The 72,089-nt window shown below is 43.3% G+C and overlaps 2 protein-coding genes across 4 annotated transcripts; both read left to right on the forward strand.

Moving 5' to 3' along the window:
• Window positions 1–12,457: 12,457 nt before the first annotated feature.
• On the forward strand, window positions 12,458–42,062 carry LOC106573363 (putative adenosylhomocysteinase 3). 3 transcript variants are annotated; one of them, XM_045697044.1, is made up of 18 exons: window positions 12,458–12,850; window positions 21,502–21,617; window positions 28,687–28,792; window positions 29,314–29,442; window positions 29,791–29,891; window positions 30,036–30,138; window positions 30,315–30,409; window positions 30,708–30,814; window positions 36,620–36,736; window positions 36,858–36,921; window positions 37,037–37,125; window positions 37,256–37,326; window positions 40,520–40,614; window positions 40,764–40,862; window positions 40,945–41,013; window positions 41,191–41,269; window positions 41,370–41,490; window positions 41,631–42,062. In XM_045697044.1, exons 5-18 carry the CDS (start codon window positions 29,793–29,795, stop codon window positions 41,635–41,637), a joined length of 1,215 nt encoding a protein of 404 aa, XP_045553000.1. In that variant the 5' UTR covers window positions 12,458–12,850; window positions 21,502–21,617; window positions 28,687–28,792; window positions 29,314–29,442; window positions 29,791–29,792; the 3' UTR covers window positions 41,638–42,062. The 3 variants fall into 3 exon arrangements, with proteins under 3 accessions (XP_045553000.1, XP_014003823.2, XP_045552999.1); XM_014148348.2 differs by lacking the exon at window positions 21,502–21,617; XM_045697043.1 differs by lacking the exons at window positions 21,502–21,617; window positions 41,370–41,490; window positions 41,631–42,062 and having other exon boundaries at window positions 41,155–41,241.
• A 24,188-nt stretch (window positions 42,063–66,250) lies between these two features.
• Window positions 66,251–69,765, forward strand: LOC106573364 (E3 ubiquitin-protein ligase TRIM47). The gene is given in 6 exon segments (XM_045697056.1): window positions 66,251–66,895; window positions 67,299–67,394; window positions 67,640–67,749; window positions 67,751–67,841; window positions 67,945–68,104; window positions 68,556–69,765. Coding segments are annotated over 6 exon segments (1,632 nt in total). The 5' UTR covers window positions 66,251–66,316; the 3' UTR covers window positions 69,152–69,765.
• Window positions 69,766–72,089: the final 2,324 nt, after the last annotated feature.

The following is a 72,089-nucleotide window of genomic DNA, read 5'->3' on the forward strand; positions in this document are numbered from 1 at the left end:
AGGATGAGGTCAATGCTTTGTGATGGCCACTCCAATACCTTGACTTTGTTGTCCTTAATTAAGCCATTTTCCACAACTTTGGAAGTATGCTTGGGGTCATTGTCCATTTGGAAGACCCATTTGCGACCAAGCTTTAACTTCCTGACTGATGTCTTGAGATGTTGCTTCAATATATCCACATAATTTTCCGTCCTCATGATGCCATCTATTTTGTGAAGTGCACCAGGCCCTCCTGCAGCAAAGCACCCCCACAGCAAAGCACCCCCACAACATGATGCTGCCACCCCGTGCTTCACGGTTGGGATGGTGTTTTTTGGCTTGCAAGCCTCCCCGGTTTTTCCTCCAAACATAACGATGGTCATTATGGTCAAACAGTTCTATTTTTGTTTCATCAGACCAGAGGACATTTCTCCAAAAAGTATGATCTTTGCACCCATGTGCAGTTGCAAACTGTAGTCTGGCTTTTTTATGGCGGTTTTGGAGCAGTGGCTTCTTCCTTGCTCAGCGGCCTATCAGGTTATGTCGATATAGGACTCGTTTTACTGTGGATATAGATACTTTTGTACCTGTTTCCTCCAGCATCTTCACAAGGTCCTTTGCTGTTGTTCTGGGATTGACTTGCACTTTTCACACCAAAGTACGTTCATCTCCAGGAGACAGAACACGTCTCCTTCCTGAGCGGTATGACGGCTGCGTGGTCCCATGGTGTTTATACTTGCGTACTATTGTTTGTACAGATGAACGTGGTACCTTCAGGCATTTGGAAATAGCTCCCAAGGATGAACCAGACTTGTGGAGGTCTAGAAGTTTTTTTTCTGAGGTCTTGGCTGATTTCTTTAGATTTTCCCATGATGTCAAGCGAAGAGGCACTGAGTTTGAAGGTAGGCCTTGAAATACATCCACAGGTACACCTGTTACATCCGTCGTTTGAATGAGGAGACCAAGGTGCAGCGTGGTAGGCGTAAATTTTACTTTTAATAAAAATGACACCAGAAAAAACAACAAAATACAAAAACTAACGTAAAGCTATATGCAGTGCAGAAAGCAACTACACACAAACAAGATCCCACAATCACAGGTGGGAAAAAGGGCTGCCTAAGTATGATCCCCAATCAGAGACAACGATAAACAGCTGCCTCTGATTGGGAACCATACTAGGCCAACAAAGAAATAGAAACATAGATATGCCCACCCAAGTCACACCCTGACCTAACAAAATAGAGAATAAAAAAGGTTCTCTAAGGTCAGGCCGTGACAACACCTCCAATTGACTCAAATGATGTCAATTAGCCTATCAGAAGCTTCTAAAGCCATGACATTATTTTCTGGAATTTTCCAATCTGTTTAAAGGCACAGTCAACCTAGTGTATGTAAACTTCTGACCCACTGGAATTGTGATACAGTGAATTATAAGTGAAATAATCTGTCTGTAAACAATTGTTGGAAGAATTACTTGTGTCATGCACAAAGAAGATGTCCTAACCGACTTGCCAAAACTATAGTTTGTTAACAAGAAATTTGTGGAGTGGTTGAAAAACAAGTTTTAATGACTCCAACCTAAGTGTATGTAAACTTCCGACTTCAACTGTATCTGTCGGCATTTATTAAATTGTACCGGATCCTCCTGTTTCCATCACAGCTGTTTTATACGGTATGATTTACTCACATAAAAACTGTGGATGGAAACGTGGTTAGTTTGAAAAGACAAAAGGTTTTGGGCAAAAGGGGTAAGTTGTAATTTCCTTTTTAGAAAACTACTAGCTAACTTCTTATACTATCATCTAAAATTAGCTAGTTAGCTAGCCAACATAAGGGATTCCATTCCAAGCACAGAGGAGTTATTCTATTTGATAGAGCAATGCTGTTAGTTTCCCTACAAACCTTTAATTCTAATAGTAATGTATCATAGTCTTGACCTTCAACAGATGCAAAAAAAACTCGGTTGGGAGAGTAAAAGTCTCCCATGCAATGAAGTTCTGTTTCAAAGTTGTGGGAACAAAGACATATGAATGCCACCAGGGGAAAGACACACAAACAAAAGCTAAAGAGAAATGTGTTGCTGAAATGAACATGAAGGTAGTAAGTTCAAAGACAAATCACTGTAATGTATACCATACACTGGGATTTTCCTCAAGAAAATTGAAGAAGGGGCTTTAAATGCGTGCCCTTACTCTGTGGTCACTAAAGATCCCATGGCACTTATTGCAGGAATATTTAATGATGAGTACCATTTTATGTGTAAATCAAACTGTAATCCTATCATGTAACTGTGTATAAAAGTACAATGTATATATATAAAAGTGTATAAATAATGATTCTGCAACTACAGGCACTTCCATGTCCTCGGGTCAATTTTGGGGATTTTATAAAAAACAAAAAAAATGTAAACACCTCTCTATCAAGTATTTTAGCTACTTTTCAGATGCATTTTATACCTCAATTTCACTATTTTACCCTTGTCCCTGATCCAGACTTTTAAGCTTCTACTAGTAACCATGAGTAAGGGCAAACATCATGATAAGCTTATAAGCTGAGTTTGAATAAGACATCCAATTACCACTTTGCTTTTAGAACAGTTGGTTTAACTATATCTAATAAATACTCAAATCATTGATGGATCACTAGATAAAATAAATGCATGTCTCTTGTCTGCCCCTGCATGCCAGTCGGCATACGCATCATCACACTCCCTCATCTGATTGGTCGTTTACCACCAAACGTAAGCCGGCATACGCATCATCATCATCACTCTCATCTGATTGGTCAAGTAGGCGGACCTTCTGACTTTGTGGCTGTGGTAACTAGGGACGACCCTCCCTCTACCGCCCTTCCTCATGCTCCGCAGAGTAGACACACCCTCTGCATCCAGTTACCTCGGAAACGACCCCTGGAGCACCTGAGTCATCTCATTAAGGTTGGAGCAAATACTTCCTGAACACTCACCCTGAAAGTAAAGACTACTGGCTCTTTCTTCATCATTGTCTGTGTTGCAACCTTCTTTGTTTTTAATAGATGGCAGTTCAGTGAACCATTTCCATTTCTGGGGGTTGTTCAATGGAAGTTTCAATGGAATTTCAATTAAAGTTTGCAAAATAAAAATGTTGGTTGTGGGGCTAAATACTTAATGTGATCTGCCGCTTTCTGTGACCATCATTGCCAAATGGGTTTACTGTAAACAAATGCCACTGTGTGTAATGTGGTCTAGTGTTTTCACGGACAACACAATGGCATGGAGGCACTGCAGGCAAAAAGTCTATATAAATCTGTTTTATCCTGTCCAACCAATGACCCCATGGAAATTAATGGGAAATCTTAGAGACTTTTCCTTAGGATTTACAATAAACCTGAATTTATTATATATTTATCATGCCGACATTGCAGCCCTGGTGTTGAAAAGGAACATATGCTGGAGGCTGGCTGGGCTGCAACATGATATCCCAGGAAAAGGTCATTCTGTCACATTTTGCAAGAAGTGTTGCATCAACCAATTGAAGCGTATGTCAATCGGCCATGCTCCCAACAGGCTTTGCGGTGCCAGTGGGAAAATATGGGCTGCAACCATTTGACGCTTATGTCAATACATCGCAGTCAATGGGAAAAGATGAGTGTAAACCAATTGATGCTAATGTTAAGACATTGCATTCAATGGTAAAACATGAGTTTCCCAAGGTTGATGGCGCGTTTGTCAATACATCGCAGTCAATGGGAAAATATGAGTCTCAGAAGGTTGATGCTTACGTCAATACATTTCCAGTCAATGGGAAAAGTTTAGTGTCAACCAGTTGATGCTTACAGTATGTAAATAGATTCCAGTAAATAGGAAAAGACAGACACACATCTCTCTTGTTCTCTATTCTCTAATCCTCCTCTTCCTGTTTCTCTCTCTCTCCCTACTTCCTTCTCTCCTCTTTTTCTCCCTCTGTCTCTTTCTCCCTCCCCATCTTTCACCCCCTCCGCCCTCTCCCCTCTTGCCATCGTTCACTCTCTTTTTCTCTCTCTCTTTCTCCCTCCCTTCTCTCTCTTTCTCCCTCCTTCTCCCTCACTCCTCTCTCCCCCTTTGTCTGTCTGTAGACTCTCTCCCCTCCTTCCTCTCTCTCTCTCTTTCACCCTTTCCGTTTCTCTCACTCCCCCTCCCTCCTCCATCCCTCCTTCTTTCCCCCACTCCCCCTCTTCATCTCTCTGCCTCTCCCTCCTCTCTCTCTCTCTCTTCTCTTCCAGCTCCACAGACAGGATATTTATGCATAAATATGCGTCAAGGCCATTGAAGGCAAAAAAGTTGGTGATACAGCCGCAATGGGTAAAATTGTGAAAAAGACAGACAGACAGGTGGGCGGGAAGACAGATAGACAGGCAGACAGATGCAGGTAGGTAAGCAGACAGGTAGGTAGGTAGGTAGGCAGGCAAGCATGCACAAACAAAATCGTCACAAAATTCCGTCATAATATATGTGCAAACTGTTTTGACTGGGAAGCATATGGCAAGATTTGGAATGAATTGTGAAGAGAATATATGAATATATATTGTGAAGAGAATTGTGAATGTTTTTTTTGTTTTATTGTGCCCTTCTGCCTGTCAGCCTGCCTTCCTGCGTCTGTCTGTCTGTCTGTCTGTCTGTCTGTCTGTCTGTCTGTCTGTCTGTCTGTCTGTCTGTCTGTCTGTCTGTCTGTCTGTCTGTCTGTCTGTCTGTCTGTCTGTCTGTCTGTCTGTCTGTCTGTCTGTCTGTCTGTCTGTCTGTCTGTCTGTCTGTCTGTCTGTCTGTCTGTCTGTCTGCCTGCCTGCCTGCCTGCCTGCCTGCCTGCCTGCCTGCCTGCCTGCCTGCCTGCCTGCCTGCCTGCCTGCCTGCGTCTGTATCTGCCTGTCTCTGCCTGTCTAAGTTTTTCACCAATTTACCCATTGCAGCTGTGTCACAGTTTTTTTTTGCCTTGAATGCAATGTGTTGACTTATGCATCAATGCCCTTGACGCATATTTATGCATAAATATTCTGTCTGTGGAGGTGAGAGAGGCGGGAGAAAGAGGAGGGAGAGAGAGATGAGAAGAGGGGTAGGGAGGGAAAGAAGGAGGGAAAGAGTGGAGGGGGAGTGAGAGAGAGAGAAGAGGGGGGTGAAGGAGGGAGGGGAGAGAGAGTCAGCAGACACAGGTGGGAGAGAGAAGAGGGAGAGAGGGTGAATGAGGGAAGAGAGCGATACATAGAAGAGAGAGGGGAAGTGAGAGAGAAAGAGAGAGAAGGAGGGAGATAAAGGGGAGCAGGTGGAGGGGTGAAAGAAGGGGGAGAGAGAAAAGGTGTGGGGTGAAGAGGTAGAGAAAAAGAGAGTCAAACAGAATGAGAGGGAGGGAGGGAGGGAAAGAGAGACAGGGAGAGGGGATAAGAGAATAGAGAGAGAGAAAGACATGTATGTCTATCTTTGACCCTGTGAAACTCATATTTTCCCATTGAATGCAATGTATTGACATACTGTAACCATCAGTTGGTTGACACTCATCTTTTCCTACTGACTGCGATGTATTGACATAACTGTCAACCTTGTGACACTCTTCTTTTCCCATTGAATGCAATGCATTGACATGAGTCAATTGATTGACACTCATCTTTTCCCATCAAATGAAATGTAATGACATGAGCATTAACCTTGTGACACTTCTTTTACCATTGAATGCAATGTATTAACAGAAGCATCAATTGGTTGACACTCATCTTTTCCCAATGACTGCAACAAGGAACTAAAGTAATACTGCAAAAATTGTGGCAAAGAAATTATACAACAGATTACTGAGTAACAATCTCCACATTTTCAAGCATAGTGTTGGCTGCATCATGTAATGGGTATGCTTGTAGTCTTTAAGGGCTGGGGAGTTTTTCAGGATAAAAAAGAAATGGAATGGAGCAAAGAACAATCCTAGAGGAAAACCTGGTTCAGTCTGCTTTCCACCAGACACTGGGAGATTAATTCACCTTTCAGCAGTACAATAACCTAAAACAAGGCCAAATCTACACTGGAGTTGCTTGTTCCTGAGTGGCCGAGTTACAGTGTTGACTTAAATCTACTTGAAAATCTATGGCAAGACCTGAAAATGGTTGTCTAGCAATGATCAACAACCAATTTGACAGAGCTTGAAGAATTTTGCACAATCCAGGTATGGAAAGCTCTTAGAAACTTACCCAGAAAGACTCTCAGCTGTAATCGCTGCCAAAGGTGCTTCTACAAAGTATTGACTCAGGGGAGTGAATACTTACATAAATTAGATACTGTATTTAATTTTCAATAAATTTGTTAACATTTCGAAAAACATGTTTTCACTTTGTCATTATTGGGTTTTGTGTGTAGATGGATAAGAAAAATAATATTTAATCCATTTTGAATTCAGGCTGTAACACAACAAAATGTAGAATAAGTCAAGGGGTATAAATACTTTCTGAAGGCACTGTATATATTTTTTAAAGCCTTGTCTCATGCTAATGGAATTCATGCTGTAGGCTAACCGTTTACAATAGGCTATCGTAAAGCTGAAAATCAAAGAAAGATGGCAGCTGTGTTGTTACACCACTTAACCTTTGTGGAAATGCTCCCATTATTTGGAGTTAATCGAGGAGAAAGAGAACAAAATTTTTTGTCAAATGCAGGGGTGAAAGTAAGCCGGTACGGCATCCTGGCAAAATAAGTTGTGGGTTTACAGCGTACCAGTAAAATGTGAGCCTATAACAATTAACTTAAAATGCCCCCCAAAAACTATAGGCACCATTATTTAACATTACTGCATGTCAGCCGCATGAAAAATTTCTGACTTGACTTGAAACCTGTTGGTATAAGCTCCAAATTGCATTGTGATTGGACTAGAACACTTACATTTTGTCAAGGCGGAGATGAGTGGCCAAGACTCGCAAGGACAAGGAAGAGATGAGTGGCGAGACCGAGGCATGCACGGACATCATTGGACACATCAATTCAGTCTTTAAGTGTAGGCCTAATGACAATCACAGAAAAGCATTACAATACATGTACAGTTAAAGTCAGAAGTTTACATACACTTAGGTTGGAGTCATTAAAACTCATTTTTCAACAACTCACAATTCTAGTGGGTCAGAAGTTTACATACACTAAGTTGACTGTGCCTTTAAACAGCTTGGAAAATTCCAGAAAATGATGTCATGGCTTTAGAAGCTTCTGATAGGCTAATTGACATCATTTGAGTCAATTGGAGGTGGACCTGTGGATGTATTTCAAGGCCTACCTTCAAACTCAGTGCCTCTTTGCTTGACATCATGGGAAAATCAAAAGAAATCAGCCAAGACCTCAGAAAACAACTTGTAAACCTCCACAAGTTTGGTTCATCCTTGGGATCAATTTCCTAACACCTGAAGGTACCACGTTCATCTGTACAAACAATAGTACGCAAGTATAAACACCATGGGACCACACAGCCGTCATACCGCTCAGGAAGGAGACTCGTTCTGTCTCCTAGAGATGAACGTACTATGGTGCGAAAAGTGCAAATCAATCCCAGAACAACAGCAAAGGACCTTGTGAAGATGCTGGAGGAAACAGGTACAAAAGTATCGAAAAGTAAAACGAGTCCTATATCGACATAACCTGAAAGGCCGCTCAGCAAGGAAGAAGCCACTGCTCCAAAACTGCCATAAAAAAGCCAGACTACGGTTTGCAACTGCACATGGGGACAAAGATTGTACTTTTTGGAGAAATGTCCTCTGGTCTGATGAAACAAAAATAGAACTGTTTGGCCATAATGACCATCGTTATGTTTGGAGGAAAAAGGGGGAGGCTTGCAAGCCGAAAAACACCATCCCAACCGTGAAGCACATGGTGGCAGCATCATGTTGTGGGGGTGCTTTGCTGCAGGGTGGACTGGTGCACTTCACAAAATAGATGGCATCATGAGGCAGGAAAATTATGTGGATATATTGAAGCAACATCTCAAGACATCAGTCAGGAAGTTAAAGCTTGGTTGCAAATGGGTCTTCCAAATGGACAATGACCCCAAACATACTTCCAAAGTTGTGGAAAATGGCTTAAGGAAAACAAAGTCATGGTATTGGAGTGGCCATCACAAAGCATTGACCTCATCCTATAGAACATTTGTGGGCAGAACTGAAAAAGTGTGTGTGAGCAAGGAGGCCTACAAACCTGACTCAGTTACACCAGCTCTGACAGGAGGAATGGGCCAAAATTCACTCAACTTATTGTGGAAAGCTTGTGGAAGGCCACCCGAAATGTTTGACCCAAGTTAAACATTTTAAAGGCAATGCTACCAAATACTAATTGAGTGTATGTAAACTTCTGACCCACTGGGAATGTGATGAAAGAAATAAAAGCTGAAATAAATGATCCTCTCTACTATTATTCTGACATTTCACATTCTTAAAATAAAGTGGTGATCCTAACTGACCTAAGACAGTGAATTTTTACTAGGATTAAATGTCAGGAATTGTGAAAAACTGAGTTTAAATGTATTTGGCTAAGGTGTATGTACACTTCCGACTTCAACTGTAGATGTTTTGTAATAGATGTGGGACCACTGTTGGGGTTTGGATGCTGGAATTATTTTGTGAGTGTACGAATGTGTGCGGATGGCCTACAGGACCACATTTGTTAGTGATTGTTTGACATTCAGATGAAAACATCACGACTGTTTGTGTTTATGCCACATTAAAAAGGCATAGGCGGCCAGAAAGCATAATTTGACCATTGAGGATCATTAGCTTCTTCTTTAAAAAAACAACTAGATTTTTTAAAATCACATAGCCTACAGTTTGAAGGGCCCGCAATTTGGGCAGCACGCTCTGCAAATATCAAATAGATGATTGTTTAGTTGCGACTGCAGAAAGACCCAGTCAGGCATTTCGCAATATTTAAAAATACAATTGCGGAAAAAACATTTGGAAAGCAAATGGCTATTGCTGTAAAGAGATGACAATGAAAAGACTCCAAATCCAAATTCTAAACTTTATTTAGCAAACAGTAGCCTATCTTATTGGCACTAGCAGAGAACATCGGCCATATCCCCAGTGAGTGTACATATTCACTGTCTTTATCATTGTGTCAGTGTACATATTCACGGTCTTTATCATTCAGTCAGTGACACTTTTGTTTGTTTTTGGACAATAATTTCCTCCTCCAGGTTAGATATTGTATTTTTGGCCAATTATATGGATCAGACAACGTCATTTTTATTGATTTGTTTGTCAGTGTCAGCAGAGTAGGCTACCCTGTAATTTTGGTAGTATTAAAAAAGATTATGCTAATGTCTCCATTCATATAAAGTGTAGTAGAATGGCATGAAATGTGTTTATAAAAGGCCAACAAGAAATGCATTGGATAGGCCTGTATGGCGTATAGCCTAGCCTACAAGAAACAAGGGGGTCCCTCAGGGGTGAGTACTTAGTCCTGTCCTGTACTCCCTGTTCACCCACGACTGCATATCAGCACACGACTTCAACACCATCATTAAGTTTGCTGATGACACAACAGTCGTAGGCCTGATCACCAACGACGATGAGAGCCTATTGGGATGAGGTTAGAGAAATGACAGTGTGCTGCCAAGACAACAACCTCTCCCTCAACGTCGTCAAGACAAAGGAGCTGGTCTTTGACTCCCGGAAACGGAGGGCCGAGAACGCCCCCATTCACATCGACGGGGCTGTAGTGGAGCTGGGCCAAGAACTTCAAGTTCTTTGGTGTCCACATCACTAAGGACCTATCATGGTCCAAACACACCAACACAGTCGTGAAGAGGGCACGACAATGCCTCTGCACCCTCAGGAGACTGAAAAGATTTAGCATCGGCCCTCAGATCCTCAAATGGTTCTACAGCTGCACCATTGACTGGCTGCATCACCGCTTGGTATGGCAACTGTTTGGCATCCGACCGTAAAGAGGCTACAGCCCAGCACATCACTGGGGCCAAGCTTCCTGCCATCCAGGACCTCTATACCAGGCGGTGTCAGAGGAAGGCCCTAAAAATGGTCAAAGACTCCGGCTACCCTAGTCATAGACTGTTCTCTATGCTTCCGTACGGCAAACGGTACCGGAACGCCAAGTCTGGGACCAAAAGGCAGCTGAACAGTTAATCAAATGGCTACCCGGACTATTTTCATTGACCCCCTTTTTTAAACACTGACTCTATGCACACTCACTGGACTCTACCCACACATACTACATGTACAGTGACAGTACAACACACACTTTCACATGCGCTGCTGCTACTCTGTTTATTATCTATCCTGATTGACTAGTTAGTTTTACCCCTACAAACATGTACATATTACCTCAATTACACCTTGTACCCTTGCACATTGACTTGGTACCGGTACTCCTTGTTATTTTAGTACCATTTCCTTTTTTTATTTAACACAATTTTCTTACTTTTTTCTTACTTGTTGTATTCGGCGCATGTGACAAATACGATTTTATTTCATTCAATATCCAGTATATTGCTAAGAATGTGAGAGTTGGGTGACTCCTCTAACAGGTCTCTAACCCAGGCCACCAGCACCAACGACGAATGCCCTAACCACTGTCCCAATAAGGGATATACCTAGGGCATGTGCTTATTTAGCCAGTATAGTTAGGCCCTGTCCAGAAGAAACCCTAAACCTTCTTCCATATGCACTTGTGTAGATCTCAAACAACTTGATAGGTGTAAGCAATACGGTGAATTGAGTTTGAAGTAAATCTCAGCTCTGTTAATAGTACACAAAAAAAAATGTTATTGATCGTATTGATTCTGGAGTATCATTAAAACAGAAAGCCCTTATATTGTTGAAATAAGTAAATAAAATCAATGATGAGAATAATCAGATGATCTGATACCGGACATGGTGGCGTAACAGGAAGATCAGAGTACCGTCAACCAAAAAGGTTGAGAGTTTAAATCCCAAGTGAGTACATGTTAAATAATAATTATTTCCTAAACATACACAATGTAATCATGTATGTCAAATATGTAAGTTGAAAACACTATGTTAAATGTACTGTGTGTGTGCGTATCCCTAACATTGCCAACAGACAAATAGCTATGAATGGATAAGTGGTTATAGGGATACTTTGAGATTTTATCTACTTCCCCGGAGTCAGTTGAGCTCGTGGGTATAATTTTTAAGTCTCTGTGTCCCGTATGAAGGAAGTTAGAGGTAGTTTTACGAGCTAATGCTAACTAGCGTTAGCGCAATGACTGGAAGTCTATGGGTATCTGCTAGCATGCTAACCCTCAGAAAACTGGAATGTTCTTGCAACGTTCTCATAAAATGTGTCTAGAACATCAATATACTATGTTCTAAGAACATGTCAGCTATGTTCTGCGTATGTTTAGTGGGACGTTCATAGAACATTCTCCTAACCCACAGAAAACTAGACACAAGTGTTCTTGCAACTTTCTTATGGAACTTGTCTAGAACATTAATATCGTAAGTTCTGATTACATGGCAACCACTTTGTGGGTAAGTTCTGTTTGACATTAAGGTAATGGTCTCATGGAAATGTTCCTTGCACTTCACAGGAACATTCCTATGAAAATGTTAGTTAATGACCTAATGAGACCCTTAAGGGAATTTCTGTTGTTAGCAGGGCGTATGAAGGTTGTTTAAAAGTTGTGAACCCGTACTAGGTCAGTTTGGTGACATTCAGGGTGTGCCAGAGTGACACACTTCATGAGGTAAACACACCACACACACACACTTCATGAGGTAAGCTATACTAAGAGTGCGGGCCTTTAGAAGAACAGGTTCACTCTCAAGCCTTTAATGGTCAGAGTGTGCAGCTATCGTCACCTATACCTCATTTATAAGGGCTTTATTTGTGTGTTTCCATGTGTGTGTTCAGGACAGTTTGAGTTTCTACTAAGCTCTACTTAAGTCAAATGTGCTGAATGCAACACTGAAATGTGTTTCTCAATACGGGTACTTTCTCTTCAGGCTCACTCCCACTCAGGTAGCAGGCGTGCATCTGCATATCCTTATTTTGTTAATCATCGTATTGTCCGTGGCCGGCCATATGAATGTTTTACACACACACATGACAGAGAGTACATAGTACATATATTTAGCTCCCCTTCTACCATTAATAAGTGTAGTTATTGTGTAAAAACAATGAGTCAATGACTAGGACTCCACCCCCTCATGTTCCTGACCTCAACAAAGACAAGTCAGCCTCTGTTATAAATTAATGATGTGTCAACTTACCAGGACAAGACAGCTCTCACAGTGGTTGTGTGTTTGTGTATGTACACACTTGTCCGTGGTTCTTGTGTTTGTACATGCATGTGTTTTCCCACTCTTCTTCTCTGGACACACACAATTCTCACAGACTCACACACCTCTGCGTTTGTATTGTTTACCCTTGGGAATTAGAGAGCACTCCAAACGTCATTCATATTCATTAGAGGCCTCAAGTGGTTCTTTATGTACTACTGCCCTCCATCCCTCCCCTCTTTCGCTCCCTCCTTTCCCATCCATTCATCCTGGAAACTGCTCCTCTCGTCTTCTCTCAGCTCACAAAGGCTCATTTCTTCTTAGGCCCACTCTCCTCTCCACCTGTCTCTGGCTCCTCATCTTTTTCTGTCTTTTGTCTCTCCTCTCACCTGGAACCTGGGCCTGAGAGCTGAAGGTGTGGCTCCTCTCACTGTGTTAGCTTAGCCAGCCTTTAATCCCTGAACCTTCTCATCAAACACGGTCAGGTCACGGTCGAGCACGGTCAGTCCACGGTTAAATACAGTCTTTCTGCGTGTGGTGGAAGGCGTTCACATACTGAGGTGAACCTGACAGCATGAAGAAAATGTACAGCATGTTCAACCTGAACAAAACCAAGGAAGAGGAGGCAGTTCAGTCCATCTGTATCAAGGTATCTCTGTTCTAGTTTCTCTTTGCTATCTCTAGTTCAGTCCATCTGTATCATGTTCTTGTCTCTCTCTGAAATCTCTAATTCAGTCCATCTGTATCCTCCCCTGGTCTCTCTTCTTCTGCCTTTCTGTGGGATAGTGGTGCTCTTTGGAACACTTAAAGTCTTGGTTATGCCAAAATGACAGGATCACATTGGCTCAATTATATGATTAAGGGAGTTCAGGTGTGTTATATTTTTAAGGGAGTGCTGTACACAACATTTGAACAGGTGACCATTTTTTTTAACTGTCCAGTGTTTCCAAATTTCTTTGAAATATTACCTATAATTAATTACAATATGTGTGAAATTATTGTCATGTTTTGGAAGGAAAACGAAGTGTTAAAAAGCAGATTTTTTTGCGTTGGAATGGTGTGGGCGTATACCGGTCTTTAAAAGTATTAATGCGAGTAGAACGCTGATTGGCCAGCTAATCCTCGTCAGGAGGATTACGTCATCCTCTATGAGGAAATAGCAAGCATTTTTTAAATGGTCTGGGCCCATTTTCCCAAAAGCATCTTAAAGCTAAGTTCATCGTTAGAACATTCATAGGAGCATCGTTAAATCTCCAAGATGTTTCCAAAAACAATCGTTATTAAAAGGTAAATGTTAATTTTTGTACTTCATATTTGTAATCTCAGTTGTAAAGAAAAACATTGACAACTTTGTATTTGTAATCAACTTTGAAGTTATTGGCACTGACCAATATGGTGCGTTGGGATGCTATCGTAAACTTAAAAATGTGTAACAAGAACAAGAAATCGTTGTATATATATATATATATACTGCTCAAAAAAATAAAGGGAACACTTAAAAAACACAATGTAACTCCAAGTCAATCACACTTCTGTGAAATCAAACTGTCCACTTAGGAAGCAACACTGATTGACAATAAAGTTCACATGCTGTTGTGCAAATGGAATAGACAACAGGTGGAAATTATAGGCAATAAGCAAGACACCCCCAATAAAGGAGTGGTTCTGCAGGTGGAAACCACAGACCACTTCTCAGTTCCTATGCTTCCTGGCTGATGTTTTGGTCACTTTTGAATGCTGGCGGTGCTTTCACTCTAGTGGTAGCATGAGACGGAGTCTACAACCCACACAAGTGGCTCAGGTAGTGCAGCTCATCCAGGATGGCACATCAATGCGAGCTGTGGCAAGAAGGTTTGCTGTGTCTGTCAGCATAGTGTCCAGAGCATGGAGGCGCTACCATGAGACAGGCCAGTACATCAGGAGACGTGGAGGAGGCCGTAGGAGGGCAACAACCCAGCAGCAGGACCGCTACCTCCGCCTTTGTGCAAGGAGGAGCAGGAGGAGCACTGCCAGAGCCCTGCAAAATGACCTCCAGCAGGCCACAAATGTGCATGTGTCTGCTCAAACGGTCAGAAACAGACTCCATGAGGGTGGTATGAGGGCCCGACGTCCACAGGTGGGGGTTGTGCTTACAGCCCAACACCGTGCAGGACGTTTGGCATTTGCCAGAGAACACCAAGATTGGCAAATTCACCACTGGCGCCCTGTGCTCTTCACAGATGAAAGCAGGTTCACACTGAGCACATGTGACAGACGTGACAGAGTCTGGAGACGCCGTGGAGAACGTTCTGCTGCCTGCAACATCCTCCAGCATGACCGGTTTGGTGGTGGGTCAGTCATGGTGTGGGGTGGCATTTCTTTGGGGGGCCGCACAGCCCTCCATGTGCTCGCAAGAGGTAGCCTGACTGCCATTAGGTACCGAGATGAGATCTTCAGACCCCTTGTGAGACCATATGCTGGTGCGGTTGGTCCTGGGTTCCTCCTAATGCAAGACAATGCTAGACCTCATGTGGCTGGAGTGTGTCAGCAGTTCCTGCAAGAGGAAGGCATTGATGCTATGGACTGGCCCGCCCGTTCCCCAGACCTGAATCCAATTGAGCACATCTGGGACATCATGTCTCGCTCCATCCACCAACGCCACGTTGCACCACAGACTGTACAGGAGTTGGTGGATGCTTTAGTCCAGGTCTGGGAGGAGATCCCTCAGGAGACCATCCGCCACCTCATCAGGAGCATGCCCAGGCGTTGTAGGGAGGTCATACAGGCACATGGAGGCCACACACACTACTGAGCCTCATTTTGACTTGTTTTAAGGACATTACATCAAAGTTGGATCAGCCTGTAGTGTGGTTTTCCACTTTAATTTTGAGTGTGACTCCAAATCCAGACCTCCATGGGTTGACAAATTGGATTTCCATTGATTATTTTTGTGTGATTTTGTTGTCAGCACATTCAACTATGTAAAGAAAAAAGTATTTAATAAGATTATTACTTTAATTCAGATCTAAGATGTGTTGTTAAAGTGTTCCCTTTATTTATATATATATATATACACACACACACACAGTATATTTTTGTAGTTGTTGTCTGTCTTGCATGTTATTTTGTCATTAATATGTGTCACATATCAGTTTGCAAACAATGTAAAAAAAATTATTATAATAATAATCATTGAGTTAATAAAGCCGTATTCAAACTTGGTCTCTTTTTGCTTTCTTGAGTAAGGCAGCTCCAAAATGCAGGTGTTTCAGCCTAGCTCAGTGCTGTGGAGGTGGGGCAGCTAGCAGAAAATACAGAGCGTAGGGGTTGGTAATGTTCTCTAGTTGCACTGTCATTGGCTCAGTGTTCTGTCACTTCTGGGGACACTACGTCACTGCAAAATCTAAGGGTAAAGCTCGAAAGTTCAAGCCCTTGGGTGCTGCCATAGTTACATTAGAAGTGCCCATCCAAGAAGGCTCAAGGTCATTGGCCACAGATAAAATGACATCAAATCACATATCTACAGTAGCTTTGATTAGACTGATCATGTCAACATCATACTTTCAAAATCTTAGCTAGCAGTCATCATGAATGAAGTCGACAATCTACTGGCAAATCCTTTTCAATCCTTGTCGTATGAAGAGAAATTATGAAGTGAAATTATAGATAAAACGTATGGGTGCTCATCGGCCATTGGACATAAACAATACACAACAAGTTGGAAATCGCTAATTCACAATGAGGGGTTTGGAAGGAACAGTGGCTAACTGCAAGTATTGCAAAGCAATCACTAGACTGCTATTCAGTGGAGTGGGTGTGGGTTCCCATGTCTGGGTTTAAGGATCTCTTTTCCAAGCTAAAAAGGATAAACATTCAACATTGGCCATGCTGTCAATTCAGCATGACTTCTGCAACGTTCAAAACAACTGGAACATTTGGAACTGAGAAATCTGACTTCAGTGAGTTCAAAACAACTGGGAACTTGGAAAAAAACGAGCTCCGATAGAGAAAATACGTTTTGAACGGTCATCCAACTTGGAATTGCAAGTCGGGAACACGGCCTTTCTAGAGCTCCGACCTGAAGATCACTGATGACATCATTATTCAACCTTGTTTTTTCAGAGTTCCCAGTTGTCTTGAAAGCACCATAAATCCAGAAACTTTGCCGAAAGTTTGTTGACAAAATTTTCCCACAAAGGACCGCCGCACCACCTTTCTGTTCAATTGAGCAGAACAAGTTGAGTCCAAGGTGAGTCCAAGGTGAGTCCAAAAATGTCTTGTATGCTGCTGCTGTATAAATGATGTAATATGCCAGGGAGATAGTATTACTTTCTTAGCTACAGACAGTATACATAAGTATATGTTGTGAAGTAAGCTGTTAGTAGCCCATGTGCCTCAACCTAGTAATTTGATCACTTTTCCCCTCATAATATTGCCGACTGTTCTGACTCGGTAGTGCACATGTAGCTAATTTCCAAACGCCTGAAGGTACCACGTTCTTCTGTACAAAAAATAGTACGCAGTATAAATCCCATGGGACCACGCAGCCATCATACCACTCAGGAAGGAGACACGTGTGAAGATGCTGGAGGAAACAGACACAAAAGTATCTATATCCACAGTAAAACGAGTCCTATATTGACATAACCTGAAAGGCTACTCAGCAAGGAAGAAGCCACTGCTCCAAAACCGCCATAAAAAAGCCAGACTACAGTTTGCAACTGCACATGGGGACAAAGGTTGTACTTTTTGGAGAAATGTCCTCTCTTCTGATGAAACAAAAATAGAACTGTTTGGCCATAATGACCATTATATTTGGAGGAAAAAGGGGGAAGCTTGCAAGCCAAAGAACACCATCCCAACCGTGATGTACGGGGGTGGCAGCATCATGTTGTGGGGGTGCTTTGCTGCAGGAGGGCCTGGTGCACTTCACAAAATAGATGGCATCATGAGGCAGGAAAATTATGTGGCTATATTGAAGCAACATCTCAAGACATCAGTCAGGAAGTTTAAGCTTGGTCGCAAATGGGTCTTCCAAATGGACAATGACCCCAAGCATACTTCCAAAGTTGTGGCAAAATGGCTTAAGGAAAACAAAGTCAAGGTATTCGACTGGCTATCACAAAGCCCTGACCTCAATCCTATAGAAAATGTGTGGGCAGAACTGGAAAAGCATGTGCGAGCAAGGAGGCCTACAAACCTGACTCAGTTACACCAGCTCTGTCAGGAGGAATGGGCCAAAATTCACTCAACTTATTGTGGGAGGCTTGTGGAAGGCTACCCGAAACGTTTGACCGAAGTTAAACAATTTAAAGGCATTACTACCAAGGACTAATTGAGTGTATGTAAACTTCTGACCCACTGGGAATGTGATGAAAGAAATAAAAGCTGAAATAAATTATTCTCTCTAATATTATTCTGACATTTCACATTCCTAAAATGACAGGGAATTCTTACTAGGATTAAATGTCAGGAATTGTGAAAAACTGAGTTTAAATGTATTTGACTAAGGTGTATGTAAACTTTCGACTTTAGCTGTACATACTTTGTTCAGTTTGTCATGTTTAACTGCCGTTAATATCGATTAGCATGCTAACCAAAAGCCATTTCAATTTTTTGTTTTAGATAGTTTTTTTGTATGCGTAATGTTATGGCTGTCGTAGAGAGGGGACCGAAGCGCAGCGTGGTACGTGTTCATGATTATTTATTAAACACTAGAACCAAAGAAACAAAACGAAAAGCCAACAGTTCCGTCAGGTAACGAATACAAAACAGAAAACAACTACCCACAAAACACAGGTGGAAAAAGGCTGCTTAAGTATGGTTCCCAATCAGAGACAAAGATAGACAGCTGCCTCTGATTGGAAACCATACCTGGCCAAAACATAGAAATATAAATACATAGAATGCCCACCCCATATCACACCCAGACCTAACTAAACAGAGAAAAACGGCTCTCTCAGGTCAGGGCGTGACACTTAAAACCCTACCAGTCCCGAGACACCAGCAAAAATATGCTTTTCATTTATCAGCATGTCCAGCCCTTAGATTTAGCCTCACAATGAAGTGTTTACCATTTTATTTAGAACACGAAACAATTTGATATTAAACAGTTGCATTCATGAGTTTTTATTTTGAACATTTAGAGCAGGTTCCTGTGGTTGGCGGTTGCAGTAAAAAAAAAGTTGTACTTTTATTTTTGTTGTTGTCTCTGGTCACCCTACGGGCTTGGGCCCAGGAGCCCCTGTAAGCCCTGCATTAATCCATCCCTGGTTATTTTGGCTCTCAATGATCATCCAATTGAAGCTGGATCTGCCTGAAAGGTAACCAGATGGTGCTATTAAATCATTACATAATTGTCAACTACTGCTTTAGGCTGCCTACTCTGTGTGATGATAATCTTCATAGTTATGCTGCCATATTGTAGCGAGAGTTGCTGAAACAATAACTAGCCAATGTTTGCAATGATGATGAGAAAATAACACTAAATCACTATTTTGACTATCTGTCTGCGTCTTGCTTATGTTTGCAATAATATTACAGACAAGTTTGTACAAGCATGTTAATCTTGTCTTCCGTGTACAACATGTACAACATTTTAAGATTGTTCTATACATCAGTTGACGTCTCTATAAGCTTGAAGTCCTGAATCTAGCATGAAAGAGCATCCTTGTAGCTGTGTGGGCTAATATAGTAAAAATGTTTGCCTTGGGGTAAATTTAACAAATGGACATGGGGTAAGTTGAGCCAATGGAAAAAGCTTAGGAAATTGAATTGTTTTCTTCCCAGGTGTAATGCAAGGCATTATTGCTTGGATAGGAGGTAACAACAGGGCATGTTAAAAGTGTTTAAAAAATACCAAAACTTTTGTCAGGTGTTAAGCCTGTGTTAAAAGATGCTTAAAATGATAAAACAACAAAGTGATTGTATTTTATTGTATTTTGGGAAATAAAGACAGTGGTAATATTTCATTCTGTACAGAAATGTGTAGGCGGCTGAACTTACCCTGTCCCACGGCCCACACCTGGGGTAAGTTGTGCCAAGAGACCACTGTTTTGGACAAGCTATGTTTTCAAAACTGTAATGTTTACATCAATTCTGATTATTTCCAGGGATACACAACATCCTGAAATATATGTAGACATCTTTCTTCGAAATAATACTATATTTCCCTTGACAGAGTGATGGTGAATGTAAGAAATGTAAAATAAATTCTCAACTTACCCAACTCACCCATATTTTAAAATGTGGGAAACTGGGAAACGTATAAACTGGGAGCAACGAGTTGTGTGTGTTCACCTGTTTTGACCTTGTTATGAAAGTCGATTGGCTAATGGCAGGCAAGCAAGCTGCATCAACCATAAACTAAAAGTACAGATGCTCAAAGAAATAGGTGTTCATTAACCATATTAATAAATAGTTTTTTTTACAAATAATGTTTTGTTGTTGCATATAACTTCTGAAAATGCTGTTACAGAGGTAATTTCCTTAGAATTTGACGTCAGAGTTCAGCATGTTGGAGAAGTCGGACGCTCAGACATGATAGACGAGTTTCCTACTAGTAATGTGGATTTTTCCCTAGTGGTATGCTGGTATTTACGAGATATACTGCTCAAAAAAATAAAGGGAACACTTAAACAACACATCCTAGATCTGAATGAAAGAAATAATCTTATTAAATACTTTTTTCTTTACATAGTTGAATGTGCTGACAACAAAATCACACAAAAATAATCAATGGAAATCCAATTTGTCAACCCATGGAGGTCTGGATTTGGAGTCACACTCAAAATTAAAGTGGAAAACCACACTACAGGCTGATCCAACTTTGATGTAATGTCCTTAAAACAAGTCAAAATGAGGCTCAGTAGTGTGTGTGGCCTCCATGTGCCTGTATGACCTCCCTACAACGCCTGGGCATGCTCCTGATGAGGTGGCGGATGGTCTCCTGAGGGATCTCCTCCCAGACCTGGACTAAAGCATCCACCAACTCCTGGACAGTCTGTGGTGCAACGTGGCGTTGGTGGATGGAGCGAGACATGATGTCCCAGATGTGCTCAATTGGATTCAGGTCTGGGGAACGGGCGGGCCAGTCCATAGCATCAATGCCTTCCTCTTGCAGGAACTGCTGACACACTCCAGCCACATGAGGTCTAGCATTGTCTTGCATTAGGAGGAACCCAGGACCAACCGCACCAGCATATGGTCTCACAAGGGGTCTGAAGATCTCATCTCGGTACCTAATGGCAGTCAGGCTACCTCTTGCGAGCACATGGAGGGCTGTGCGGCCCCCCAAAGAAATGCCACCCCACACCATGACTGACCCACCACCAAACCGGTCATGCTGGAGGATGTTGCAGGCAGCAGAACGTTCTCCACGGCGTCTCCAGACTCTGTCACGTCTGTCACATGTGCTCAGTGTGAACCTGCTTTCATCTGTGAAGAGCACAGGGCGCCAGTGGTGAATTTGCCAATCTTGGTGTTCTCTGGCAAATGCCAAAACGTCCTGCACGGTGTTGGGCTGTAAGCACAACCCCCACCTGTGGACGTCGGGCCCTCATACCACCCTCATGGAGTCTGTTTCTGACCGTTTGAGCAGACACATGCACATTTGTGGCCTGCTGGAGGTCATTTTGCAGGGCTCTGGCAGTGCTCCTCCTGCTCCTCCTTGCACAAAGGCGGAGGTAGCGGTCCTGCTGCTGGGTTGTTGCCCTCCTACGGCCTCCTCCATGTCTCCTGATGTACTGGCCTGTCTCATGGTAGCGCCTCCATGCTCTGGACACTACGCTGACAGACACAGCAAACCTTCTTGCCACAGCTCACATTGATGTGCCATCCTGGATGAGCTGCACTACCTGAGCCACTTGTGTGGGTTGTAGACTCCGTCTCATGCTACCACTAGAGTGAAAGCACCGCCAGCATTCAAAAGTGACCAAAACATCAGCCAGGAAGCATAGGAACTGAGAAGTGGTCTGTGGTTTCCACCTGCAGAACCACTCCTTTATTGGGGGTGTCTTGCTTATTGCCTATAATTTCCACCTGTTGTCTATTCCATTTGCACAACAGCATGTGAAATTTATTGTCAATCAGTGTTGCTTCCTAAGTGGACAGTTTGATTTCACAGAAGTGTGATTGACTTGGAGTTACATTGTGTTGTTTAAGTGTTCCCTTTATTTATTTGAGCAGTGTATTATGAGCAGCATTTCATCTTTATGTCTATCTTTAAAGGGAAAGTGCTACATTTTGACAATCAAACCCTTTTTATTACTTACACAGAGTCAGATGAACTCATGAATACCATTTTTATGTCTCTGAATGCAGTTTGGAGGAATTTGAAGGTAGTTTCTGGAGCCATCGCTAACTAGCATTAGCGCAATACTGGAAGTCTACAGGAACAGCTTGCGTGTTGTCGAATCCATGAGTTCATCTGACTCTGGGTAAGTATAAAAACAGTTCTTAATTGCCAAACTGTTGCACTATCCCTTTAATCACAGTAGCTCAGATTATCCCTTAAAGTGGAACGGACAGCTTTATAACTACTTTGCAGATATGAAACAGAATGTCAAATTCCCAGTTTATGCTACAAAACCAAATTTAAAAAAAATACGTTTTAAAAATAGGTTCTATTTGACTCGAAATTCCATGATGTAGAGTAAGGCATTGTTGGCAGAATAGATGGTAACTATCAATATATGACTAATATAGCTAATTCACTAATAAAATTCTTGGTAGTCCAACAAATATTGCTCTCAGGTCGTAAATCACAACTGGCCTGGTACATTGTTTACTGCCTCCAGCCATCCTGGATGCACTGTTTTCAGTTCCAATGACATAATATTTTGGACAAAAACGGACAAATGTCAATACAATCAAACTAGCAAGGGCATTGACCTCAAGTCAGTCATAATGTGGAATAGGCTAGCTTATCTATTTATGTAGCCGTTTATTTAGCAAGCTAAAAACACAGAGCCTAACTAACTAGCTGCTGGGAGGATGCCATGTCATTGGACAAGTGGGTGATGGCAAACTTTTTCCCCCCATATAGTTTTTGGTGGTTACAGCTAGAGATGCAGGTGTCATTTGGTTAGCTAGAAAAAAAATGCTAATCCCTTTGCTAGCTAACTATGCTGAACTTATGCTAACTGTGGATAGTTGTTTATCTCTTAATTGTCAATCAAATGTACTCTATTTGGCATCAATCAAATGGGCAAGGCAGGCAGGTTCCCATTCAGTTGTCAAAACGTGGGTCGGGACAAGCATACATTGGCAGGCAGGCTGCAGAAGGGCGAGCAGGCTACTATTTCCCCTCATTTATCAGTGCAACTACAAGCTGAAAATGTTTGGGAGGGTTTATCTAACGTTACTGTTCCCTCATTACTGTTCCCTTGTTAGATCTTAGCTCATCTTGCTCTGAATAACAGTTGTTGATCTTAAACACAACTGAGGGAGAGATAGCCTACCTGTTCATGGTCATTTGAAAAAATAAACCTGTAATGTTTCCATATGTAAGAGGACTCCCGTGGTATTTACATATTTGCAGAAATCCATTCAAGTGTATTTTGGGGAATACTTTCTAATGATCTAAATTAGTGCTGTTGTTACTGTCTATAAACACACAGTCCAGTTCAAAGTGTATGACGGCAGGCCAGTGTGGCAAATAGCTTATTTGCATGTAGGTCTACTGTAGCTCTGATTGGCTATGGTGCACCGGTCTGTGTAGTCCAGTCCTGGACAAGACTGACACATTTTTATTAGGTTTTATTTACTGCAGTGTCTATAAGGGTGTTTTCTCACTTGGTCCCAATTGTTGTGAACTCAGTGCTTTTCGCTTAATATTTTGTGCAGTGTGAACACTCAAAAGGAACTCAGGCCCCTCGACCTTCTCGAGAGGTGGTTTGAGTTCGGTTTGCTTGAATTACGCGATTCGGTTCTCTTTTTTAGGGCAATGTGAACACAAAGCTCCCCAGGTTCACTTGTCATCATTCCCGCACCACACACTAGACTACTGCAACACTGTTTTCTCTGCAATAACCCCTCACATTGGTGCCACAAAAGAGAGAGGAGGATGATGTGCAGGTTCGCAGAAAAAAATGTGTGCTGTTTTTGGATATTGATGCACAAAAATTCCCAAATGGGTGTGGAGTTTTTTGTTTAGATTATTTGTTTGCAATATGTGATCTACAGACTAAGAGAGCTTTATCAGCTCTTTATTCGATTGTGCGGTTTGAATAGTTTGACAAGAAAATATATATTTGGTGAGAATAACAACATGGGGTACAACATCTATTCTAGGTCTTAAAGGGGCAGTAGCCTACATTGGGTGTACAATTTTCAATTACAGCATTATTTAATCTGTAGCTATTCTTCTGCTATTTATTCTGTTACCAATAATATTGACATGTTAATAGTATCTTCTGATTACAATTATTATGTCTCATCTTTTAGCTAAATGCAATCTATTAGCTTCCAAAATATAAGTAGGTATATTTAGCTTCTCGATAACACGTTCTGATGGAATGGCTTGTCCTGAACTTTGTAAAAAAAACTGTGTGCATTGAGTGAATGTTGGAAATAGATATTGGTTACTTTCTAAATATAGCAATGTGAACGCAAAGAGGAAGATGACCACAAAATAGGTGATGTGAAGTGAACTGGCAAAAGAGTTGAGTCCTCATTCAAAGGCAAGTGCAATGTGAATACAAAGAAAAATTCGTTATTTCACTTTCTAAAGAGGACTGAGATCGGTTCTTTTTAAGAGGACTATATGTGAAAGCACCCTTAATTGTTCAAACGCACGGCCGCTTTCGCACTCTATATTGCTTTAGAATTTTCACTCATGCCTTACTCTGTCATTCCCAAACATTCTATTGAAATTATGAAAACGACCATATTTAAGTGTTCGCTTCTCAGAAAATTCCTAGTGGTGTATATGAACAGATTTGAATAAGAGTTAATGTTTCTAAAATGCTGTCAGTTCCACTTTAAAGGCCCAGTGCAGTCAAAACTATGGTTTCCTATGTTTTGTATCATATTGTACAGCCGATGAAACTGTTACTGTAAAAGTCAGTATAATTTCCTTATCAAAATCAAATCACATTTGATTTATCACATGCACCAAATACAACTGGTGCAGAATACAGTGAAATGCTTGCTTACAAACCTTCCCCAACAATGCAGAGTTTAAAAAAAATAAACTATTAAACAGTAACTAACATATATGGATTCATGTAGTAACCAAAAAAGTGTTTAACAAATTTGAGATTCTTCAAAGTAGCCACACTTTGCCTTGATGACAGCTTGCACACTCTTGGCATTCTCTCAACCAGCTTCATGAGGTAGTCACCTGGAATGAATTTCAAATAACAGCTGTGCCTTGTTAATGTCACATGGGATGACGAAGCAGGTACGGGGAGTCAAACATTTAATAAGGAACGGACATGGAACGAGACAGGAACAGCGTCAGCATACGAGTAAACACAGACAAAAAACAATCAATGCAGAAGCGGGGAACAGAGATGGGGAACTGACAAATATAGGGGAGGTAATAACAGGTGAGGAGTGAGTCCAGGTGAGTCCAATATTGCTGATGCGCGTGACGAGGGAAGGCAGGTGTGTGTAATGGATGATAGGAGTGTGTGATGCATGGCACCCTGGCACCCTCAAGCGGGAGCAGACGTGGCGGGAGCAGACGTGACAGTTAAAAGTGAATGTGGAATTTATTTTCTGCTTAATGCGTTTGAGCCAATGTGTTGTGTTGTGACAAGGTAGGGGTGGTATACAGAAGATAGCCCTATTTGGTAAAAGACCAAGTCCATATTATGGCAAAAACAGCTCAAATGAGCAAAGAGAAATGACAGTCCATCGTTACTTTAAGACATGAAGGTCAGTCAATGCAGAAAATTTCAAGAACTTTAAAAGTTTCTTCAAGTGCTGTCACAAAAACCATCAAGAGCTATGATAAAACTGGCTCTCATGAGGACCGCCACAGGAAAGGAAGATCCAGAGTTACCTCTGCTGCAGAGGATATGTTCATTAGAGTTACCAGCCTCAGATTGCATCCCAAGTAAATGCTTCACAGAGTTCAAGTAACAGACATCTCAATATCATCTGACCAGAGGATACTGCGTGAATCAGGCCATCGTGGTCGAATTACTGCAAAGAAACCACTACTAATGGACACCAATAAGAAATATAGACTTGCTTGGGCCAAGAAATTTGAGATTTTTGGTTCCAACCGCCGTGTCTTTGTGAAACGCAGAGTAGGTGAACGGATGATCTCTGCATGTGTGGTTCCCACCATGAAGCATGGAGGAGGTGGTGTGATGGTGTGGGGGTGCTTTGCTGGTAACACTGTCTGTGATTTATTTAGAATTCAAGGCACACTTAACCAGCAAGGCTATCATAGCATTCTGCAGCGATACACCATCCCATCTGGTTTGTGCTTAGTGGAACTACCATTTGTTTTGTTTTTCAACTGGGCAATGACCCAAAACACACCTCTGGCCTGTGTAAGGGCTATTTGACCAAGAAGGAGAGTGGTGGAGTGCTGCATCAGATGACCTGGACTCCACAATCACCCGACCTCAACCCAATTGAGATGGTCTGGGATGAGTTCGACCGCAGCGTGAAGGAAAAGCAGCTCAGCGTATGTGGGAACTCCTTCAAGACTGTTGGAAAAGTATTCCTCATGAAGCTGGTTGAGAGAATGCCAAGAGTGTGCAAAGCTGTCATCGAGGCGAAGGGTGGCTACTTTGAAGAAGCTAAAAAATATTTTTATTTGCATAATACTTTTTTGGTTACTACATGAGTCCATATGTGTTGTTTCATAGTTTTGATGTCTTCACTATTATTCTACAATGTATGCAGAATAATAGTGAAGCCAAAATTGCTCTTGAGAAATTGTTCTTTGCTAAGAAGCTATTTTTGTTTCTTTCATTAAAAGCAAATCACGGTAAGATACTCTAATTGTTACCCAGAAATGATTTGATATCTAGATAAAAACGGCTGCATTAGACCTTTAAGGGCAGGCTGTATTTACCTACAGTATATATTTACATTTACATTTACATTTAAGTCATTTAGCAGACGCTCTTATCCAGAGCGACTTACAAATTGGTGCATTCACCTTATAATATCCAGTGGAACAACCACTTTACAATAGTGCATCTAAATCTTTTAAGGGGGGGTTAGAAGGATTACTTTATCCTATCCCAGGTATTCCTTGAAGAGGTGGGGTTTCAGGTGTCTCCGGAAGGTGGTGATTGACTCCGCTGTCCTGGCGTCGTGAGGGAGCTTGTTCCACCATTGGGGTGCCAGAGCAGCGAACAGTTTTGACTGGGCTGAGCGGGAACTGTGCTTCCTCAGAGGTAGGGAGGCGAGCAGGCCAGAGGTGGATGAACGGAGTGCCCTTGTTTGGGTGTAGGGCCTGATCAGAGCCTGAAGGTACGGAGGTGCCGTTCCCCTCACAGCTCCGTAGGCAAGCACCATGGTCTTGTAGCGGATGCGAGCTTCGACTGGAAGCCAGTGGAGAGAGTGGAGGAGCGGGGTGACGTGAGAGAACTTGGGAAGGTTGAACACCAGACGGGCTGCGGCGTTCTGGATGAGTTGTAGGGGTTTAATGGCACAGGCAGGGAGCCCAGCCAACAGCGAGTTGCAATAATCCAGACGGGAGATGACAAGTGCCTGGATTAGGACCTGCGCCGCTTCCTGTGTGAGGCAGGGTCGTACTCTGCGAATGTTGTAGAGCATGAACCTACAGGATCGGGTCACCGCCTTGATGTTGGTGGAGAACGACAGGGTGTTGTCCAGGGTCACGCCAAGGCTCTTAGCACTCTGGGAGGAGGACACAAGGGAGTTGTCAACCGTGATGGCGAGATCATGGAACGGGCAGTCCTTCCCCGGGAGGAAGAGCAGCTCCGTCTTGCCGAGGTTCAGCTTGAGGTGGTGATCCGTCATCCACACTGATATGTCTGCCAGACATGCAGAGATGCGATTCGCCACCTGGTTGTCAGAAGGGGGAAAGGGGGAAAGGAGAAGATTAATCTTTCCGTTCAATGTAAACAAGCCAGTGATTGAGTGTGTAGTCTCTTTCAACAGCCACAGTGTCTACATGGAAAGAAAGCCTTATGGGTCAGGTCGGTACAGGTTATCAGTAAGTTGTACAGTCTTTCTACAGTGTGTAGTGTTCTACCTTTGAATCCCATCCCCTCCCTCCAAGGCTCTACCCTGCTGATGCATTCACACCTGAAGGGATCACATAGGACAGCTTGTAAACAAAACACAAGCTGTAAACACAAGCTGTAAGGATCTAGTGGAAGGGGCTAGGGGCTGTTCTGGCTTGGGGCTGTTTTGTCATGGAGAAGGTTAATGTGAAGGTGATGCCATGTGTGAGTTCGTTGATGGACAAATGAGAACTGCAGGCCCTACCAGCGGAAACACTGCCCTCATGTGGCAGACTAGGAGAACCGTCCACTGCCTCAGTTCAGCTGCTCAGACAACGAAGCCATACACTACAAATACATGTAGGCTACAATAAAGTACATACAAATGGTTTCTAACTTAAATATCTGGTTAAAGTTACACATTGGGCCTTTCTGTACCTCTAGGTGCGTCTCTCTCTGAGTGCTCACCGCACACAGGAGTGGATTTTGCTTCTAGCGCCTTAGAAACTTTGCAGTATTTTGTTTTTTTGGGCCGTTATTTCTTACATTATTAGCCCAGGAAATGTTCCTTTATTCCATTATTTTACTTTTAGATTATGTTTATACTGTTGTGAATCGTTAGATATCACTGCACTGTTGGAGCTAGAAACACCAGCATTTCGCTACACCCGCAATAACATCTGCTAAACATGTGTACGTGTACAAATACAATTTGAGACTGTGACAGAGGGAGCAGACACTAGGCATGGCTAAGGGGGAACCTTCCACCAGCCCTGCCTTCCAACCACCACACTGGATGGTGAGACGGAGAGAGGGACAGAGGGATGGAGAGAAAAAGGGAGCTTTGGAAAGTGAGAGAAACATGGAGAAGGAAAAGAGAATGAGAGTGGGTGACCATGTTATGGAGAGTGTGTTAGGGAGAGGGAGAAGGTGTGCAAGTGTTAGCTATGATGAGAGTGAGAGAACGATGTGAGCCTCTTGATAAGAGGACCAACTTTCCTGCATCGTCTGTCTCCTTTGTGTGTTTTGTTCCTTATGTGGAGACATTTCCTGTCTTCCCTGCGGCTCAGTTGGTAGAGCATGGTGTTTGCAACGCCAGCATGGTGTGTGCAACGCCAGGGTTGTGGGTTTGATTCCCACGGGGGGCCAATACAAAAAAAAATGAAATGTATGCATTCACTACTGTAAGTTGCTCTGGATAAGAGTGTCTGCTAAATGACAAAAGTAAAAAGTTGATATAATGCCTTGGACTAAGCGGTGGATGTACTGTAACCCTGGTGTCTGTCTGACCCAGTTTCTTTCACTTGTCTCAAAAGTGATTCTCTCCCTTCCTCTTTCTCCACAGCAAATCCAGTTTGCTGATCAGAAGCGGGATTTTAACAAACGTCTTAGTAAGACCGGTCGTCGCTCCCGTTCTTTCTCCCAGTCCTCCACAGTTAACTACAACTCAGGTACACACACACACCTGCTTCGTCGGCATGGTGTGTTTTGTCTCTAAGTGTATAGCTGCCCATGTCTGGCTGTTGTCCCAGCGGGTTGTTACAGTGAGATACGTTTTGAGCCTTTCTCCCTCAGCCAAAGTTTCATTGAGAGAAAGTCTTCAGAGGAATTACCTCTTTAATTTACTCCTTATCTGTCTAGTTAGCTGTTCTCAGACAGAGAGGGAGCAGTAATCCCAACTGTACATAGCACCTACTTAAACCTCAGACAAACACAACAAAGCTGATTCATAGTATTGTAGCTGTTTCCAGATTTACAATCCATTGGAAGGTATAAATAACGGTTTATTTTGCTTCTCTACTTTTGCTGATAACAGTTGTAACCTGTTACCATTTGAATATTGGTCCAATGGGAGATTTCAGTTAACCCTAGATGGTTTATCTTGCTCATACTGCTTCATTGTGCCTCGTGTTACTCTGTCAACACCTCAAACGCTTGCACACACACACATCCTTAGCTGTGTCGTACACAGACTGTTCAGAGGATGCGACGTCTCCAAGAGACAGGCAGCAGAGGAGCTCTAAGGGACATCAAGACTTCTGCATCAAGAACATCAGACAGGCCGGCTTAGGACGCAGGGAGATAGCGATCGCTGAGCAAGGTGAGAGGGAATGGAAGAGGAGTGTGTGCTCTTAGAATAAAATGGTTTCAAAAGGGGTTCTTCAGCTGTCCCCATAGGAGAAACCTTTTTTGTTCCAGGTAGAACTCTTTTAGGTTCCATGTAAAACCCTCTGTGGAAAGGTTTCTACCAAAAGGGATCTACCTGGAACCAAAAAGGGTTCTTCAAAGAACAGCTGAAGAAACCTTTACGGTTCTAGATAGCACCTTTTTTTTCTAAGAGTGTGTGTATTAAAGAGTAAGGTAAGAGAGAGGGAGGAACATGACTCAAGGTGTTTCCCTCCCTCTCTGTCCCTCCCTCCCACTCCTTTTCCCTCATCTCTCTGTGTAGAGATGCCAGCTCTGATGGCCCTGAGAAAGAGAGCAGAGGGAGAGAAGCCACTGGCTGGAGCTAAAGTAGTGGGCTGCACTCACATCACCGCTCACACAGCCGTGAGTACGCATGCACACACACACGCACACAAACAGACACTGAATCACGCAAGTACACACACGCAAATTGAAATTGGACTGTGTGTATTTGCGTGTGTCCGCGTGCGTGCGTGCGTGCGTGCGTGCACATATGCGTTCCTGTAGGTGTTGATGGAGACTCTGTCTGCGTTGGGGGCTCAGTGTCGCTGGGCAGCCTGTAACATCTACTCCACCCAGAATGCTGCAGCTGCAGCTCTGGCTGAGGAAGGTAAGAGAAACACAGTATTACTCTTGCGCTCTCCGCTGTCACTTTTTCTCACCACTGTCTTCTCAGCTCTCTCTTTACTCCTTTTTTCCTCATTATCTCTCAAACTCAGTAATCTACGGAAGTACAATAAACTCTCTCTTGCCCTCTCCCGTATTCTGTCTCTCTCTCTCTCTCAGGCTTCCCTGTGTTTGCGTGGAAGGGGGAGTCGGAGGATGACTTCTGGTGGTGTATTGACCATTGTGTTAGCCTGGAGGCCTGGCAGCCCAATATGGTACACTATAGGCCTACATGTCTCCCTCTTAATATGGTACACTATAGGCCTACATGTCTCCCTCTTAATATGGTACAGTATAGGCCTACATGTCTCCCTCTTAATATGGTACACTATAGGCCTACATGTCTCCCTCTTAATATGGTACAGTATAGGCCTACATGTCTCCCTCTTAATATGGTACAGTATAGGCCTACATGTCTCCCTCTTAATATGGTACACTATAGGCCTAGCTCTCACATTAGACAGCTATGATCCGGATTAATCCAGTCATGGATGGATTCTCTGTATTTCTCAGATCCTGGATGATGGGGGAGACCTGACCCACTGGATCGATAAGAAATACCCCAACATATTCAAGATGATGAAGGGCATCGTGGAGGAGAGCGTCACAGGAGTTCACAGGTGGGATTGGAGCACCCATGTCTCTGATTGTTGTGAGATAGGCACGTCTTCTAATCTATCTAAAACAATGGATTTTTCAGGTATGATAAGCCTATTGTTTGACTAAGTCATTACAACTTGTGTAAGTCACGTGAGTCACCTGTGTAAATAAGGACAGCTCATGCAACATACATATAATGAAAGAAGCTAACACTTGTGACATAATTAGACTGCTACACTGTGTCTGTGCCCCAACTGACACCCTATTCCCTATATAGCGCACTAGTTTTGACCAGAGACCAAAAAAAACTATATTTTCCAGAATATTCCGAACTTTTATACTTTGGTTTTCTATTCATTTTCCATAAAACTTCCTCAACTGAAGAGACAAAATGTGTACACTAGAGCTGCAGTTACACAACCTGACTACAGAAACCCTCAAACGGAAACCAGTCAACAAAAAAAAAACATCACACAATTTCTTCCTGACTAAAGTCTCTGACTTGACCAAACCAAGGGACAATAACCCGTCTGGTTCTAAACTGAGACCAACTCCATTCACTCGGCCCATGGTCACAAGCAACAAGCTCCATCTGATATATAGCCAGCTAAAAGAGACTTGAAGCAACCACCACTAAAGACAAGTAAACATCAACCACAACTTCAGCCAACTCACTAGGAACACCATCATGTTCCCAAACGCCTCTTTTCTCCAGCCCTAAGCACTCACTGGAGGGGAACTGTTAGCCAGATCCTCCTCAATTAAGGTGGAGGAACGTAACAGGAGACACTCTTGGCCTACATGATGCCGGAACTAACCTCTCCTCGACAACAGGAAATGACAACACGGGTGAATCTGGCTTTTCCACTCAACTCATTTCTTCAAGCTCCTGATTCTCGTCACAAAACCCAGCAGTGTCAACCAGCAAAACCCAGACCGGATCTTCCAGCGGATCCTCACTAACATCGCCTTGTGACTGGGAAGAATCTCCTCCCTCCCACAGCTTATTAATTAATAAAGGTGTCAGCTAAATCCACACCTGACCCTCTAACATCACATGGTCAGCCTGCGGAGGAACCACAACCTCAAGTACTTTGGTAAAGATTATGTCAGCTAAAGGAACAAAAGAGTCACTGACAACCTCTGAATCTAACAGATCACTTGGGCAAACCAAATCCACTATCAGACCACCAACATAACCTAGTTGCTCATTGTCACTCAACCCAACAAAGAATGTCTCCCCTAAATTGACACATGAATCAACCTCATCCTCAACCTGCAGAAGGTACACTACATCACATATCTCTGCCCAGAAGCTCTCAGCTAGAGACATACAAGAATCACTTTCTCACTAGGCAGTCTGGTCTCATAGACTAGACGTAGATTAGTAAATTATTATATTTTACGCTTGATAGTGATTACATAAGACAGAAGGTTAACTTCTCTAGGGTAGGGGGCAGTGTTTTGACATCCGGATGAAAGGCGTGCCCAAATTAAACTGCCTGCTACTCAGGCTCAGAAGGTAGGATATGCATATTATTAGTAGATTTGGATAGAAAACACTCTGAAGTTTCTAAAACTGTTCGAATGATGTCTGTGAGTATAACAGAACTTATATGGTAGGCAAAAACCTGAGAAAAATCCAACCAGGAAGTGTGGAAATCTGAGGTTTGTAGTTTTTCAATTGATTGCCTATACAGTATACAGTGACTTAGGGTTCATTTTGCACTTCCTAAGGCTTCCACTAGATGTCAACAGTCTGTAAAACGTTGTTTCATGCTTCTACTGTGAATATGGAGAGAACAAGAGGGCCTGGAAGTTGATGAGTGAGAAAATGACATGAGCTCAGAGGCGCGCGCTCACGTGAGCGTTAGCTGTGTTCCTTTTCTTTTCTGAAGACATTGGAATTGTCCAGTTGGAATATTACTGAAGATGTATGTTAAAAACGTCCTAAAGATTGATGCTATACATCCTTTAACATATTTCAACGAACGTAAATATAACTTTTTTTGACTTTTCGTCGTGACATTTCGCACGCGCTTCCTGCATTTGGAGTAGTGGACTGAACGCGCGAACAAAAAGGAGGTATTTGGACATAAATTATGGACTTTATCGAACAAAACCAACATTTATTGTGGACCTGGGATTCCTGGGAGTGCATTCTGATGAAGATCATCAAAGGTAAGTGAATATTTATAATATTATTTCTCCACAAAATGGCGGGTTTGGTTTCGTGTCTGAACGCTGTACTCAGATTATTGCAAAGTGTGCTTTCACTGTAAAGTTTTTTTGAAATCTGACACAGCGGTTGCATTAAGGAGAAGTGTATCTATAATTCTTTGAATAACAGTTTAATATTTTATCTACGTTTATGATGAGTATTTCTGTAAATTGATGTGCTCATTCACCGGAAGTTTTGGGAGGCAAAACATTTCTGAACATTACACGCCAATGTAAAATGGGGTTTTTGGCTATAAATATGAACTTTATCGAGCAAAACATACATGTATTGTGTAACATGAAGTCCAATGAGTGCCATCTGATGAAGATCATCAAAGGTTAGTGATTCATTTTAGCTGTATTTCTGGTTTTTGTGACGCCTCTCCTTGCTTGAAAAATGGCTGTGTGGTTTTTCTTGTTTAGGTGCTGTCCTAACATAATCTAATGTTATGCTTTCGCCGTAAAGCCTTTTTGAAATCGGACAATGTGGTTGGATTAACGAGAAGTGTTTCTTTAAAATGGAATATAATAGTTGTATGTTTGAGAAATTTGAATTATGAGATTTTTGTTGTTTTGAATTTGCCGCCCTGCTATTTCACTGGCTGTTGAATAGCGTGACGCAAGCGTCCCACATATCCCAGAGATGAACCTCTTACATCTAGACGTTCCGCTAGCGGAATACCTGCTCCAATATCCAATGATGGGCGTGGCGCAAAATACAAACTCCTCTAAAATCCGAAAACTTCCATTTTTCAAACATATGACTATTTTACACCATTTTAAAGACAAGACTCTTGTTAATCTAACCACACTGTCCAATTTCAAAAAGGCTTTACAGCGAAAGCAAAACATTAGATTATGTCAGCAGAGTACCCAGCCAGAAATAATCAGACACCCATTTTTCAAGCTAGCATATAATGTCACAAAAAACAAAACCACAGCTAAATGCAGCACTAACCTTTGATGATCTTCATCAGATGACAACCCTAGGACATTATGTTATACAATGCATGCATGTTTTGTTCAATCAAGTTCATATTTATATCAAAAACCAGCTTTTTTACATTAGCATGTGACGTTCAGAACTAGCATACCCCCCGCAAACATCCGGTGAATTTACTAAATTACTCACGATAAACGTTCACAAAAAACATAACAATTTTTTAAGAATTATAGATACAGAACTCCTCTTTGCACTTGATATGTCCGATTTTAAAATAGCTTTTCGGTGAAAGCACATTTTGCAATATTCTCAGTAGATAGCCCAGCCATCTCGGCTAGCCATTAAGACACCGACCAAGTTTAGCCCTGACCAAACTCCGATTTACTATTACAAAAGTTTGATTACCTTTGGTGTTCTTCGTCAGAATGCACTCCCAGGACTGCTACTTCAATAACAAATGTTGGTTTGGTTCAAAATAATCCATCGTTATATCCAAATAGCGGCGTTTTGTTTGTGCGTTCAAGACACTATCCGAAGTGTAAATAAGGGTCACGAGCATGGCGCAATTCGTGACAAAAGATTTCTAAATATTCCATTACCGTACTTCGAAGCATGTCAACCGCTGTTTAAAATCAATTTTTATGCAATTTTTCTCGTAAAAAAGCGATAATATTCCGACCGGGAATCTGCGTTTAGGTAAACAGACGAAAGAAAACAAAGCATGGGGTCGACGCGGGCACGCGCCTGAGTCTCACAGTACTGTAACCAGCCACTACCCAAACGCGGTACTTTTTTTCAGCCAGAGCCTGCAAAGCCACGATTCAGCTTTTTGCCGCCTTCTGAGAGCCCATGGGAGCCGTAGGAAGTGTCACGTAACAGCAGAGATCCTCTGTAATGGATAGAGATAATCAAGAAGGGCAAGAAATTGTCAGACAGGGCACTTCCTGCATGGAATCTTCTCAGGTTTTGGCCTGTCAAATGAGTTCTGTTATACTCACAGACACCATTCAAACAGTTTTAGAAACTTTGGAGTGTTTTCTATCCAAAGCTAATAATTATATGCATATTCTAGTTTCTGGGCAGGAGTAATAATCAGATTAAATCGGGTACGTTTTTTATCCGGCTGTCAAAATACTGCCCCCTAGCCATAACAGGTTAGCAAAGGCAAAATGAAAGTATAATGCATGGGTGGGCGTATAACGTGAGCATTTAGAAAAGTTGCGTGTTCGAATCTCATCACGGTCAACTTTACAAGTACTTACTACTTCCTAGTTACTTTGCCTCTACTTAGCATGTTAGCTACTGGTGGAAACTGGTTTAGAGACAAGACTGACTGACAGGAAACACAAACTTTCTCCCCTCTATGCAGCCCTTCATTCACCTGCTTTTTCAAGAGTGCTATTTCCTGTTCTAGCCTCACTATTTCCAGTCTTCTTCCTCCTGACTGCTATCCACCAGAACCAATGGCAAGAACTCACTCCACTTCTCCAACAACAGCACTGCAACCTCTAACTTGCTCAACTTCTCTGCTATTTCAACCTCCAGCATTTCTGTCACATGACCTAACTGACCCCTTGTTAGCTTGAGCAAACCCCAACTATCATCTACCTCAGCACAAAACACTGCTGGCTCAAACGCCCCCAAAGTCAAAATCCATACGCTAACAAATACAGGACGCGCTCCAAGCCCCAGAGATAACCACTCCTACTAGGCAAAAACCAAACCAGCATGCCATGCACTAAAGCTACAAACCATAACCACAGTTAGCCACTAGCCTAGCACTAACACTGCCTTATTTACCAAAGCTACAAACCATAGCAACAGTTAACCACTAGCCTAGCACTAACACAAACGCATGTGCCATGGAGTCTTCTAGACTCCAAACTCGGAAATCTTATCCTGCCAACAGCACTAGCCAAAACAGTCAACACAAAATATTCCGGTCCACAAGCAAAACACTTCATCAGCCCTACAGTAGTTAACAGCTACCAATTGCAAATGATTGAGTGCAGCCACACCAAACATTTCTGTTGACCAAAGCCATCAGCTATTTTTCTAGCCAGGAAACTGAAACTCACGCTAACACTGCTGCAAACCTCTCCTAGCATGCTAGCGTGACACAAACTTGACAAAAACACCTGCTACAAATTTTCTTAACAAATGCACACCACCAAATCCTACCGGTTCACAACCACCTGGACTACAACCGCCAATGCTAACATGTGTTAACGTTTTTTATGAGCCCAATAACTAGCCACTCTCTTTGTCTAGGGGTTTTGACCAAGTTAAATGGTCTGTAACCTGAATGAATGTGTGCATCTATGTGAGAAATCAGCATATGTGCCTAGGTGTTAAATGTGCATGTGCCCAAGGAGGCAGCATCCTTACCTTGGTCAAGGGCCAACTCTGTCACTCTTGAGCTCTCGGTCAGCCAGACACTGATTGACCATCTTAATGGGCAGCACCTGTCTCCTTAGCAACCAGTCTCAGCAGCTGGACAAGGTTGCTGCTGACCCCTGGGGAATGGAGTGTGGAAGTGGTAGTGAGCTGTAGTGTGCTGTCTAAACTATCTTACCTAATCCATAACAATAGGTAATAGGTAGCTATTTGAGACTCAGCCTATGTGTTGTGCTAAGGTAGCAGTGTTTCCCTTCTTCCCAAGGCTGTGCCAGCTGTCCAAGGCAGGGAGGCTGTGTGTTCCTGCTATGAACATCAATGACTCAGTCACCAAACAGAAGTTTGACAACCTCTACTGCTGCAGGGAGTCCATACTGGACGGGTACATATAATAAAACACACAGATGCAGAAATAACATGAGTGCATGTGTGTGTTGGTGTGTGTGTTTGTGTGTCCTTTGACTTTTTGTGTGTGTGACCTTTGGCCTCCCATCTCCCCCTAGGTTGAAACGGTTGACAGATGTGATGTTTGGGGGAAAGCAGGTGGTGGTGTGTGGCTATGGAGAAGTCAGTATTTTATTAGCACCTATTAAACACCAAGGTCTAAGTTGTTCTCTTTATGTATGTGTTTACTCCATCTGTGTGTATGAATGCTTGTCTTTCTACCCTCTCCCTCGGCCAGGTTGGAAAAGGTTGCTCTGCCGCTCTGAAGGCCATGGGATCAATAGTGTACATCACAGAGGTCGACCCCATATGTGCCCTGCAGGCCTGGTATGACGAGAGAGAGAGAGAGAGAGAGAGAGAGAGAGAGAGAGAGAGAGAGAGAGAGAGAGAGAGAGAGAGAGAGAGAGAGAGAGAGAGAGATATGAACTATTTCTGTTTATGTCTCTCCCTGTTCCAGCATGGACTGCTTCAGACTGGTCAAGCTCAATGATGTCATCAGACAGGTGGACTTGGTCATCACCTGCACGGGTAAGACATGTCATCACCCACAGAGGTAATGTGAATGGTCTAGTAAAGAGAGGGGCTTAACTCTCTCACGAACTATAGCTCACAAAAGTTACACATGGAAGTATTGTAGAGTACATTTTTTGCCTGAAATGTGTACTCTCCAGTAGGAGTGTTTTTCATGTTACCAACCCTTTCAGTGTGCTGTAATGAGACCGGCTAACGCTAACGTTAGCGTCATGTCCACATCACGGTTCAACCCTAACACTAGCCTCAATCACAACCCTAACCTTAAAGCTGATAATACACTATACATTTCTTTGAAGCAATATTGCGGAGCATATATTTATAATCTGGAGAATATTGATCAGCAGCCCCACCAGTGGACGATATTTAGAAATCCTCCAATCAGAGTGCATATATTGGTCATGTGATCAGTCTGCGTTCTAAAACATTTTGGAAACATGGTGGCCGTTTTTGAGCCGAAGTGTCCGAAAATCAACTCCTGTTTTGCAGTGAAATGTTGGTCATTCACCCATCAAATGTTTCCTCACCACAATATTTGATCATGACACGTTACTACATACATACTGTGTTCAGTTTGTCAAGTTTAACTGACGACAGTATCCATGCTGGGACGTACTAATTGATTAGCATGCTAATCAAAGCCCATGTATATTCAATGGCCCAAATTGGTTAGATTGTTAGCAACCTGGAAGCAGGTTGAGTGGATGAACAGGGCAGAGGCAACACCTCTTTGTTGCTTGTTTGTTAGCTGATGAATTGTTATACAGCTGTGGCTGTCAACAGTCAATAACAAGCTATAGGAGATTAGTAAATTAATGGGCAAATTCCGTTTTTAATTTATCTATGCTTTATATGAAATCTATTGTTATTTTATTGTATTTATTTAACCCTTATTTCATCAGGACGGTTGACTGAGAACACATTCTCATTTACATCAACGACCTGGGGAACAGTATTAATGCCCATTGTTGTTCATTGTTCTTCATAGCTCCAATGTCTCATACCCCACTCTGTTCCCAGCAACATTGCTTGGCAAAATTGCCAGTGTATCCTCCATAGAATTTTTCGCACATCATGTTCAAATCATCTATAAGTGACTTTGTTGAGCCTCACAATCAATTTGAGATACTTTCAGATGATTTGGACATGATGTCTGGAAGATGCTAACATCGGTCCCATGACTTGAAAGGGATTTGTGCCACCAATGCTAAAATGTTAGCACGTGGAAACGATGCCAGGGAAACTAAACCAATTTCTATCATACCTTGTCCATAGACTGCTTACAGAGTAATGAAATAAATGTGTCATTTTGTAATTTGTATTCCTGTTCAACCCTAACCCTAGCCTTCACCTCAACCATAACCCTAACTTCATGTCTACATTTCGGTTCAACCCTAGCCTCAACCACAACCACAACCCTAACCCTAGCTTCATGTCCGCATCCCGGTTTAACCTCAACTCTTACCCTAGCCTCAACCCCAACCACAACCCTAACCCTAGCTTCATGTCCGCATCCCGGTTTAACCTCAACTCTTACCCTAGCCTCAACCCCAACCACAATCCTAACCCTAGCTTCATGTCCGCATCCCGGTTTAACCTCAACTCTTACCCTAGCCTCAACCCCAACCACAATCCTAACCCTAGCTTCATGTCCGCATCCCGGTTTAACCTCAACTCTTACCCTAGCCTCAACCCCAACCACAATCCTAACCCTAGCTTCATGTCCGCATCCCGGTTTAACCTCAACTCTTACCCTAGCCTCAACCCCAACCACAATCCTAACCCTAGCTTCATGTCCGCATCCTGGTTTAACCTCAACTCTTACCCTAGCCTCAACCCCAACCACAATCCTAACCCTAGCTTCATGTCCGCATCCTGGTTTAACCTCAACTCTTACCCTAGCCTCAACCCCAACCACAACCCTAACCCTAGCTTCATGTCCGCATCCTGGTTTAACCTCAACTCTTACCCTAGCCTCAACCCCAACCACAATCCTAACCCTAGCTTCATGTCCGCATCCTGGTTTAACCTCAACTCTTACCCTAGCCTCAACCCCAACCACAATCCTAACCCTAGCTTCATGTCCGCATCCCGGTTTAACCTCAACTCTTACCCTAGCCTCAACCCCAACCACAATCCTAACCCTAGCTTCATGTCCGCATCCTGGTTTAACCTCAACTCTTACCCTAGCCTCAACCCCAACCACAATCCTAACCCTAGCTTCATGTCCGCATCCTGGTTTAACCTCAACTCTTACCCTAGCCTCAACCCCAACCACAATCCTAACCCTAGCTTCATGTCCGCATCCCGGTTTAACCTCAACTCTTACCCTAGCCTCAACCCCAACCACAATCCTAACCCTAGCTTCATGTCCGCATCCTGGTTTAACCTCAACTCTTACCCTAGCCTCAACCCCAACCACAATCCTAACCCTAGCTTCATGTCCGCATCCTGGTTTAACCTCAACTCTTACCCTAGCCTCAACCCCAACCACAATCCTAACCCTAGCTTCATGTCCGCATCCTGGTTTAACCTCAACTCTTACCCTAGCCTCAACCCCAACCACAATCCTAACCCTAGCTTCATGTCCGCATCCCGGTTTAACCTCAACTCTTACCCTAGCCTCAACCCCAACCACAACCCTAACCCTAGCTTCATGTCCGCATCCCGGTTTAACCTCAACTCTTACCCTAGCCTCAACCCCAACCACAATCCTAACCCTAGCTTCATGTCCGCATCCCGGTTTAACCTCAACTCTTACCCTAGCCTCAACCCCAACCACAACCCTAACCCTAGCTTCATGTCCGCATCCCGGTTCAACCTCAACTCTTACCCTAGCCTCAACCCCAACCACAATCCTAACCCTAGCTTCATGTCCGCATCCCGGTTTAACCTCAACTCTTACCCTAGCCTCAACCCCAACCACAATCCTAACCCTAGCTTCATGTCCGCATCCCGGTTCAACCTCAACTCTTACCCTAGCCTCAACCCCAACCACAATCCTAACCCTAGCTTCATGTCCGCATCCCGGTTCAACCCCAACCCTCAGCCTCAACCACAAACCTAACCCTAGCTTCAGCCCCAACGCACCCCCTCCTCCTGAACCTGTCAGCCTACAGTAAGTAATGATGGGCTATGACAGGTTATGTCAACTTATAACAGGATATAACAGCCTCAGTTTTGTCCTCAGGCAACAAGAACGTGGTGGGAAGAGATTATCTGGACAGAATGAAGAACGGCTGCATCGTCTGTAACATGGGTCACTCCAACACTGAGATAGACGTGGTGAGACACACGTGTGTGTGTGTGTGTGTGTGTGTGTGTGTGTGTGTGTGTGTGTGTGTGTGTGTGTGTGTGTGTGTGTGTGTGTGTGTGTGTGTGTGTGTGTGTGTGTGTGTGTGTGAGGTTGACACACTGTGTTTTTCCTCTGTCAGGCGAGTCTGCGGAGCCCAGAGTTGACCTGGGAGAGAGTGAGGTCACAGGTGGACCATGTCATCTGGCCAGATGGCAAGAGAATTATCTTACTGGCTGAGGTCAGCACCTGTGTGTGTTAAGTGTGTGACCGCTGATCACTGGTGTGTGTGTGTGCTTCACAGTGTGTGTATATTCTCTCAGGGTCATCTGTTGAATCTGAGCTGCTCCACGGTACCCACGTTCATTCTCTCCATCACCGCCACCACACAGGTCTGTCTGTCTCTCACACAGCAGGGGATGTCATGGTCGCAGCAAACACACAAGCTCTACTGTGGAGGGCTACATTTATGCACTGTGAAAAGGAACTGGCCTCTGTAGCCACAGTCTCTTTGTAATTTAATTATGTTCTAGGTATACTACTTCTATAACGCAACGTAATGCCCTCAGGCGCTGGCTCTGATTGAGCTGTACAATGCCCCAGAGGGACGATACAATAAAGACGTCTACCTCCTGCCAAAGAAGATGGGTAAGACACCACCTTACCTACCTACTGCTTCGTTACTCCGGTTTTGACAGGGTATAGTGTGACTGTGTTTGGGTGTGTGTGTGTGCTTGCATGTTTTCAGACGAGTTTGTGGCCGGACTCCACCTGCCAACATTTGACGCCCACCTCACAGAGCTGACTGATGAGCAGGCCAAATACCTCGGCCTCACCAAGACTGGACCCTTCAAACCAAACTACTACAGGTGGGGAAACACACACACACACTCACATCTCAAGCATATAATGCACATATACACACTAAAAGCAGGAATGAACATGAACAGTAATGTCATTTGGCGTTCCAGTATGTTCCTGTGGCTTACAGTGAGAGTGTTCATTACAGGTACTAATCCATGGAATTGAAGATCAAAGATACACCAGAGCACCCCAAAGACATGTGGCTCAGAGGAAGCGAGGACCAGGGAGACCTGGCTCAGATTTGTGTATGTGGGGCAACTGTAGCCCAGCGCTGAGGTGTAACACCCCAACCATGACGGTCTGACTGACCTTTAACCCCTGACCTCTGACCCCTGCTGAGCCATCTGACCCATAGAGATAAATAGAGGACTCTAGTGCCCAAAAGCCTGGGTTTGGAGGAGGTGTACGTCAACATGTAATAGAGAAACACAGATTATCTACTTTTTCATAGACTTAACTTTCAGTTACAAATCTTCTCAAAGATACAGTATCTAAACAATGTTTTAACTTTCTGAATGTAAATAAAAGCAGATAAGCAATAACCAAAAGGTAAAAGATTAATAAAATGTAACATTTTTTTCTTGTATTTTTTCAAAGATAAAGGTATGTGACCCACCCACCAGTCTCATAAACTCTCCTCAGACAAACAGCTCTCTCTCTCTCTCTCTCGCTCTCTCTCTCTCTCTCTCTCTCTCTCTCTCTCTACTAGTGAGCTGGGTGTTCCTTTGACTCCCCCCAGGAGATGCTCCATCAATGACTGTTTCCATGGCGCTCGACAAGTTGGTGTGTGTGTAGCATAGGAGGCTGGTGAGGGGAGGACGGCTCATAATAATGGAGTAAATGGAATGGTATAACATCCATTTATTCCATTCCAGCCATTAGTTCTAGCCATTACTTAAGCACGTCATACCCAATTAAGGTGCCAACGGCCGCCTGTGTAGTGTGTGTGTCTTTGGGAAGAGCACAGTCAGCACATCAACACTCAGCACCCCCCCTTTCCTTCAGATCTGAGTGGCTACTCACTGCTCCCTAATCAGGTTCTGATCCCTCCCTCTCTCTCTCCGCCTTCCACTCACTCTCTCTCCTCTCCATCATAACTCATGGATAATGATCCTTCAGAGCAGATGATTATATTACGTACTAAAGTGTTTATGGGATAATGTTGGAAGAAGAGGCAGTAAGATAGCTGTGTGACCTGCCATTTGAAAGCAGTGCTTTAGAAGCCTCAATATCACACAGTATTACCTAGACACAACAGGACTACCCTTGGGTCTCCTCTTCTGCACTCTACTCTAACTCAGGTGGCTTGGTTGGGTTTCCACCGTATTGCGTACACACCTCCTATCTTTTCATATCTACGACAGCTGGGTAGTGGTGGGTATCTCTCTCGTCCATCTTTCTCCAGTGTAGGCTGCTATGTGCAGCGACGGTAAAGAAAGCGAGACATCTCACTGGCAAAATGTTTATGGGCGGGGCGGGTGTGGCGAGCAGGGAGAGGACAATAAGTAGGACAGAGCCAGCTGTTGGGCTGTTTGACGTTGAGAAAATCCTGTGTAAATGGCCGTTCCCTCTCTCGTGTGAGCATGCCAGGGATTATGGAGGAACCGTGAGCTCATGTGGGAAAGCATGCTCACGTAAGAGAGAGAACGCCCACTTACACAGACAGGAACATTGAAAAATGTTTTGCTATGTGTTTGCTGTGGTCATCCTAAGCACAGGGTGGCAGTATTCCGTAGTGTCTCTGGCCAATGCAATGAGATTACAAAGCTCTCCTGCAGTAGTATTACACAGATGGATCTCAATACATGAGCAAATTTCTTTTGCCTTTTTTTATTCTGTATGAAAAGCAACAGTTGTCAGTTTAACCATAAAAGCAATCCAAGGCACAACTAATTAACTAATTGTTGCATGTTTTCCTAGATCAGTGCGCCACGCCTATCATGGTGTAGATCTCTGGCCGCACAGACCTAAAAATACCCTCTGTCCCTGGATTACTGTAATCCAGTGTGTGTGTGTGTCTGCGTGCGTCTGTGTTTGTGTGCATGCAGGTGTCTGTGCACTCACTGAAACAACTCTATAATTTTTTTTTAAACTGGTCTAGAATTGAACCCTTCCCCAAAACCCCAGTGCATTGTGGTTATTTAAAGCAAGCTAAAAGGATAGTATCCTGGATGAAGCAGCCAGGTCACGCATCATACAAGTCAGTATTCAATGTCAAGTAGGTTTCAGTTTTGCTATGGCATTGTGGACCAGGATGGAAGATGGGCGTAAGCATCTGCTTCTGGTGCACATACCACGCCATGCGCCAACCGCAAGCTGTACAGCCAGTGCCGCGTGGAGACCAGGGCTAGCGCTAAAGTTTTCATCTTCAAATCCAGCGATCTAAAAAAATCTATCAATTTTTTGTTTTAAACCTATCCCAAACTTAACCCTTACCTTAACCATTGAGTTAATTCATAAGATTAAAAAAAATGTAGGTAATGCCTAAACTTAACCCTAACCTTAAAAATTCGGATTTAATGCCTAAACGTAACCTTAAACACTTTGACATTTGCAACAACTAAGAAATTTCACGTTTGAGAAACATGGATGAACATGTAATTCTGATGTGAGACTGTGAGAGCTTGTTGGGATTGTGACGGCCCGTCCCTGCTTTGTCTACTGGGTTTTGCTGTGGAGAGGTGGGCGGAGCTGGGAGGGTCGTCAGTGCTGATGGGGCACACCTGTGCAAGCTCAGCTGTGGCATAAAGCCACTGTTTCCCCATTCAGCAAGAGATTCCTCTCTCAATGCATACCTTTGGTTGTTTCATTGTGGCTTTGACAGTTGACACCTAATTTACTGACCTTCATGCCTCATCTGATTATTGTTGTGAGTGTTTACTTTATTTATGGAATAAATTCATTTTGTTATTCCTTTACTCAGTGTGTGGTTTCCCATTGCTTGTTACAATCTTGAGCCAGGTTGTGCCAAAACAAAATGAACCTGGCTCAAGATTGTAACAAACAATTGGAAACCACACACTGAGTAAAGGAATAACAACTGCCAAAGCCACAACGAAATAGCCAAAGGTATGCATGGAGAGAGGAATACCTTGCTGAATGGGGAAACAGTGGCTTTATGCCACAGCTGAGCTTTCACAGGTGTGCCCCAATGACGCACAATACGGTCATAGGTCCTCCTAACACCCAAATGGCCAGCAATATCCCCATGAGAGGACAGCAAAACCAAATCACGGAAGGTATATGGTACCACAATTTTAATGACAGGGATACCCAAAAAATTGTCACCATGAGGCAGCCATTTCCTCACCAACAATTGACCCTGTAAGTAGTATCCCTGTACTACACTTGGAACATGATCAGCCGGGAGGACCTGCTCAAACAACCCTTTCATCCATCTATTCAACGTTCATTACAGAGGGTTACGTATCCCTGATAGGTAACCAAGATTAAGGAAAGATGGCACCGAAGAACATGGCTGGCGTTTCACATTCTCCCAACCAATTGTGCTGTTTTGTTTGTTTTTTTGCATTTTGTGTAACTTATTTTTGAATTTATTGTGTACATAATGTTGCTGCTACCGTCTCTTTTGACCGAAAATAACTTCTGGACATCAGAACAGCGATTACTCACCGCGGATGGGAAGCTACTTTTTCCTTTAACGAGTCTGACGAGAAGGATATCCTGCTTTCACTGGAACAGGCCCAGATCCCCGCCTTTTGAGTGAATATAAGATGCAGGAAAAGGGGCTGCAGATCGGGCATCCTTCTGAAGATCTGTTGGCGAGCGGGTAATCTCCCACTGCCATCCATTCTTCTTGCTATCGTGCAATCATTGGATAATAAAATTTATGACCTATGACTAAGATTATTCTACCAACGGGACATTAAAAACTGTAACATCTTATGTTTCACCGAGACGTGGCTGAACGAAGATACGGACAATATAGTTCTCTATTTTGGTTAGGTTGGGGTGTGACTAGGGGGGGTGTTTCTATTTAGGTGTTTTATTTCTGTGTTGGCCTGGTATGGTTCCCAATCAGAGGCAGCTGTTTATCATTGTCTCTGATTGGGGATCATATTTAGGCAGCCATTTCCCCACTGTGTTTTGTGGGATATTGTTTTAGTTAGTGCATGTAGCACCTCTGATGTTACGGTTAGTTCTTTGTTTCCTTTTGTTTTTGTAAGTTTCACTAAATAAAATATGTGGAACTCAGAGCACGCTGCGCCTTGGTCTGTCTCTCCACACAAATGTGACAGAAGATCCCACCACGACAGGACCAAGCAGCATGCCCGGGAGGAGATTGCATCCTGGACTTACGAGGAGATCGAGGAGAAAATATCCTGGACTTGGGAGGAAATCTTGGCAGGACACGAAAGCCTGCTGTGGAAGCAGACGCAAGGAGAGAAGGGAGGACAGCGATGACGTTGGGGTTTGCTGCCACAAAGACAGCCCAAATGACAGCCCGAAATGTTTTTTGGGGGGGCACACGGGGTGCTCGGCAGAGCCGAGAAATGAGCCAGAGACCGTCAGGGAGTCGAAGGAGAAACTCGATGAAAGATTCCGGAGAGAGGTGGTGGCGATGAGAGTGCTGCAGCGTGGGCGTGCTGAAGAGCATGTCACCAGTCCGGTGCAACCTGTGCCGGCTCCACCATCTGGCCTCCAGTGCGCCTCCCCAGTCTGGTACGTCCTGTGCCTGCTCCTTGCACTCGCCCTGAAGAGCGTGTCACCAGTCCAGTGCAACCTGTACCGGCCCCACGCTTCAGGCCTCCAGTGCGCCTGCCCAGTCCGGTACATCCTGTGCCTGCTCCTCGCACTTGCCCTGAAGTCCGTGTCACCAGTCCAGAGCCTCCTGTGACGGTCCCCAGTCCAGAGCCTCCGGCGACGGTCCCCAGTCCAGAGCTTCCGGCGACGGTTCCCAGTCCAGAGCTTCCGGCGACGGTTCACAGTCCAGAGCTCCCGGCGAGGGGTTCACAGTCCAGAACTTCCGGCGATGGTTCTCAGTCCAGAGCTTCTGGCGACGGTCCCCAGTCCAGAGCTTCCAGCGACGGTCCACATTCCGGAACCTCCTGCGACGGTCCACATTCCGGAACCTCCTGCAACAGTCCACAGTCCGGAACCTCCTACGACGGTCCACAGTCCAGAACCTCCTACGACGGGCCACAGTCCGGAACCTCCTACGACGGTCCACAGTCCGGAACCTCCTACCATGGTCCACAGTCCCGGAACCCCCTACGACGGTCCACAGTCCGGAACCCCCGGCGACGGTCCACAGTCCGGAACCTCCTGCGACGGTCAACGTTCCGGAGCCTCCAGCGGGGGTCAACGGTCCGGAGCTTCCAGGCAAGGCGTCCAGTCCTGCTCCAGGGCAGGAGCCTCCCTCTGTGCCGGTGCCCAGTCCAGGCACGGTGTCCAGTCCAGCTCCAAGGCCGGAGCCTTTCTCTGCGCCGGTGCCCAGTCCAGGCACGGCGTTCTACCCGGCTCCATGGCCGGACCCGTGGGCAAAGACCCGCACCGGAGCTGCCACCGACAATAGTCACCCCCCCACCCTCCCCAATTGGTTTCAGGTTTTGAAACCCCTTTGGGGGGGGGGGATACTGTCACACCCTGACCATAGAGAGCCTTTTTATTCTCTATTTTGGTTAGGTCGGGGTGTGACTAGGGAGATGTTTCTATCTAGGTGTTTTATTTCTATGTTGGCCTGGTATGGTTCCCAATCAGAGGCAGCTGTTTATCATTGTCTCTGATTGGGGATCATATTTAGGCAGCCATCTTGTTTTGAGTTAGTGCATGTAGCACCTCTGATGTTACGGTTAGTTGTTTGTTTCCTTTTGTTTTTGTAAGTTTCACTAAATAAAATATGTGGAACTCAGAGCACGCTGCGCCTTGGTCCATCTCTCCACACGACCGTGTCAGCTAGCGGGATTTTCCATGCACCAGCAGAACAGAGACGCTACCTCTGGTAAGACGAGGGATGGGAGGGTGTCTATTTGACAGCATTTTTACCAGCATGTTACGTGTGCAACCAGCAAAAAAAAAATCTTAGACCACCTTTACACCACACACAGAGATGCATACAAAGCTCTCCCCCGCCCTTCATTTGGTAAATCTGACCATAATTCTATCCTCCTGATTCCTGCTTACAAGCAAAAACTAAAGCACTACAGGACTGTTTTTCTAGCACAGACTGGAATATGTTCCGGGAATCATCCAATGGCATTGAGGAGTACACCCCCTCAGTCATCGGCTTCATCAATAAGTGCATCAACGACGTCATCCCCACAGTGACTGTGGGTACAGTTGAAGTCAGAAGCTTACATACACTTAGGTTGGAGTCATTAAAACTCATTTTTCAACCACTCCACAAATATCTTGTTAACAAACTTTAGTTTTGGCAAGTCGGTTAGGACATCTACTTTGTGCATAACACAGATCATTTTTCTATCAGTTGTTTACAGACAGAATATTTCACTTATAATTCACTGTATCACAATTCCAGTGGGTCAGAAGTTTACATACACTAAGTTGACTGTGCATTTAAACAGCTTGGAAAATTCCAGAAAATGATGTCATGGCTTTAGAAGTTTCTGATAGGCAAATTGACATCATTTGAGTCAATTGGAGCTGTACCTGTGGATGTATTTCAAGGCCTACCTTCACACTCAGTGCCTCTTCGCTTGACATCATGAGAAAATCAAAAGAAATCGGCCAAGACCTCAGAAAATAAATTGTAGACCTCCACAAGTCTGGTTCATCCTTGGGAGCAATTTCCAAACGCCTGAAGGTACCACGTTCTTCTGTACAAACAATAGTATGCAAATATAAACATCATGGGACCACGCAGCCATCATACCGCTCAGGAAGGAGACACGTTCTGTCTCCTAGAGATGAACATACTTTGGTGCGAAAAGTGCAAGTCAATCCCAGAACAACAGCAAAGGACCTTGTGAAGATGCTGGAGGAAACAGATACAAAAGTATCTATATCCACAGTTAAACGAGTCCTATATCGACATAACCTGATAGGCCGCTCAGCAAGGAAGAAGCCATTGCTCCAAAACTGCCATAAAAAAGCCAGACTATGATTTGCAACTGCACATGGGGACAAAGATCGTACTTTTTGGAGAAATGTCCTCTGGTCTGATGAAACAAAAATAGAACCGTTTGGCCATCGTTATATTTGGAGGAAAAAGGGGGACGCGTGCAAGCTGAAGACCACCATCCCAACCGTGAAGCACGAGGGTGGCAGCATCATTTTGTGGGGGTGCTTTGCTGCAGGAGGGACTGGTGCACTTCACAAAATAGATGGCATCATGAGGCAGGACAATTATGTGGATATATTGAAGCAACATCTCAAGACATCAGTCAGGAAGTTAAAGTTTGGTCGCAAATGGATCTTTCAAATGGACAATGACCCCAAGCATACTTACAAAGTTGTGGCAAAATGGCTTAAGCACAACAAAGTCAAGGTATTGGAGGGCCATCACAAAGCCCTGACCTCATCCTATAGAACATTTGTGGGCAGAACTGAAAAAGGGTGTGCAAGCAAGGAGGCCTACAAACCTGACTCAGTTACACCAGCTCTATCAGGAGGAAGGGGCCAAAATTCACCCAACTTATTGTGGGAAACTTGTGGAAGGCTACCCGAAATGTTTGATCCAAGTAAAACAATTTAAAGGCATTGCTACCAAATACTAATTGAGTGTATGTAAACTTCTGACCCACTGGGAATATGATGAAAGAAATAAAAGCTCAAATAAATCATTCTCTTTACTATTATTCTGACATTTCACATTCTTAAATTAAAGTGGTTATCCTAACTAACCTAAAACAGGGAATTTTTACTAGGATTAAATGTCAGGAATTGTGAAAAACTGAGTTTAAATGTAGTTGGCTAAGGTGTATGTAAACTTCCGACTTCAACTGTACATATCCCTAACCAGAAGCCATGGATTACAGGCAACATCTGCATCGAGATAAAGGCTAGAGCTGCCGCTTTCAAGTAGTGGGAGACTAATCCGGACGCTTATAAGATATCCCGCTATGCCCTCAGATGAACCATCAAACAAGCAAAGCGTCAATACAGAATTAAGAATGAATCCTATTACACCCGCTCTGACGCTCGTCGGATGTGGCCGTGCTTGAAGACTATTACGGACTACAAAGGGAAACACAGACACGACCTGCCCAGTGATGTGAGCCTACCAGACGAGCTCAATGCCTTTTATGCTCGCTTCGAGTCAAGCAACACTGAAGCATGCACGAGAGCACCAGCTGTTCTGGATGACTGTGTGATTATGCTATCTGTAGCCGATGTGAACAATACCTTTAAATAGGTCAACATTCACAAAGCCGCTGGGCCAGACGGATTACCAGAATGTTTACTCAAAGGATGCGCGGACCAACTGTCAAGTGTCTTCACTGACATTTTCAACCTGTCCCTGACCGAGTCTGTAATACCTACATGTTTCAAGCAGACCACCATAGTCCCTGTGCCCAAGGAGCGAAGGTAACCTGCCTAAATTATTACCGCCCCGTGGCACTCATGTCAGTAGCCATGAAGTGCTTTGAAAGGCTGGTCATGTCTCACATCAACAGCATCCTTCCGGACACCCTAGACCCACTACAATTGGCATACCGCCCCAACAGATGCAATCTCAATCACACTCCACACTGCCCTTTCTCACCAGGACAAAAGGAACACCTCTGTGAGAATGCTGTTCATTGAAGACAGCTCAGCATTCAACACCATAGAGCCCATGAAGCTCATCATTAAGCTAAGGACTCTGAGACTAAACTCCTCCCTCTGCAACTGGATCCTGGACTTCCTTACGGCCGCCCCCAGGTGGTCAATAGCAGGCAACAACACGTCTGCCACACTGATCCTTAACACTCAGGGGTGTGTACTTAGTCCCCTCCTGTATTCCCTGTTCACCCACGACTGCGTGGCCAAACATGACTCCAACACCATCATTAAGTTTGCTGACGACACAACAGTGGGCCTGATCACTGACAACGATGAGACGGCCTATAGGGAGGAGGGCATAGAACTGGCAGTGTGGTGCCAGGACAACAACCTCTCCCTCAATGTGAGCAAGACTAAGGAGCTGATCGTGGACTACAGAAAAATGCAGGCCAAACAGGCCCCCATTATCATCGACAGGGCTGTAGTGGAGCGGGTCGAGAGTTTAAATTTCCTTGGTGTCCACATCACCAACAAACTATCATGGTCCAAACATACCAAGACAGTCGTGAAGAGGGCACGACAAAACCTTTTCCCCCTCAGGGACTGAAAAGATTTGGCATGGGATCCCAGATCCACAAAAGGTTCTACAGCTGCACCATCGAGTGCATCCTGACCAGTTGCATCACCGCCTGGTATAGCAACTGCTCGTCATCTGACCATAAGGCGCTACAGAGGGTAGTGCGAATCGCCCAGAACATCACTGGGGCCAAGCTTCCTGCCTTCCAGGACCTATATAATAGGCGGTGTCAGAGGAAAGCCCAGACATTTTTCAGAGACTCCAGTCAGCCAAGTTATAGACTGTTTTCTCTGCTACCGCACGGTAAGCGGTACTGGAGTGCCAAGTCTAGGACCAAGAGGCTCCTCAACAGCTTCTACCCCCAAGCCATAAGACTCCTGAACAATTTACATTGACCCCCCCACCCTTTGTACACTGCTGCTACTCACTGTTTATTATCTATGCATAGTCTCTTCACCCCCACCCACATGTACAAATTACCTCAACTAACCTGTACCCAAGCACACTGACTCGGTAACTGTGCCCCCTGTATATAACCTCATTATTGTTATTGTTATTGTGTTACTTTTTTATTATTACTTTTTATTTTAGTCTTCTTGGTAAATATTTCCCTAACTCTTCTTGAACTACACTGTTGGTTATGGGCTTGTAAGTAAGCATTTCACGGTAAAATCTACCCGTGTTGTATTCGGCGCATGTGACAAATAAAGTTTGATTTGATTTGAAGAGAGGGTCCCAGTTAAAGCCCTGCGAGACACTGGTGCTTTATTCTTCCATTCTGCAGTCAGTGCTCCCTTTTTCTCCAGAGACGGATACAGGACACAGTGTGTTGATCCGAGGGATAGGTTTGCATATTGTGTCTGTCCCTTTACACAAACTTGTGCACTCCACAAATCTGGTACAAGGTGAGGTCATCATAGGAGTGCGTTCCTCATTGCCTGTCGAAGGAGTGGTGGTGATTCTAGGAAATGAGCTTGCCGGTGGAAGGGTCTGGCGAGATGTATCACCACCTCCTCTGGTTTCCATGCCTTCGGCCCATCTCAGGGAGGTGCCGGATGAAAGTGCTCATAGTTTCCCCAAAGTGTTTACTGCTTGTGCCGTGACTCGTGCAATGAGCCGCTCTGAGTCCGTGTTGGAGTCTGGTGTATTTTATTTATTTTATTTTATTTCACCTCTATTTAACCAGGTAAGCCAGTTGAGAACAAGTTGTCATTTACAACTGCGAACTGGCCCAGATAAAGCAAAGCAGTGTGACACAAACAACAACACAGAGTTACACATGGAATAAACAAACGTACAGTTAATAACACAATAAGTCTATATACAGTGTGTGCAAATTAAGTAAGATTATAGTGGCGAAATAATTACAATTTCGCAAATAAACACTGGAGTGATAGATATGCAGAAGATGAATGTGCAAGTACAGATACTGGGGTGCAAAGAAGCAAAAAAATATATATAAATAAAGTAAATAACAATATGGGGATGAGGTAGTTGGATGGGCTACTTACAGATGGGCTATGTACAGGTGCAGTGATCTGTAAGCTGCTCTGATAGTTGATGCTTAAAGTTAGTGAGGGAGATATGAGTCTCCAGCTTCAGGGATGTTTGCAATTTGTTCCAGTCATTGGCAGCAGAGAACTGTAAGGAAAGGCGGCCAAAGGAGGAATTGGCTTCGGGGGTGACCAGTGAAATATACCTGCTGGAGTGTGTGCTACGGGTGGGTGCTGCTATGGTGACCAGGGGCGGAAATCCCGGGGGGGACGGGGGGGACACGACCCCACCATCCTGGGAAAAATATGATTTGTCCCCCCCAATATATCACTGAAACATAACTATGTAATTTAAATAATATTAATAATACGCAATGAAAGCAATTGTGCTGATTATAGACACTTAATAGAGCGTTTTTAAGTTTCAAAAGATTGCGACCCCCCCACCCTTTGCCTCACAATGGTTTGATCCACTGCCAGTTCCTTAGTTGGCAAGGTAACAGAGGGGTCGTATCTACTGTCTGAAAGGCACTCAATAAACGTAACTGACGTGAGGTTAATCTAGTCAATCGCGCACACACACTAGCTGAATATGCAGAGCTAGCGCGCAAATATTAACTATTAAGCTAGCTAGTACCTATTCCATTTATGTGGCGTCGTCAAAGATGGAATCTTTGCTATCGTCAATTTATTCCAAGATCAGCATGCAGATGATGTAAGTTAGTGCTTCAAAGTCCCTGTGATAAGGTTAGCGATAAACTGAAGTCCAAACTGAACAGAACTACTCTCTCTTCTACCATTGTCTTGAATATATTTAATGGTCTCGTTGCAAAAGCTAAATTGTCGCAAGGGAACTTTTATTTATTTATTTTATTTCACCTTTATTTAACCCGGGTAGCAAAGATTATAGCAAACACCACTGAAACTGAATTGGTGCTCGCTAGCTTTGCAAATTCAGCTATTGTTGGAAGCCAGCCAATATGAAACAAACTATTAAAAGTACAAAAGGTTGCAGCATATGTTGTGTAAATGGTGAACTCATACAGCTGTCAACTCTTGTCATTTTAATCCGTTTCACATTTGCTAGCTACCTTTTAGATCGAAGCCCAAATAAAATGATAGAAGATGATAGAAGCCCATCTCCTACTGTAAATAACCTACACACTGTGTGTGTGTGTAGCCAGCCAGCCAGGTAGAAAAATTGCAGAAAAATAAAAGACGGACATCAGAGTATTTTTCAATACACCAAAACGCATAGTAAGAACCCTAGTAGCCTAATATCTCAAAGACTAGTTGATAAAATGTTCATAAGAAAGAAATTAAATTCTAATGGAAATGTTTCACAATGATGTCATTAGGCAGAGCAGGCAACAGATGGCACACAGACAGCAGAGTTGGGGACAGATATGCAGGGACAGACTGGCAGAGACAGGGAGTCTCAGGTAAGTTTGTTGAGTCTTTGTTTGACAACATTATGAAAGGTTCTCAATTTTTGGGACTTGTAAAATAGGAACATAATTGGAAAATGCCATGGATACCCCCACTCTCAACTTAAACTGGTGAATGAACTAAGATTTGTTAAAGGCACTGGTATTGCTGTTGTGATTAGTTGTGTAGTTTTGGGTACCGGTAGTTAGGAGTACGGCAAACACCTTATTTCTTTGGTTCCTCAATATACATTTACCATATTAAACGTAGGCTATGTGTTACAGCACTACTTTTGGTGTCCCCCTCAGGAATTGCTCTTGAGAAAATGTAATGTAATTGTCCCCTCCAAAGTTGATATCAGATTTTCGCCCCTGATGGTGACCAGTGAGCTGAGATAAGGTGGGGCTTTACCTAGCAAGGACTTATAGATGATCTGGAGCCAGTGGGTTTGGCAAGAAATATGAAGCGAGGGCCAGCCAATGAAAGCATACAGGTCGCAGTGGTGGGTAGTATATGGGGCTTTGGTGACAAAATGGATTGCACTGTGATAGACTGCATCCAATTTGCTGAGTAGAGTGTTGGAGGCTATTTTGTAAATGACATCGCAGAAGTCAAGGTTCAGTAGGATAGTCAATTTTACGAGGGCATGTTTGGCAGCATGAGTGAAGGATGCTTTGTTGTGAAATAGGAAGCCGATTCTAGTTTTAATTTTGGATTGGAGATGCTTAATATGAGTTTAGAAGGAGAGTTTACAGTCTAACCAGATACCTAAGTATTTGTCCACATATTCTATGTCAGAACCGTCCAGAGTAGTGATGCTAGGCGGGCGGGCAGGTGCGGGCAGCGATTGGTTGAAGAGCATGCATTTAGTTTTACTTGCATTTAAGAGCAGTTGGAGGCCACGGAAGGAGAGTTATATGGCATTGAAGCTCGTCTTTAAATTCGTTAACACAGTGTCCAAAGAGGGGCCAGAAGTATACAGAATGGTGTTGTCTGCGTAGAGGTGGATCAGAGAATCACCAGCCGCAAGAGCGACATCATTGATGTATACAGAGAAAAGAGTCGGCCCGAGAATTGAACACTGTGGCACCCCCATAGAGACTGCCAGAGGTCCGGACAACAGGCCCTCCCATTTGACACACTGAACTCTATCTGAGAAGTAGTTGGTGAACCAGGCGAGGCAGTCATTTGAGAAACCAAGGCTGTTGAGTCCTCCGATATGAATGCGGTGATTGACAGAGTCGAAAGCCATGGCCAGGTTGATGAATACGGCTGCACAGTAATGTCTTTTGTTGATGGCGATTATGATATCGTTTAGGACCTTGAGCATGGCTGAGGTGCACCTATGACCAGCTCGGAAACCAGATTTCATAGCGGAGAAGGTACAGTGGGATTCGAAATGGTCGGTGATCTGTTTGTTAACTTGGCTTTCGAAGATTTTAGAAATGCAGGGTATGATAGATATAGGTCTGTAACAGTTTGGGTCTAGAGTGTCTCCCCCCCTTTTGAAGAGGGGGATGACCGCGGCAGCTTTCCAATCTTTGGTGATCTCAGACGATACGAAAGAGAGGTTGAACAGTTTAGTAATAGGGGTTGCAACAATTGCGGCAGATAATTTTAGAAAGAGAGAGTCCAGATTGTCTAGCCCAGCCGGTTTGTAGGGATCCAGATTTTGCCGCTCTTTCAGAACATCAGCTATCTGGATTTGGGTGAAGGAGAAATCGGGGAGGCTTGGGAAAGTTGCTGTGTGTGGTGCAGAGCTGTTGACCGGGGTAGGGGTAGCCAAGTGGAAAGCAAGGCCAGCCATAGAGAAATGCTTATTGAAATTCTCGATAATCATAGATTGATCGGTGGTGACAGTGTTTCCTAGCCTCAGTGCAGTGGGCAGCTGAGAGGAGGTACTCTTATTCTCAATGGACTTTACAGTGTCCCAGAACTTTTTGGATTTTTTGCTACAGGATGCACATTTCTGTTTGAAAAAGCTAACCTTTGCTTTCCTAACTGCCTGTGTATATTGGTTCCTAACTTCCCTGAAAAGTTGCATATTGTGGGGGCTACTCGATGCTAATGCAGTACGCCACAGGATGTTTTTGTGCTGGTCAAGGGCAGTCAGGTCTGGGGTGAACCAAAGGCTATATCTGTTCCTGGTTAAAAAATGAATGGGGCATGTTTATTTAAGATGGTGAGGAAAGCACTTTTAAAGAATAACCAGGCATCCTCTACTGACGGAATGAGATCAATATCTTTCCAGGATACCCGGGCCAGGTCGATTAGAAAGGCCTGCTTGCGGAAGTGTTTTAGGGAGCGTCTCTGGAGTTATCAATTAACATAGGTGAGGTCTCCACATGTGTGTTGGGTGGGACGAAAGAGCTATCTAAGGCAATTTGAGCAGGACTGAGGGCTCTACAGTAAAATAAAGCAATAAAAACTAGCCAAGACAGCAGGGGGGGTTGTAGGGGGGGTTGTTTATTACTGTGTTGTGTGTTCTGGATGAGCCCCCACTTGTTACAACCTGGCTCAAGATTGTAACAAACAATGGGAAACCACACAAAAGGATTAACAAAATGAATTTATTCCATAAATAAAGTAAACACTCACAACAATAATCAGATGAGGCATGAAGGTCAATAAATTAGGCGTCAACTGTCAAAGCCACAACGAAACAACCAAAGGTATGCATGGAGAGAGGAATATCTTGCTGAATGGGGAAACAGTGGCTTTATGCCACAGCTGAGCTTTCACAGGTGTGCCCCATCAGCACTGACGACCCTCCCAGCTCCGCCCACCTCTATTACGCCGCCCACCAATCTCCTGCAGGAAGTAAGCACAGCAAAACCCAGTAGACAGAGCCGTCACAGGATGAAGTGGAGGTGGTTTTGTGTGTGTGTGTGTGTGTGTGTGTGTGTCTTTGAAACCCGTCCATCATGGCTACGTGGTCTAATCACCACCAGCAGCTGTCAGTGTGTCAGCAGCACACTGCCCTCTCGCTATAGCCACCAGTTTAACCATATGCTATGGATATGTGTGTGCATGCATCCGTGCATTTGTGTGTGAACCTCCCCATTCTGTGTTGAACCCGATGAACTGCAGTGTTTGAAAGCTGATTTGTGTCAAAATGACATCATCAAGACGACTTTGCACCCTACTTTTCTCTTCTCTCCTTTCTCAATCCCTCCCCTGCTCTCCTCCCCTCTCACTCCCCTCTCGTGGTGCCGTAGAGGGGGAGCTGGTTGCATCATAAGCTGCGGTGGCTGTGGCTAATGCTAAAGCCCAGGATTTACAGCAGGCCCTTCTGCTGTTGCAGGGACAACGCAGGCTCTAATCCACCGCACATCACTGCTACACTGCTACATACTCCACTACACTCACGCACTGCCCAACCCCAGCCCTATACTCCAGCCCCATCTCGAGCCCCAGCCAAAACCATCCCTACGACTGGGAAAGCACATGAATCAATTAAATTGAATGATTGATTCGGTGATTGGGGCAAATCTCGGTAGGATGCACTTCTCATTCCAGTGGGGTTAATGGGGGTGTGTATGGATCTCTGTTACAGCCCCTATTGCTGAGATGTACTCACACCCACTCCTCTGTGAAGTGTAAGGTTACTCTGGGAGTGTGTGTTACAATCAGCTAATCATAGCGCAGATGCCCCAGGGGGATGGCACACAGCTACTGAGAGCCCTGGGACCGGAGGGAGAGAGGAAGAGTCAGAACAGGAAGAAGGTTTGGTCGCCACACTGAAGAAGTCTGTCTGTGTGTCTAAACCCCAGAAGGCTTTAGGTGGGTCACAAAACCTCAGTAATGGCTGTGTTCCTCCCGGCCTCCATGGTGATGAGTGTTCTGAGACTGTTCGGGTGCAGGAGGGGACAGTCTGTTTAACCCTCTCTCTGCTCCGCCCACAGTCACTTACACACCTGTCACACACACCCCTCCTCTCTCTGCCTCATCCAATCAACACTCAATGAGTCACGCTCACCTGACACTCCTGTCGTGTCTCAGGTTTAAAAGAACTCTGGTCATCAAAGGCTCCAGTGTCATTCTTGTCGTTTAACTCCATCAACATCTGGCCTGAAGGGAGTGGTCGCCACGTGGTTGCCGGGTGGATCTGGCTGGCTGGTAAGCTCTCAGTCAGTTGTTGGCAAGTCTAGAACCACCGGATCCATCTAGCCCACCAGTGTGAGTTCTACCATTGCCAAAAACCGGGGTGAGCGAGGCAACCATAAATACATCGGTGGAGCACATTCTGTTGATTATTATTGGTCAGTAGAATTGTCCAGTTGTCACAAAGGAGTTAATAATGATCATCCTTGGAAGACCCTGGAACTTGACTGCTGTAGAATGATTTGAATGCATTAAGTCTGAAAGCATCATAAGGCTCTGTGTGAGTCATGAGACCTGTGTCTGAGACTACAGCTCAGGTTACAGCATTCAGGGCCTCTGGAACAGAGTATAGACCTCCATAGCAACCAGAGATATAGGAGGAACAAGACCATTGATCTATAGATCATCCTCTGCGGTCTCTCGCTTTCTTTTTCATTCCCTCTGGAGTTCACCTATCTCTTTGTCTGTCTCTTTCTCTGTCCGTAGGAAAGATAAAGAAAAATTGTGATCAAGTACTCATGAATCTAAAGAAACAGAGTAATTGGTCCCACCCTCAGCTTCTGTCAAATCAGTGACACTGCACATCGATTACAGGACCTATCACCTATGTATCACTATTCCACGTTCTATACAACCTCTGTCCAAACAAACCAAAAAGACAAGTGTTGAGTGTCTGTCTCCTCCTATATTGGCACTACACATGATTGCTCAAACAGATATATACAGAAGCAAAAATGTGCTAGTGCCAAAATGGGAAAAGAAGACGAGTGGAGGCCATGTCTTAAACAACAGCACCAGCCTGAAGAAAACTAAAATAGTTGGATGAATAGCAAGTTGTTTGTCTCACCACAGCTGTTAGAACACAATCATGGTCATAGACTTTCATCAACACTGAATTTTACACAGTTGGTGTATAGAATGTAAAGAGGGCAGAGGGTAGGGGACAGTGTCAGCGATGCATGTTGGGTAATTTGGTTATTTCTCTACTCTGTTTATGGCCCAATGGTAATTCACTGATAGTGTGCCTTCACAGTGAATTCTACCAGTGCCATACACAGAACAGGAGGAGTCATCAGCCCAGCACCAGGGCATGCTGCATGGGTAGCCTACTATATCCATGCAGGGCAGGACAAAACACAGAACATGGCAGAGCTGTGTTTCAATCCAGGAAGTTGTTGCCTACCTTCTTTGTTTATTCCCATCACAGATCCACAGGGGCGGACTGGAATCAGAAATCGGTCTTGTCAGTTGAAACACTCCGGACCTTTTTTTTCTTGGCCGAGGCTACAAATACTGAATTTTCGCCCCTGCCACACCCCTCTGGAAACTTCTCGAAACTAAGGATCCGAACCACGTTCTGTGCATGTGCTATTTTACATAAACATTCACGTTTCTCTCTTTACTCACCCTCTTCTGAACCCTCAAATAAATTTGATCGATATGATGATGTAGCCTGTAGAGCAGTTTATACTTGGTCTAACGACATGTCTGTAGACAAATTGGAAACTACATTTCATTTATAGTCCGGTGAAATGTCTGTAGACCGTCGCTGCAACTCGGTTGCACAGACATGAAAAAAGTTAATGTCTCTGTGACTGTCGCAATGTCTGTTGTTGTGGTTACTGGGATGCTACAGCAACAACACTAAATCCCTCTGTGACAAGAAGGTACAGGAGTTCTAAAATTCTCCGAAAAAATGACCTACTTCTATTTTGGCCATGTTTGTAATTTCGCTCTGGCTATCTACTCCAATTTCAGAGCACTCTCGTCTGAGTGTGCCAGAGCGCAGAATAACTGATTAATTTACGAATGCTCAACACCCGTTGAATATGGCCGGTGTCGGTAAACGTCAGCAAAAAAACGTATTTAAATTGTTGCCAGCAGCACAGTTACAGTCACCAACGCTCTGGATAACATGAAAACAGTCTAACCAGCTCTGCTAGGGCGAGGAAAATGGTCAGAGTGGGGTGTTCTCTCATTTGTGTCTGGAAGTAGCTAGCAAGCTAGCCAACGTTAGCCAGTTAGCTTGGGTGCTTGACTGCTATTGTGTGGTCAGAGCGCTCGGATCAACCCTACTCCTCGGCCAGAGCGTCCAGTGTGCGCTCTGAACTCTCCGAGAGTGAAACACTGAATTTACAAACTGACAATCTGACAACGCTCTGAATTTACGAATGCCCAGAGCGCACTATGAGCACACTCTGGCACTCCAGAGTGAATTTACGAACGCACCCTTTGTTACACTCACAACCGTAAGCAATTTTACCTTGTGAATAATGTGGTGTGTTGTTGTCGTTGGTTTATTTTCCTGTAATAATGAATAAAAAGCAGCTAAAGTTAAGATGTTGTCAGCTGTACTCTGGCCCTAATTTGAATTGGCTAGCCAGCTAGCTGACAATGAACCAAAACATTGTTGCCTGGCTTGCTAGGTTGACATTTATTAAATTCATTTTTAAACTTTTGGGCTTATTGGTGTTCAAATAGAAAAAGTAGTCTATTTGAAACACCAGAATGCTGATGTTATGCACAGGTTGTCGTTTTGTGTTTATACTTTTATACTCATAACGACGACAACAAGTTTGATGTTGGATGACAATAGAATGTTCATGATGTTACTGCGACCACTGTTTACAGGCATGTCGATCGACCAACTGTAAACCAGCCTTATGTCTCTGCCTCATATTTCTGAACAACTGCAATTTCAATGAGCATTCCAAAAATATATATGAAGGCTACAACCTTCTCTGTAACTGATATTGCCATAGCATAAGCAAGACGCAGTCTAAACAATGCATTGGGGTAAAACAATTAGCATTTTGAGTGGGAATGTAATCTTTATAGCTATGCTGCCCACTGCAGTCTCCTCCTGTTTAGCCTATGTTTGCAATGATCATAATTATTTCTTTTTTAAACCATTAAATTGCTATTGACTACCTGTTTTGTGTGCAAGCGGCAGTGGCATCACAGAGTGACTGAGCACTGAGCAGTAGTGATGTGCAGTTTGTGAACCATTCGTTCTTTTTGAACTACTCTTTTTACTGACTTGAGAGTCATGAGTCGCTTTTCCGAGTGACTCGTTCATTTTAGTCGTTCTTTTGACCTGCTGGCCGCAAAAAAATTCTAAAGTAGGATTAATACGCGCCTACCAACTGTCTATCATGTGTTCACAGAAAAATGCAGGCAGCAGAAAGGGAAATACATGTTTAGAACTGATAGGTGATCGCATGGTGCGACAATTAATGCAATGAATTGATTATTGAATGTTATCGATGGACACAGCTTTGTAGAATCAAAACATACACAGCCTGACTCTGCCTAACACTGGAACAAATCGTTTTGGTGGGCTGCTGCAGTTCGTAAACAATATTTTGCTGATCTCCCTCGCGGCAGTCAAGCATTCCGCCAAGAATCGTTCACACAATCTAGTCCGGTTGCGGCCGCAACAAGATCTTGTTTCAAATGTATCAATAAATAATCTTATTTGTATGCCTAGCAATCACAAATGTACATTGTTTGAAGCACAGTTTTATACGTTTCAGTCACAAATGGCAGCTCCAATAAGCCTCCTATGGTGAATGAGAGACTTGTGCAATCATGATTCCTTCGAGCTTTTAGTTCATCATTTGCCTGTAGGGGTCCTGCATGCTCTGGGCATTACTGAATCAAATGAATGGAATGAGCTTGATTCATTCTTTTGACTGAGTCAAAAAGATCTGAGTCGGTAAGAACTTCCCATTATTACTGAGCAGCAGCTGAAAGGAGGTAGGCTCGTGGATCCCGCATATGCAGAAATCTCCGTATTTTCAGCAACAGCATGTCGGGTTACAGAAAATCCAGAACCGCAGCCACTCTGTTTTTTCTTTGAGGCCCCCATACCAGCCCATTTTGTACCTTGAGGGGCACAAGTTAGACAGTCCTACTGGGCTAAAAATGGACCAGCCCATCTGGCATTTGCCCAAAATGCCAGATGGACAGGCCGCCCGCCCCTGTGAACTTGGATAGGTCAGAGAAATATGATAGAAACTCAAGTCAAGTTATTGCTTACATCTTCTACCTTGTCTCTGATCCACAAAAGGGGAATGAACGGAGGCAGAGCTTGTATGAAATGCATGACTAAAGCACTCTCTCAAACACCAGACCTTACTCCACACTACACAGAGAAGAATTATGCTCTATGTGTTCTAAAAGAATGTGTCCCAACATGTCGTCCAACACAGCATTAGCCATGTATTCAATTCTACTACTTCAAATCTTCAAATCAGCAACAAGTTTCTTATATCCATGTCCTTATGGGCTGCGTTGCACATGCCTTCTGTTCAGCTGGCTAGAACAAACAGGTTAGAACAAACATCCGTTATCGGGACACGGAGAGAGGGGCAGACATTCATCTCTGTGCCATGCAGACCCACTACCCAGCTCGAAGATTGATCACAGCTGTGTGGAATGATGCACTAAGTGATTTCTGAGATGCTCCAAATGGGTCCCAGAGCTCCTCTTCCCGCTTCTGGAAGAAATCGTCAATAGACCTAAAGCGCAATGTTGGTTGAGAGAGAGAGAGAGAGAGAGAGAGAGAGAGACCTCTGTCATTAAGCAAGTTGAGTGGGCCCTTTGCAATGGTGAGAGGAATGCCCCTGAAAATGGTTAGCAACAGACGTTTCACTGGTATTATAGGCCTTTTCTATTAGAAAAAGTAAATTCTAATTTATAACGTTATAAAAACGTTACAAACCTATCCGCCTAACCGTTAACTTCGGGTAGCCTATATGCAAATCAAAACGCCTCAATTAAACGAATAAATAGGATATAGCAGCAATAATACATATTAGGTTATAGGCTTAGTTTAAATTTCTACAGAAAACCGTCTGTTACTTTTTATTATTCAGTCACCTAATCCCATAGTCAGGAATACGATGTGAAGAGTTGGTTAGCCGCAGGCCTAGTTGCGTGCGGGAGCGACTTTCACCTTTCTTTAGAATGCCCTCGATACTGGTGGATAATCGCATTTGTCTGTGATGATTATGCAGTCTACGCTCCTCCACCTCCTGTTATTTTAGGAACGTTTTAGAAACACAAACCCTTGAAGGAGTGCACGAGAGGGTTCGCCAAGAGGGTAGTTAAGGCCCATAGCTGTCCAGGTATGACCTTGATATATTTTTTTACAGTTCAACCCGCGAAGTCACTGCTTTAGCTTTCATGTGGCCTAAAAGTGATAATATTGTTTGTTGTAGGCCTACAAATAAATGATCTATAACGCATAAGTAGCCAACTTGAACGAATTATAATTAGGCTACTTAGAGTGCTAAGTAATTGTATTTGATTAAACTGCATTGTAGGAGGAAGCTATGTCTTTTAAGGTTAAATACAATTACAATTTGAATAAAACACATTTTTCAGAAGGCGAAGCTACTAGTTTTTATTTGCTAATTGTATTAGGCATCAGGCTGCAATGACACAGTTAACATACAATAGCCTATAAAACATTTATGCACTTCAATCAACACCGCATAGAAAACATTAATTTCGAACCAAATGCCAAGTTTTTTTATTTTTGTAATGAAAACTAGGCCTATCGTTTTCTCTTTTAAAATGCAGCGACATCTGTGACTGAAATTACATTCCATAAAGCGCACTGGGCAATAACTCTACATAATCATGAAACGAAATTATTAAACCGCACTTTACCTACGTAAAAATAATAAAGTGTATAAAGCTTATACAACGTTGTGTATACAACTTTATGTCTAGTCAAGGACTGTTTTCTTCCCTTTACTCACCACTCTCCCCCTACCTCCCCCTCTTCGAGGAATAGCTCCATACCTGATCGAAGGCCACATCACCCAAAGGACAGCATCCTCATCCTGAAATGAAAAAAGAAACCCAAACACCCATCCTCTCCTCTCTCCACCACCGGCCTCCCCGTCCCTCTATCTCTTCATCTCTCCTAGCACTCTGTCTGTTGGGGCTGCGTGGCCGGGGATTTTCAGATGGAAAGGTAATTAGTTGGTAAGCATCTTAACCCAGTGGAGAGGGAGTAATCCATGCTGCCCTCATCCCTCTCCTCCTGCTGCTGGTGAACAGTTCGTCAGAGTCACGGATCTCTTTAGCGCGTGCGGCGCGTACAGTAGTCCCGTGCCGTGTGTCACTTGATGGATATTGCGAACATAGCCTATTAAGATTGCTGATGGTGACAATACTAATCATTTTAGATTATATTTGATTGTATTACCGTTTTTTAAGTGTATTGGCTATAGGCCTACTGTTACGAGCATTAAATGTTCATTATACTATTAATGTCCTTAGCCTCTAAAGCGTTCACACAGATCTCTCCGTTTTTTTAGGGCTTGTTGAGTGCGCATGCAGCTCCTGCGCTCACACTGCGGCAGCATCGAATGACGCTCCTCATATGGCGGATAGTGAACCGGTGCAACAGTTCTTTCTCGAGGATGAGGATATCTATTCTCTTATCTAGGCCCACTCTATGCCATGCCGCAAGCGTTGCCCCCCACGGCCGTTCACCTTCATCCCCATATTGACGTGGAGGCTTTAGAAAAAATGTGACGTAGTTAAATAATTCGTTTGTGTTAATCTAGTTTTCCACTCACAAGTTCTTTGCCTTTCCAGTTGTGGGATAGGCCTATAGCCTATACTTAAAACAATCTATTTATAAACAACACAAAACATTTTATTTAGCCCAAGCAAAAAGCTTCATGCTTTCCTTTTTAACCAAGCCATTTCAGCTCAGAGACACATTTTATACAACCTGTGCTGTCCATCGGGTGTGGCACGTATCTTCCTCCAAAACCATGTTCCCTCCCGTTGCTCGAAATGGGGCGCTGTCACTGAAAGGTCCCGCTCGAACTGTAGATTGGGGCTCACATCCCCTCAATATATAGACCTACAGCAGGTGAACACCCCCCCCCCCAATCTCCAATTAACTCCCATTCACCTGCTGTTGATAATTACACAGACAGACATAGAGGCCTACTTTGAAAAGAGATATCACCCTTTCAGGTGATCCGGGCTGAGTTCGTCAGAGAGGAGCGGTTTGGATTTCAAATCTTTTCAACCTCTAAAGTTGCGCTGAAATCTGTCCACGCGCACCCATTGTCCAAACCATACATTATAGAACAGACTCAGCCGGCTGGTCACCGCTCGTGGTCTACCACTGCTGGTAGATGTGCATTAATAATGATGTGGAGGTGGAGTATTGTCCTCTGAAAACAGTGGGCCTATGCGTTTTGATGAGAATCCCCGAGTTTACCAGTTGTCTAAAAAAGCAACATAGACCCTATTTTATCGTTCAAAAAGGAGACTATTTTAATTAAATGTATTTTAAATCGATGTATTTCAAAATTGTGACTTTTGTTTTCATGTTGCACAACATGGCCTGTCGCTGTCCATTCACCGACTCATAAATAGGCCTACTAAACAATTTAACGAATTAAGCATTTTATTGATTAAACTCGAACATCGAAAAGCAAAATGAGATACATCTTGATTTAGACTATTCTTAGAGGCTGCCTTTTTTCAAGTAGAATGTACGCTATTAAAACTAAGCCCATCATAATAACATTGATAATAATATAATTAATTAATGAATTATCAGATCAAGGCGTTGAGTCAATCGTTACCATACATTGTTTCATCGATTTTATTAGTACTTTTAATTCATTTAAATCTTTAAAGGTTTTCCTTTATTTCTTAGCCTATATTTTTCTCACATGATCGTTTCTTCCTTGAGGTGAGAGAATGAATGTAAAAGTTAAACCATAGTAAAGAGAATACTGTTCTTTCTACCTTTTCCTTTCCTTTCATTTCCTCTGTCTCTCGCGCGGTTGAGTACTCCTTTTCTTGGAGAGAAAATAGGTTCTACTTTAAACTTTTCTGCCACCTACTGGATGAAAATAATAAATGTAAAACTTAGATTTGTTGTTCAGTGATTTCAATCTAGTCTGTTACTTATCCCCAAGTACCCCAGAGAGAATGTTGATTTTCTAATGATATATCTCTATATATGGAATAATATAATTTCATAAATAACGTGTTTTAATGATCTCCTTCCGTTGTCTGTGCCCAATAATGTTTGTACCCTGTGCTACTGCCACGATGTGTTACTACCATGTTGTTGTCATGTTGTGTTGCTACCATGCTGTGTTGTCATGTGTTGATGCCATGCTATGTTGTTGTCTTAGGTCTCTCTTTATGTAGGTCTTTCTTGTCGTGATGTGTGTTTTGTCCGATATTTTTTTAATTTATTTTTTCATCCCAGCTCCAGTCCCCCAGGAGACCTTTTGCCTTTTGGTAGGCCGTCATTATAAATTAGAATTTGTTCTTAACTGACTTGCCTAGTTAAATTAAGGTTTAATAAAAAATCAAATACAATCTATGACTATATTTTGGCCATTAGCCAAACAAACCCTCAATGTGGTTAGACAGGCAGAACCAGGAAGTCACAAACATTTTCAGAGAAATGAAAGTAAGCAGACAGACAACACCCCCAATGCTTGTCCATAACTGTTCAGTCAGTCAGTCAGTGTGTGTATCAACATGGCAGAGGCAACTTTGGGTCAGGATCCCTTCTGCTGTTCAATCTGTCTGGGTGTACTGAAGGATCCAGTGACTACTGCCTGTGGACACAGTTACTGTATGGGCTGTATTAAGGGCTGCTGGGATCAGGAAGATCTGAAAGGTATCTACAGCTGTCCACTGTGCATGGAAAGCTTCACCCCAAGACCTGTTTTGAGGAAAAACATCTTATTGGTTGAATTAATGGAGAAACAGAAGAAGACAGGATTCAAATCTGCTCCTCCAGCTCTCTGTTATGCTTGACCTAGAGATGTGGAGTGTGATTTCTGCACTAGGAGGAAACTCAAAGCTGTCAAGTCCTGCCTGTTGTGTCTGGAATCTTACTGTGAGACTCACCTCCAGCCTCACTTTGAATCCCCTGCCTTTCAGAAGCACAAGCTGGTCAAAGCCTCCACACAACTACAGGAGAAGATCTGCTCTCATCATGACAAACCACTGGAGGTTTACTGCCGTACCGATCAGCAGTGTATCTGTTATCTGTGTACAATGAATGAACATAAAGGCCATGATACAGCTGCAGCAGAAAGGACTGAGAAACAGGTAAGAATGATAACTCCACTGTTAAACATCATAGATCTGCATTTAGACATTTCTTAATCTCTTTACAACATATTGTTGTTGTACCTCATATCAAATGGAAGTGTTTTATGTCAAAGGTGATATAACTGGAAGAGTAAGAAAAACATCCAACGGCCAGAGATGTCAAAGTACTTGAACAAAATTGCCTGATTATATTGTTGCAGTAATTTGGTGACTCTCATAAGTAATAATAATAACAATAATATGTTGACACATCACAAAATGCAATCATTATGGTATTATATTTAGACATATCTCCTTCTTCTGGCTGCATCTCTGCGTCTCAGTGGTTTGAAGGACTATCCTATTTCACATGAATATCATGGAAGGAGCCGTTACAAAATCTTGTCACCATTCTCTGCAGAAACAGCTGGTAGAGAATCAGCAGAAATCCCAGCAGAGAATCCAGCAGAAAGAGAAGGAGATGCAGGAGCTGAGACAGGCTGTGGTCTCTCTGAATGTGAGTTTTAGGGCCATCTATATTTAAATTAAATATATATTAACATGACCAGCAAACCAGTATTTCATTTCAGAATTGGTTAAAATGATGTTAGGGTCAGGGTAAAGGGTTTGGTGTAAGGTTAGGGTTAAGGTAAAGATCAGTTTTAGATGTTGGCTGTCAATTGAATGCTGGTAAGAAAAGTCCTTATAGTCTCTCCTGGGCTGAATGAAATGGGCCCTCATTCTCTCTGTGTGTTCTAACAGCTCTCTGCACAGGTAGCGGTGGAGGACAGTGAGAGGATTTTTACTGAGCTGATCTGTTCCATTGAAAGAAGGAACTCAGAGGTGAAGCAGCAGATAACAGCCCAGGAAAATGCAGCTGGAGCAGGAAGTAGCTGAGCTGAGGAGGAGAGATGCCGAGCTGGAGCAGCTTTCACACACAGAGGATCACGTCCATTTCTTCCAGGTGACATCAGTCTGTCTATATAAGCAAAACAATCTAAAAGAACTTATAAACTTTAGATAAAACATCTCCACATTTCTGTTTTTCAACCTGTTTCTCCCTGTAGAGTTTTCTGTCTCTCTGTGTCCCTCCTGGATCTGATGCCTTACCCAGCATATGTGTCAATCCACACATATCTTTTCATTTTGTGAAGAATTTTGTATCTGAGGTGACAGAACAACTAGAGGATATCTGCAAGAAGGAAATTGTCAAACTATCATGGGAAGGTAGGTGAGAAGTATGAAATAGACTTGTTTTTTACATGCCTCAAATTTAGCAATAGTGGTTACCTTGAATGAATGTTGATCCATAGAGTTGACTGTAGTAATCCTTTGTATCTTGTTTGGGGTTTCTTGCGTTTTCTTGCATTCATTTGCGTTGGTTTGATTGTGGTAAGAACAGTGAGCTCTCCCACCATCCACACTCACCATAGGTTCAAACGTGTCTTTATAGATCACCTGATGTGTGTTTACCGCCACCATCTGTCTGTCCCTGGTGGTCTGGCGTGTAATTGCCCGAATAATAACAGATTATAAAATACACCCACATTTTATTATGGGGACTTTCATTTCAATCTTCTGGGTTACTGAGGAATGGATACATAAACCTGTGATTGAAATAACTGTCCAAACATAACTGTCCAAGCTGCCTAAATCAATCAGTGCATCTCTCCCTTAGCACCTCCCTCTGACTACTTCATGGATGCCATTCCACATACCTCTTATTACAATACCAACCAATTGGCAGGGCGGAGACCCAGCCCTCGCTGGATAACCCAACAACAATATTTTCAGAACATGCAAGCGACCTTCAGCACTGTGAGGCCCAACGTGTCTAACATGGTGACCCCTCATCGCATGGCCGCCCAGGCTGCAGCTGCTGTAACCCCAGTGCACATGCCTCAGTACAAGTATGCTGCAGGAGTGCGCAACCCTTCATACATTCATACACTTCCCCAGGTTGTTTAGCAGCAGCCTGCTGTCCATGTGCAGGACCAGGAGCCTCTGACTGCCTCCATGCTGGCTGCTGCTCCTCCTCAGGAACAGAAGGAAATGCTGGGTCAACGCCTCTACCCGCTCATCCAGAACATGCACCCCAGTCTGGCAGGAAAGATCACTGGCATGTTGCTGGAGATTGACAACTCTGGGCTGCTCTACATGCTGGAGTCTCCAGAGTGTCTCTGCTCCAAGGTGGATGAAGCTGTGACTGTGCTGCAGGCTCACCAGGCCAAACAGGCAACAAAGAGACAAGAAAAATTAAAGAAAAGGAAATAATTTGATTCAGCTGGGTCCAGAGATCACCAGACAAAAATGGAAAATGGTAATAATAAAACAGTCTGGGTTTAATTACAACAGATAATGAAATTACTATGGCTGTCAAATGATACAAAAATGCAATAGAGTTCATCGCAGGATTTGCTGTGATTAATTGCGATTTATCGCAAATTCTGAATTTGCTCAAATTGAGCTGTATTTTAAAACAATTGATACAAAAAGCATGACAAAAATATTGACATCTTGATTTTTTCCAAAGTAATGGGAAGTAGAATCAGGTAAACAGATGAAGCCCACTTTCTTTAACCACAATGTCAACCTGTTTTGACATTGCAGTGTTGTTTTTAGTTGAATATATTGTGTATTTTGGATGTTTTCAGTGTATTATGAACGCTTTCAGACAATACGATTAATCACAATTAAAAATAATTTGTGCACAAAAAATACAAACAGTTAACTTGAGTTAACTGATTAACTCTGACAGCCCTAGAAATGACTGAAAGCATTCTTTTCTGGCACGTTATTCCTTTTAAATGTATGAATGCTTGGGATATTGAAAGTCTGTGGCATTGGGAAATGTACAGTGCCTTCATAAATATAAGACTTATTCATCATTTTGTTGTGTTACAGCCTGAATCCATCTACACACAACACCCCATAGTGACAAATTGAAAACATGTTTTTAGACATTTTTGCACATTCATTGTAAATTCAAAATAGAAATATCTAATTTAAATAAGTATTCACACCCCTGAGTCAATACTTTGTACAAGCACCTTTGGCAGTGATTAGAGTTGAGAATCTTTCTGGGTAAGGGGTGGCAGGTAGCCTAGCGGTTAGAGCGTTGGACTTGTAACTGAAAGGTTGCAAGATTGAATCCCCGAGCTGACAAGGTAAAAATCTGTCGTTCTGACCCTGAACAAGGCAGTTAACCCACTGTTCCCCGGTAGGCTGTCATTGAAAATAAGAATTTGTTCTTAACTGACTTGCCTAGTTAAATAAAGGTTAAAAAAAGTCTATAAGAGCTTTCCACACCTGGATTGTGCAACATTTGCCAATTATTATTTTGAAAACTCTTCCAGCTCGATTGTTGATCCTTGCTAAATAAACTTTGCCAGGACTTGCCATAGATTTTCAAGTAGATTTTAAGCCACAATTGTAACTCGGCTATTCAGGAACAATCACTGTCTTAGTAAGCAACTCTAGTGTAGATTTAGCCTTGTGTTTTAGGTTATTGTCCTGCGGAAAGGTGAATTCATCTCTCAATGTTTTTTTATTTATTTATTTTATTTAACCTTTATTTAAGGCAAGTCAGTTAAGAACAAATTCTTATTTACAATAACGGCCTACCAAAAGGCAAAAGACCTCCTGCGGGGACGGGAGCTGGGTTTAAAAAAAATAAAAATAAAAATAAAATAACATGTAAATATTGGACAAAACACATATCACAACAAGAGAGACAACACTACATAAAGAGAGACCTAAGACAACAACATAGCAAGGCAGCAACACATGACAACACAGCATGGTAGAAACACAACATGACAAGAACATGGTAGCAACACAACATGGTAGCAGCACAAAACATGGTACAAACATTATTGGGCACAGACAACAGCACAAAGGGCAAGAAGGTAGAGACAACAATACATCACGCAAAGCAGCCACAACTGTCAGTAAGAGTGTCCATGATTGAGTCTTTGAATGAAGAGATTGAGATAAAACTGTCCAGTTTGAGTGTTTGTTGCAGCTCGTTCCAGTCGCTAGCTGCAGCAAACTAAAAAGACGAGCGACCCAGGGATGTGTGTGCTTTGGGGACCTTTAACAGAATGTGACTGGCAGAACGGGTGTTGCATGTGGCGGATGAGGGCTGCAGTAGATATCTCTGGTGTGTCTGGTGGAAAGCAGACTCAACCAGGTTTGCCTCTAGGATGTTGCCTGTGCTTAGCTCCATATAGTTCACTTTTTATCCTGAAAAACTCCCTAGTCCTTAACGATTACAAGCATACCCATAACATGATACAGCAACCACGATGCTTGAAAATATGGAGAGTGGTAGTCAGTAATGTGTTGTATTAGATTTTCCCCAAACTTTGTATTCAGGACAAAAAGTTAATTGCTTTGCCACATTTTTTTTTGCAGTATGACATTAGTGCCTTTTAGCTAACATGATGCATGTTTTGGAATATTTGTATTCTGTACAGGCTTCCTTCTTTTCGATCTGTCAATTAGGTTAGTATTTTGGAGTAACTACAATGTTGTTGATCTATCCTCAGTTTTCTCCTATCACAGCCATTAAACTCTGTAACTGTTTTAAAGTCACCATTGGCCTCATGGTGAAATCCCTGAGCAGTTTCCTTCCTCTCCGGCAACTGACATAGGAAGGACGCCTGTATCGTTGTTGTGACTGGGTGTATTGATACACTATCCAAAGTGCAATTAATAACTTCACCATGCTCAAAGGGATATTCAGTGTCTGTTTAAAAAAAAAATAATTTTACCCATCTATCCTTCTTTGCGAGGAATTGGAAAACCTCCCTAGTCTTTGTGGTTGAATCTGTGTTTGAAATTCAATGCTCGACTGAGGGACCTTACAGATAATTGTATGTGTGGGGTACAGAGATGAGGTAGCCTAGTGATAAAATGCGTCGGGCCAGCAACTGAAATGTTGCTAGTTCAAATCCCGAAGTTGACTAGGTGAAATATATGTTGATGTGCTCTTGAGCAAGGCACTTAGCCCTAGTTGCTTTGGATAAGAGTGTCTGCTAAAATGTGAATGTTGTCATTCAAAAATCATGTTGACCACTATTATTGCACAAAGAGTGAGTCTGTGCAACTTATTAAGCAGAATCTTTACTCCTGAACTTACAAAGGGGTTGAATACTTACTGACTCAAGACATTTCAGCTTTTAATTTTTAATTAATTTGTACAAATTTT

This window comes from Salmo salar, chromosome ssa16 (genome assembly GCF_905237065.1).
Source record: "Salmo salar chromosome ssa16, Ssal_v3.1, whole genome shotgun sequence".
Taxonomy (NCBI): domain Eukaryota; kingdom Metazoa; phylum Chordata; class Actinopteri; order Salmoniformes; family Salmonidae; genus Salmo; species Salmo salar.

Excerpts from the sequence above, each read along its gene's own strand:
- LOC106573363 (XM_014148348.2), top strand. The coding sequence starts at position 12,776 with ATGAAGAAAATGTACAGCATGTTCAACCTGAACAAAACCAAGGAAGAG. Across the intron at positions 30,139-30,314 it reads TGCAGCTCTGGCTGAGGAAG|GCTTCCCTGTGTTTGCGTGG; the intron begins GTAAGAGAAACA and ends TCTCTCTCTCAG. Across the intron at positions 37,327-40,519 it reads CTTGGTCATCACCTGCACGG|GCAACAAGAACGTGGTGGGA; the intron begins GTAAGACATGTC and ends TTTTGTCCTCAG.